This window comes from Lolium perenne, chromosome 2 (assembly GCF_019359855.2).
Source record: "Lolium perenne isolate Kyuss_39 chromosome 2, Kyuss_2.0, whole genome shotgun sequence".
Lineage (NCBI taxonomy): Eukaryota > Viridiplantae > Streptophyta > Magnoliopsida > Poales > Poaceae > Lolium > Lolium perenne.
The window spans coordinates 237,219,945-237,292,033 of NC_067245.2; the positions used below are offsets into that span (position 1 = coordinate 237,219,945).

The 72,089-nt window shown below is 47.3% G+C and overlaps 1 protein-coding gene across 1 annotated transcript; it reads right to left on the minus strand.

Moving 5' to 3' along the window:
* Positions 1-23,439: 23,439 nt before the first annotated feature.
* LOC127329236 (uncharacterized) lies at positions 23,440-42,541 on the minus strand. The gene is made up of 3 exons (XM_051355768.2): positions 42,361-42,541; positions 42,068-42,208; positions 23,440-23,722 (listed from the first exon to the last, which is right to left on the minus strand). The coding sequence occupies exons 1-3, from the start codon at positions 42,397-42,399 to the stop codon at positions 23,543-23,545; spliced, it is 360 nt and encodes a 119-aa protein (XP_051211728.2). The 5' UTR covers positions 42,400-42,541; the 3' UTR covers positions 23,440-23,542.
* Between the last annotated feature and the right edge of the window lie 29,548 nt (positions 42,542-72,089).

Here is a 72,089-nt window from a genome sequence, read left to right on the forward strand (position 1 = left end):
TTTGTATCATTATAATGCATTTTCCAGCACTAACCTATTAACAAGATGCCGAAGCGCCAGTTCCTGTTTTCTGCTGTTTTTTGTTTCAGAAATCCTACACAGGAAATATTCTCGGAATTGGACGAAACAAAAGCCCAGGGTCTTATTTTCCACGGAGCCTTCCAGAAGTCCGAAGAGGAAAGGAAGGGGAGCCGAGGGGGCCCCACACCACCTGGCGGTACGGCCAAGGAGGGGGGCGTGCCGCCCTAGGGGGTGGGCCCCTCGGGACTCCCCCGACTCCGCCCCTTCGCCTATATATTCTCTCCGTCACGAAAACCCTATTACCGAGAGCCACGATACGAGAAAACATACTGTGACGCCGTCGCCGCCAATCCCACCTCGGGGGATTCAGGAGATCGCCTCCGGCACCCTGCCGGAGAGGGGAATCATCACCCGGAGGACTCTACATCACCATGCCCGCCTCCGGACTGATGCGTGAGTAGTTCATCCTTGGATAATGGGTCCATAGCAGTAGCTAGATGGTTGTATTCTCCTCTTGTGCTATCATGTTTAGATCTTGTGAGCTGCCTATCATGATCAAGATCATCTATTTGTAATGCTACATGTTGTGTTTGTTGGGATCCGATGAATATGGAATACTATGTCAAGTTGATTATTGATCTATCATATATGTGTTGTTTATGATCTTGCATGCTCTCCGTTGCTAGTAGAGGCTCTGGCCAAGTTGATACTTGTGACTCCAAGAGGGAGTATTTATGCTCGATAGTGGGTTCATGCCTCCATTGAATCTGGGACAGTGACAGAAAGTTCTAAGGTTATGGATGTGCTGTTGCCACTAGGGATAAAACAACAATGCTTTGTCTAAGGATATTTGTATTGTTTACATTACGCATAGTACTTAATGCAATTGTCTGTTGTTTGCAACTTAATACTGGAAGGGGTGCGGATGCTAACCCGAAGGTGGACTTTTTAGGCATAGATGCATGCTAGATAGCGGTCTATGTTCTTTGTCGTAATGCCCTAAGTAAATCTCATATTAGTCATCATGATATGTATGTGCATTGTTATGCCCTCTCTATTTGTCAATTGCCCAACTGTAATATGTTCACCCAACATGCTATTTCTTATTGGAGAGACACCACTAGTGAACTGTGGACCCCGGTCCATTCTTTTACATCTGAATACAATCTACTGCAATCATTGTTCTCTGCTGTTCTTTGCAAACAAACATCATTCTCCACACCATACGATTAATCCTTTGTTTACAGCAAGCCGGTAAGATTGACAACCTCACTGTTAAGTTGGGGCAAAGTATCTTGATTGTGTTGTGCAGGTTCCACGTTGGCGCCGGAATCCCTGGTGTTGCGCCGCACTACACTCCTTCACCAACAACCTTCACGTGGCCTTCATCTCCTACTGGTTCGATAACCTTGGTTTCTTACTGAGGGAAAACTTGCTGCTGTACGCATCACACCTTCCTCTCGGGGTTCCCAACGGACGTGTGCTTCACGCGTTATCAAGCTCTTTTTCTGGCGCCGTTGCCGGGGAACGTGAAGCAAAATTACACCACAGAGATTTCTAACTCCCACGTCAACTACGCGCCAGCATCTTGAAAGTACTATTCATGAAAAGTTTTTTCTATATGATTCAGTTGTTTAGTCATTATCTTTTTGTTAGCAAACTATAGACTATTGCTTTGAGTCACTTCATTCATCTCATATGCTTTACAATAGTATTGATCAAGATTATGTTGGTAGCATGTCACTTCAGAAATTATTCTTTTTATCGTTTACCTACTCGAGGGCGAGTAGGAACTAAGCTTGGGGATGCTTGATACGTCTCCAACATATCTATAATTTCTTATGTTCCATGCTAGTTTTATGACAATACCTACATGTTTTATTCACACTTTATAATGTTTTTATGCATTTTCTGGGACTAACCTATTAACAAGATGCCACAGTGCCAGTTCCTGTTTCTGCTGTTTTTGATTTCAGAAAAGTTAGTTTACAAATATTCTCGGAATTGGACGAAACAAAAGCCCACGGCCTCATTTTCCACGGAGGGTTCCAGAAGACCGAAGAAGAGTCGAGGAAGGCCAGCAGGGGGCCCACACCATAGGGCAGCGCGGGAGGCCCCACTGCCGCGCCGCCATGTGGGGAGGGAGCCCCCTGGCTCCCCCGACTCTGCCCCTTCGCCTATTTATTCCTTCGTCCGCGAAAACCCTAGCACCGAGAGCCAAAATACCAAAATAGTTCCAGAGACGCCGCCGCCATCAACCCTAACTCGGGGGGTTCAGAAGATCTCCTCCGGTACCCTGCCAGAGAGGGGAATTCATCACCGGAGGGCTCTACATCACCATGCCCGCCTCCGGACTGATGCGTGAGTAGTTCATCCTTGGACTATGGGTCCATAGTAGTAGCTAGATGGCTGTCTTCTCCTTTTGTGCCATCATGTTTAGATCTTGTGAGCTTCCTATCATGATCAAGATCATCTTATTGTAATGCTACATGTTGTGTTTGTTGGGATCCGATGAATATGGAATACTATGTCAAGTTGATTATTGATTTATCATATATGTGTTGTTTATGATCTTGCATGCTCTCCGTTGCTATTAGAGGCTCTGGCCAAGTTGATACTTGTAACTCCAAGAGGGAGTATTTATGCTAGATAGTGGGTTCATGTCTCCATTGAATCTGGGGGAGTGACAGCAAACCCTAAGGTTGTGGATGTCCTGTTGCCACTAGGGATAAAACATCAATGCTTTGTCTAAGGATATTTGTATTGTTTACATGACGCACAGTACTTAATGCAATTGTCTGTTGTTTGCAACTTAATACTGGAAGGGGTGCGGATGCTAACCCGAAGGTGGACTTTTTAGGCATAGATGCATGCTGGATGGCGGTCTATGTTCTTTGTCGTAATGCCCTAAGTAAATCTCACAGTAGTCATCATGATATGTATGTGCATTGTTATGCCCTCTCTATTTGTCAATTGCCCAACTGTAAGTTTTTTACCCAACATGTTATTTATCTTATTGGAGAGACACCACTAGTGAACTGTGGACCCCAGTCCATTCTTTTACATCTGAAATACAACCTACTGCAATCATTGTTCTCTTTTGTTTTCTGCAAGCAAACATCATTTTTCACACCATACGTTTAATCCTTTGTTTTCAGCAAGCCGGTGAGATTGACAACCTCACTGTTAAGTTGGGGCAAAGTATTTTGATTGTGTTGTGTAGGTTTCACGTTGGCACCGGAATCCCTGGTGTTGCGCTGCACTACACTCCTTCACCAACAACCTTCACGTGATCTTCATCTCCTACTGGTTTGATAACTTTGGTTTCTTACTGAGGGAAAACTCGCTGATGTACTCATCATACCTTCCTCTTGGGGTTCGCAACGGACGTGTGCTTTACCGTCACAAGCATCTGTACACGGAAAAGGAAAGAGGGCGCACGAAGGTAGGAACTTACCCGCCATATCCAGACTTGCGCTGGCCATCAAGTCAAGCATATAATTTTCTCGAGAGGTGGCTTGTAAAGCTTCGGCAGTTGCGGACTCTTTCAACTGCAAAGACTCCTGAGCCTGTTGAAGAGCTATTTTCCCGCTCAGATGATTTCCGAGACTGTTCCATGACTATAAGGGATTGTTTCTTCAAAATTTGGAGTTGTTGCCGAAGTTCAGTCAATTCTGACTGATCTAAGTTAGCACACGAAGAGTAGTCAAGGGAAACGTCGTCAGGGATCCGGTTCGAGCCGGAGGTAGCAGCTGAAGCAGGCGAGGTTCCAGCAATCTTAGAGTAGTTATCAAATATCAACTGGAAAAAAGAAAAAGTCGACATCAATAAGCAAGCACTGGATCATTCCTTTTCATTGATAAGTTGGGATATTTACAAGGGTGAGGCCCCATTACAAAAGGTCAACTCCTAGTGAGTCGACAAAATAGTCATATATCATAAAGATATCGACATCTACCAAAAGAAAGACACCAAACGGAGGTGTTAGTTGGTCTACTTGACCTCCGGCTTGGCAGAACTGGAGGGAGTAGCTGGCTTGTATCCGAGGAAGGAGAGGATCTTCTTCGAATGCGGCTTGGCAGCCTTGATCAAAGATTTCCACCTCTCCTTGTTGATCTTCTTCGTGTCGCCAGCTTTCGCCCAGTCGACGCTTTGCTGGCTCTCGGCAACCAAAGCTATGGTGCCTTCGACGCCAATCTTCAGGTTCTCCTACCGGAAAGCCAACCCAAGATCTTCTCTAGGAATATAGCACTTCGCAAGCTCAGAGAAGGTTTCTGGTGCGCTTTTCTTCGGGAAGAAGTAGGGGAAAAGGCTCGTAAATGCGGTCCGCGCATCAGCAATACTGCGGCGCGCCAGATCCCCATGAATTTCAAGGAGAGAAAGGGTGTCGAGAAGACGATCCCCTCCAGGCCTTTCAAGTTCAAAATCTTGAACCATCTTTCATGCTGAAACAAATTTTGGGTTATCAACAAATATAAGGAGAGCTAATCTTGGAAGGGACTCGAGCAAAGGGATTTATGAACTTACTGACAAAGCGCCGATTCTGGGACTCCAGGCGGCCAATGACATCTTCCTCACGAGCATTCTGTTGAGTTATATTCTCGCTCAAGGCAGTTTCAGCCTGGTGGAGTCTTTTCCGATGATCTCCTACAGAGGCATCGTCTTGTTCGGCCTTCTCGCGAGCCTTTTCACTTTGCTCAAGTTTGAGGGCAAGTTCATCCGCACATTTGTTAGCTTTGGCGAGAGCCTCAAGTAGAAGGAAACACGGCAAGGGTCAAGATAAAGATAGCAATATAGTCTACTTGATAAAAAAAGAGACGGAAGACGGACGTACCTTTCAAATTGGGTACCGAGACGGATGAATTCCTTCATCAAAGGCTGCCAAAGAGTTGCTGGAAAGGTTAAGAGGGGAAAAACTCGACAAAAGACAAAATAGCTGCACGGGTACTTACGTTATCCAAAGAAGGAGTCGTCGAGCTCCCGGCCAGGAGGCCCTGCTCTTTGCCAAGTTCAACCCTCGCTCTCTTCGGCGAGGGGGCTCGGGGGCTGGCGGCAGGAGTCGACATTTCCAAATGTTGTGGAGGAGGCGAGGTTTCCTCCGCTGCATGACGAGTTTCCGAAAGAACCAAAGTTTGTGACGTGCTCGTGGGAGCAGTCACATTGGCAGCGGGTTCTTCTTCTTCTTCGCCACTATCTACAAAAGATAGTATGAGAAAGTGCACAAACAATATGCAAAAAAGGAAAAGAAGGCAGGGTAGCTTACGAGCTAACGAGGGCATCCTCGTAAGGATTGAAGGCATCCTCCTCCTCGGGAGCAGTTTCCTCGGCAGGTGATCCGCCGAGTTTGGAGGTGCCAGAGTCTTCGACATCACCCCTTTTCCTCTTGTTCCTGGGGGAAGCAGCGGAAGGGAGAGAAGGCACTGACTCGGAAGCCTCCGATTCAGTTTCTCTTTCAGAGGAAGCCGCGGATTTGTGAGATCCTACGACTTCACTCTCAGGGAGAGAAGTACCCTGCGCATCGTCAGTAACGACGGTACGTTCGTCGACCTCCCCACCTTCAGGAAGGGGAGGCAGGGAGGATAAAACTTGATGTTTCTGAAGAAGGAAATCACCAAAAGGAAGTTCAGCGAGACAGTAGTCGAAATGAGAAAAACTCAGGAAGAGAATTTATGCAAGATAGTAGTCGAAAAAACATAATTGCGAGAGGGCAAATCATTTACCTTGGGAAGGGGATTGGCGCTATTGTACGGCTCCACTCGGCAAGAGGATGGAACTGAATCTTTTTTGCTTAGCGACGAAACACGTCGGACAAGCTTTTCCAAATCCTTCACAGAGAGATCTTTGGATATGCGGTCGACATCTTTTTCTCCAGCATACATCCATAGCGGATTTTTGCGAGCCTGTAGAGGCTGCACCCTAATCCTAAGGAAATGCGCAGTAATCTGAATACCCGACAATTCTTTGCCTCGGGTATTCTGCAGCTCGTGGATGTGCTTCATCAGTGCCTCTGTCGCCGTTTTCTCTTCTTCGGTGGCTTCTGCATCCCAGGATTGGCGCCGAAGAATTTTGGCGCTACCATCAAAGGGTGTGATGTTGTATTCCTGCGAGTCAGAGTATTCCTCGCGGACGTATAGCCATCTCCTGCGCCACCCTTGGACAGAGTCGGGGAATTTGACGTCGAAATAATCGACATCAGGACGGACACAGATAACAACACCACCTATATTGTAGGCGATGTTGTGGGAGCTGTTGCGGCGAATGCAGAAAATGCGTTTCCACAAGGCCCAATTCGGTTGGATCCCGAGAAAGCACTCGCAGAGGGTGATAAAAATAGAAATATGGAGGATAGAATTGGGAGTCAGCTGGTGCAGCTGCAGCCCATACACAAAGAGCAATCCACGAAGGAATTCATGGATAGGAGCGGAGAGACCACAGGTGAGGTGGTCAATAAAGGTTACCCGCTATTGGATGGGGGCGTCGGAAAGCTTTGTTCACTGGGGAAGATCAGCGCCTCCTCCTTCTTCATCAAGCCAAGCTTCTTCATCAGGTTCGTGTCTTGTTTTGAGATCTTAGATCTCTCCCACTCAGAAACCTCTAGATCTTGTGTTGCCATGCTTGCTTCTGGGGTGGTGTGCCTTGTGAGCCTCGCCCGCGGTGGCATCAAAGGTGGCGCTGGAGAGACTGAGGTTGAGGATGTGCGCAGGAGCTTGTTTGGTTGCAATGGAGGTTTTTTGAGAGAGAGAGAGAGAGAGTAGGAGCGCGGCGCAGCGAAGGGGATAACAGGAGGAAGAAGAGGACTATTTATACCAAGCCAGCGAAACGCCGCGCCGTTGGATGGTGGGAGAATGGATTTGCTTCCGTACACATGTTTCCAGGGGTAAAAACGTCTTTTTACTATGAGGGAACTAGACAGGTGCTACAGCGCGCGTGCCAGAAAAAGTGGAGGATGTGTGTCTCCCACTTGCGGAACGTGTCAAAAATTGCAGAGTTCTGGGCCCACAGGTCAGTGACATGGCATCTTCCGCACCTTCCCAATAAAGTGATCGTGGCTATCGTCAGTGCTGATGTCATAATAAAAGAAAAAAATCGGCTGAAGTGCTTGGAGGTTTGGCGACAACAGAAGTATTATGGGGGATTTCGGGAGCTTTTGACCAAATACAATTTTTTGCTCAAATGCTCGGGGGCTACTTTTATAAGGAGTTTGATAGAGAGATGATTCAAAAATACAAAATATTGAGCCTACAGCCAAGTATAAATACTCGACTGTAGCCTCGGGGGTTACTACCATCGGGAGCGCTGGTCGCGCACCCGATAAAGATGACATTACTGGAAAATGATTGACAATATAGCGACAGAGCTATTAAAAAGGTGAGCCTACAACCAAGTACAAAGCACTTGGCTGTAGCCTCGGGGGCTACTCCCATCGGGAACGCTGGTCGCGTACCCGATAAAATTAATGAATTCATGAGGAGCATATTTCGAGTTATGATATAACTCTTCATATACTCCCATCGGAGGACAAGATAAAAAATATATGTCATTACATGACTCGAACAAATGTGCTATTCTAGCAGCCGAAAAAGGCACTCGACAATATATTCTCAGAGCGCTTCAGTCGCGATTTAGTCTCTGAATGCCGTAGTACTTTGCGAAGGTAAGACCCCAGGATCCGTCCTGCGCGGCGTGGCATCACACCCGAATGCGCTCTGCTACTTTTTTCCGTATCAACAGCCGCGAAGAAAAATCCTAACGGACGCGTTAGGTACCCGATAAAACGCGACTGGAGTTCGGCATATGGTAAGACCTCAAGCGGCACATGTCGAAACTGCGCCATTATACCGAGATCATGTCCAGGGACTTGATGTTGAAGTAAGTTTTTGCGGGATTGCCACGAGAGCAGTTAACTGGTACCTGATCCGTCAGGTGAACCAGCCCCAATTACTGATATCCCTGTACAATATATGTTTGATTTATGAAAGTCATTTGATAATTTGAAAAGGTCAGATGTTAATTGTAATGATGAAGATTTTCCCTGATTCTTTGATTCAAGTAAAATCTCGGGGGCTACTGACATAGGCATCCCCAATGGGCCTGCCGAAGATGGTACCCGGGATTTACTGAAGGCCCACGACCTGAAGTTTATGAAGCCCGGAAGCCCAATTCAGAGATAGTTTGGAAAGATAGAGTTGTATTAGGAATACTCGATTTGTAACTATTACGGGGCGAACTCAAAGAGTCTCCCGGACTTTGTAACTTGTACATCACGAAACCCTCGGCTCCACCTCCTATATAAGGGGGAGTCGAGGGAGAAAGAGAGGATCGATTTCATTGTCACCACAACCCTAGTTTTCTAGCAGTTGAGTACTTTTCCGGCTGAACCCTCGAGATCTACTTGCCCTCTACTTCATACGAAAACCCTAGTCTACAATGTGTAGGCATTGACAAGTCGATACCTTGTCACCGGCTGTCCGCTCTCCCTTCCTCGAGCTTGCAACGCAGGGCCCCGCTGAAATTTGGTTGTCATCCGGCCGGATTTTGTTGAATTTTGTTCCTATTCCGGTAGTCCCCGATGGAACTGCACTGTTTGGAGCTGAAGTTTCAGCCCGCCAAAACACCACTAGGAATACAATTTAGCCTTCAGTTCGACCTTCCAAGACTTACAAATAGGGGCAGAGTTTGGTTTTTGGTCTCGGCATGTAATTTTTTTTCGGTTTCGTCCCGTTTACTCCAACTGATCTGCGCCGATTTCCAAACTGAACATGTAAACTGACGGTTATTTTACAGTTTTAACCTGTTTACGAGCTCTGCTAGAGATGCTCTAATATGGTATAGCGATGGTAAAATGGCAACCTCGTGTGTGGAATGAGACGGTCCATGCACTGGTGCACGGCTTTACAGTCATCACTGAACTTTAGGCTAGATAACTTTATGTTTCTACAGCTATGGCCTATGTGTATGGTCTGGAATTCTGGATGATGTACTTTCAAATCAGCATCAAGTCAAGTCCATGGTCCATGACGATGAGACAAAAGCGTCGGACCAGCCAAGCAGGGACGGATAGCTGCCTTAGTGCCATTGGGGTCAGCTGACCCGAATGATTTTTCGTGAATGCTTCACTAAATAGTACAAATTAGACATATTTTAGATAAGATGATACTAATGAATTAGAGCAAATATAGGGCTGACCCCAGTGATATTTTTTTCTAGCTTCGTCCCTGGCAGCCAGCCGATCGCTCGATCATGCGTCCGTGTAGCTGGCCTTTACAGAGCTCAATGCGTAAGTCCAGCAGTTCCCAGCACTACTATAGTTAAGCTTTTCGCGGAAATGGCTAATGGAACCCGGGTACGGGCGAGGATGAAAATGCTTCCAATCAAAGAGCACCACGTGTCTGACACATGCGTATTTCGTCAGGTATATGGTGTGTATTTTCATAGGAATTCATTTCTTGTGGATGGCTAGTGGACGCATCCCGCATTAACTTCCAAAGCAGCATGTCCACCTTCGTGTCTCCAATCAATCCCCATTTCCGCCATGCGCTAGCTTCCTAGCTAGCTTCTTGCCGGCAGCGAGCTCCAGCCGCCGTGATATTTCTCCCAACCTCCACCTGCTGATGTGCTCCTCCGCCCAACCTCCAAGCGAACTCCTCTAGCCGCCTTGTTCCTGCATCCAAGCCCCATGGCAGAGAGCTCCTCCGTTCACGCCTAGCTCAAAGGTAACGAGCTCCTCCGGCCGCCGCCGTGCTCCATGGCAGCGAGCTCCCCCGCCCGAGCAACAAGGTTGCGAGCTCCCACATCCAAGAAAACAAGTGCCGTGATTTTTGTGAGTTATTTATGAAATCTGTCTGAGCAGAGCTGGGCTGGCTTCTAGTAGAAACCTTCGAGTAGTTCTTCCAGAAGGTTGGTTCTGGCTCGCTGCCATGATTCGTGTACGCCATCACTTTTTTAGTGTAGGATCTAGACCGATTCTCTTGACCGGTGATGTTTCTTCTGGTTTCTCCTTTTTTCATGTTGGATTTATACACATTTATTCTGATTTCATTCCGATCTGGTAAAGACAAGTGTTGAATGGTGTAACCCAACAAAATGGTTCAACGGTGAATTGTATATGTATTTTTGTGCTGTTCATATACTTGTCCATATCTCATCGACGACTAAGCGATCATGTATGGAATGTGCACGAATCCACTTCTGGCTGTTCACAGATTAATAATTCCGAGTCCCAATTAGTTTAATAGTCATTTTTTTTTTACTTTTGTTGATGTTTCTGTCTAAAAATGTGATGTTAATTAAGATAATCATTTGGAGTATATTACTTACACCGCATTCTTAACTTTTAATGATTCGATGGCAGCGCTTTTTCACCGACCTGACTGCATGCGTTTTTTTTGCCTAACTACACGATCAGTAGTATTAAAGATTAACCCGCACTAGTAGAAAATCTCTCATGCGTACCGGTTCCAGAGGGGCATTCGTACCGGTTTTGCAACCGGTACAAATTATTCGGCACTAAAGCCCCCCCCCCCCCCTTTCGTACCGGTTGCTTACGAACCGGTATAAAACGGGCCTCCACGTGGGCCACCAGGAGAGCTCAGGGCTAAGGATCTTTGGTACCGGTTGGTAATACGAACCGGTACCAAAGGTTCCCCCCGCGGCAGGGAATTTTCCCAAATCTCTGCCGCGGCAGAGAATTGGCTTTTTAGGGTTTTGGAGAGGTTTAGGGATATCGGTTTGATTCATATCGCGTCGATGCACCAGAAACGCGTTTGGTTTTAGGTAGTACATGAAGATCAAGATGATGCATAGCAAGTTGGTGCATATAATATAACACACATGTTATTGCATGAGATCGCAAATTAAGTAGCACTATGCATGAAGATCGATCTTCATGCATAGTGGTGCTCTCCGAGGCGTACTCTATATATGTCTATTACATGTAGCATAGTGGTACTCTTCGAGTCAACGATATATGTAACATGTACATCTTCATTCATAGTGGTGCTCTGCGAGTGGTGGTATGACGTCCCGAAGGAAAAATCCCGCCAATTCCTCGCCTATTGCTATGAAGCGGTCATCGATTGAGAGCTTGTTCCGCTTTCTTGCCAACTATAAAAGAATAAGATACAAATGAATACATGAAACAACTATTACTGAAACTCAGCACAACTTATGATAACAAAACAAATTTGTGAAGATTGTTTTTGTACCTCTTTATTTCTTTCATTATTCGTTCTCTCGTTGACAATTCTGCGGATGTACTCGCAAACGAAGAATCCACAGAGATCGGTCCCCGGAGGTTGTTGCGGGCATTTCTTTACAAGAATATAATTCAATCAAACAATAGTCAAGTATGATAATTGAAAGGTGTGTGGACCTAGGTAGTACTACTTACTTTCGCACGCCATCGCAGCTTCGGTGTCCATTCACGGGACGTATCTTCCTTGATGAAAGTTTGCCATACGCTGCTCGACAAAAGAAAATGCATAAAAGAGTCATCAATTAGTTCAAAGCAGGAAATTAACGAAACAAACCGATAAGCATTAAAATTACCCACTCAGCAGTAAAAAACAAGACCCGTATAGATCCTTTTCTTTGCTTAGTGAGTCCAAGACTTCAACTTCTCCAATTTCCAAATTGATGACGAGAAGAATAAAGTGAAACCTACGCACGTTTCAATATGTAGTCATTAGTTAAAATTTTGACATACGGTGAGCAAAATATAATGTGTTATAAGACAGAAAGACTCACTCGAAGTTGTAAGGCCAAAGTATTAGCTTTTTGTCACGTTGTCGCTTCAAAAACCTTAGCAAAGTCTGCGGTGTATCCTTGTTATAGAGGGGATTGTCTATGGTTTTGACATGCATTGTGTTCGGGTCAATGAACCCAATGTCTGTGATATCGTCCCTTTTGCATTCGAGCATCTTCGATCTGCATAATATAGCGCACAAAAGATTATAATCTGCGGACAATGAACGACTTCTCAAATTAAATAAATAAATCACTTACGGACAATAGCAAATCGATGATTGATTTGTCGAGGGCCCGGAGATTGTATAAGCTGAAAGAGTTCGGCGAAGTCAACGTTCACACGGTACTCCTGGAAGTAGTGCTCTTCCCTAACTCGCACCATGATAGTCTGGATCCCTTCCTTTGAGGCCTTAAGGTACCACGAATGCAAGTTACGCATACATGTTGGTACCTTCCGAGATTCTCGACCAAATCTTTCCCTTGAACAAACTGATATGCTCGTTCAGCAAAGGCGTAATCAGTTGCGTCTTGTCGAGAACTTTGAACGGTCTTCCCGTCAAACACCTTGAGAGGGGCGACCGATTGAACGGGTTGTTGTCCGAGCTGGTAGACACTTTGTGTATCCCTTTTATCTCCCCGATACCCGATTTAACGGGTTTTGTCGCCTCGATCATCTTGTCATACGACCTTTCAATAGAACGCGCATAGTCGGATGGCGGCGATGGTACAGGTCATATAGATTGTCAACGGTACGCACAACTTTCTCCCGATCTAGTGTCTTCTCGAAAGGTATCTCTGGCACTTTCGGTGCAAAATTTCTTCACCTCGGCCTGAACGGCCTCCGCGTTTTCCTCTGGAGTTTTTTCCCAAGGTAACTTCTCGGGAGGCGGCAGATTGTTTCTCCTTTCTAGCTTTCTTCCTAGGCGGCGTACCGTTCCGCAACGGACGCTGTCTTCCGCGGAGGATCTCGACTTGGTGGACTCCCGCGGGGGTCCCTCTCTGGTAGGTGTGGACTTGGCTGCTCACCAGGACTGCCACCAGGAGGAGTCGATGGCATTTGCTGCTCATGTGTAGGAGTCGGTGGCCTTTGCAAAAGGACGACGTACTTCTTCGTCCATAGGGCGAAACCGTGCTTGACATCGCCCGGTGTCCTCTCATCTTCACCTCTAGGAATATCAAGCTCCACTTTTTCAAACCCCGAAACAACTTCATCCACCCCGACACGAACACAACCAGGTGGAATGGGCATATGATGGTGCATTGCTCCATCTTCACTTGGGTACACATAGCCGACCGCCACCTTAACGTACGCGGTCCTGATTAACATATGTAGCTCGCAATCTGTCTTCTCCGTGACATAATCCACGGGTAGCTTCCTCCACATCCGTCAAGATGCGAGGAACCGACACCGCTTCTTCGCTGAGATGGGGCAGCATCGGCTTGTGGATCCTGTAGAAACAGCGGCTGATCGGGTGCCCTCGATTTCTCTCAAGAGCCTCCACCCTAGATAACAACTCCGTTACAATGTCGGCGTCCTTCTTCTTCTTTCGCGAATGGCTTCTATAAGTGTCGGCGCTGTCCGGCCACGCTTCCTTCATGGTGAGACCTGGGCGAGCTCGTACCCGTCCAACATGTTCGGGGTTCCCCGAGCGAGTGTCGGCTCGTCATTCTCTCGATCGGGAATGTACTCTCCCTTTACGACCTTTTCAATTGCATCTACAAGCTTCGGTACAATTGCCTCAATTTTTTCCTTCCATTTTCCCTTCGCAACGATCAACCCTGTCTTTGGGTCCAACCCTGCCCCATGAGCGAACAACCAGAACTTGGACCGTTCGGGCCGGTCCCATGTCTCTGTGGAGTGATTCCATGATCCATCAGTTTATTCTCAAACGCTGTCCACTTCGGAATGGCACTCTTGTAGCCACCTGACCCCAAATGATGCGGAAGTTTCTTCTTTGCAGCATTTTCGGTATTTTTCTTCGATCGGGACACAAACTTAGACGATTTCTTATACTCCTTAAATGCGGCCCAGTGATCTTTTATCTTCACTAGATTTTCGGTATTATCATCGAATCGGATCTTCATTCTTATATTTGTCCCATAAATTTTTCTTGAAGCTCTGGAATTGTATGGCCATCTTCTTCCATGTCCATTCCTTGACTTTATTCTTCTGGCCTTCCGTCATGTCTTCCGGTAGGCTGAACTTTGTCAGTAGCGTGTCCCAAAGAAATTTTTTCATGTTGTCGTTGACATAAGTAGCACCACTCTCCGGGTTCTTCGGCTTATGCCACTCTTGAATGCTGATCGGTACATGGTCCCTAACAATAACTCCGGATTGACTTGTAAATTTGCGGCAAAACTCCTTGGGCTCCTTTGGTTCACCATTATCCTTGAATGCCGTGAGGGCTAACCTGCCCTCGCCCTTTAGCACCCGCGTCGGGCCTCGTTTTGTTCTAACGAGACTTGCTCGATGATCCGTAAGGCTAAAAGAAAAAATTATTCGTTAATAAGTGCAATACAAATAAATGAATGCATCTAGGGATGAACACGAGACTAATTGATACATAGAAATACACCACGCCGGAGTTTTTGATGGACACATCATTTTCTTTTCTAACTTGTTCAGACTGAAGTCCCTCGCCAAAATCATTCGTAAAGTCTTGGTACTCGTTGTCATCTCCATCGTCGGGTTCCGGACCACGGGCACTCTCATAGATCAATCGCTGCACCGCTTCTTCCCCCTCCTCATCTCGGACGAAGGTGCCGTCCTCCATACCTCAATGTCACTGCAAAATTAAGAAAGCAATTGTATTTCATTCATCATGTAATGATCATATAACAGATTGCTAGATGGATAACAATTGAAATGAAGAAAGCAAAAAAACCCTAACGGACCGCCACGGCCACGGACACGGTGTTCCCCCTCCTCCTCTCGATCTTCTCTCTATGTCGCGGCGGCACCGCCACGGACTCGGCACCGCTACAGACCCTAACCCTAACACTCGGCGCTCGTCCTCTCGCTCTTCTCTCTATGTCGCGGCGGCACCGCCACAGACTCGGCACCGCTACGGACCCTAACCCTAACACTCGGCGCTCCTCCTCTCGCTCTTCTCTCTATGTAAACCGATTAATAGCGAAACCATAGAGTGCCGGAACACCTAGTGATAATGCAATGGCATCATATTGCTAATCGTTTGCGATTTGCCCATTTTCCATTCTAGTTATTTGAATAGCCATCTAGCATAAGAACAAGAAATCTTGAACAATGACTTGAAATTAATTAAGGGGCTTAAGATAATGTCAGATTCCTGCTAAAAATGTAGCAAACTAAGAACGAGAACAACATGTATAACCCATATAACCACCTAAAAATTAACTTTTTCATCAACAAATATACTGCCTCGACGGTAGGTGATCTCTGAGCTCCGCCGTCCATGTCATCTGCTCCCACCCAGGGTTCACGCAGTCATGACCACAAGAAGCACATTTCTCGCAAAGCCGCCGGTGCTTCTCCCGTCTGCCGACCACCGCCGCAAAGCCGAGCTTCACCTGCAACCTCTTGTCCTCAATGCAAGCGTCATCGTCCGGCGCCACCTTGGGGACGGCAGCGAGGCACTCCTCGTGGAGGCAAATGTTGATGTGCGGCCGGGCCTCGCTATGGCGGACGGGGAAGTCGACTTAGTCCTCCATGGCACGGCGCCGCAGCAGCCCTGCAGCAGCTCTCGAGGGTCCTCACCTCGCTCGGCTACAACGAGATGGCGTCGACCGCGCCGCTGCTCGTCGACGAGCCGCCGCTCGCGAGGTGGCCCGGCGATCACAGTCTTCGCGGCGCCCGACGCCTTCCTCCAGGCCTCCTGCCCCATGTGCTCGCGCCACCACCTCCTCGTGCAGCACATCGCCATGGGCTACTACCCCTATGCCGAGCTCGCCTCTGCCGCCACCATGAAGATCCCCTCCGCCGCCGTCGGCCTCTGCCTCAAGATCGCCTCCCGGCGCCCTTCGGCGTCGACTTCCCCGTCTGCCACGCAGCTCGAGCGCCGCGGCGGCATTTTGTCGAACACCTGGCCGGCCCTGGCGTGGGAGGTGGGGAGCGAGCTAGGCTGCAGGCGCCGTCGAGGTGGCCGAGGCGTGCGGAGGCGAGGTGGCCGCGGCGTGCGGAGGCGAGGTGGCCGCGACGACGAGCTCCGCCCCCCATGCTCGCAAGAGGAGAAAGGGAGGGAAAGAAGGAGGAGAGGGCCGGGGAGGTTACCTGCGGGCGGCGGCGGCTGCGTCGGCGGTGGCGGCTGCGTCGGCGGCGGCGTGGTTGCGTCGGCGGCGTCGGCGGCGTGTGGGTGCGTCGGCGGCTCTCGGTTTGTGCGTCGCGCGGCTAAGGGAGAAGGGATTTGGGGATTTCGTCGCGCGGCTAAGTCTAAAACAGGGGATGGGCCTTTAGTACCGGTTGGTACCACCAACCGTACGAAAGACCTTTCGTACCGGTTGGTGGTACCAACCGGTACTAAAGGTTTTTTTTTGTTTTCTTTTTTCTTTTCTTGTTTTCTTTTCTTTTGCTGTTTCTTTTTTCTTTTACTGTTTTCTTCTTTCTTTTCTGTTTCTTTTTCCTTTTATTTTGTGTTTCTTTTCTTTTCTTCTCATTTTCTATTTCTTTTCATTTTCTATTTCTTTTCTTTTCATTTTCTATTTCTTTTCATTTTCTATTTCTTTTCTTTTCATTTTCGTTCCCCTTTCTTTTGTGTTTCTTTTCTTTTATATTTCTTTTATATTTATTTTGTTTTCTGTTTCTTCTTTCTTTTCTTTTATGTTTTTTTCTTTTCTTTTGTGTTTCTTTTCTTTTCTTTTTATTTTCTGTTTCTTTTCTTCTCTATTTCTTTTCTATTTCTTTTTCTATTTCCGTTTGTTTTCTTTTCTATTTGTTTTCTATATCCTTTTTTATATTTATTTTCTATATATTTTCTAATTCTTTTCTATATATTATCTATTTCTATTCTTTACTCTTGCCACGACGCCGTCCGCGCGGGAAACTTTCCCGCCACGTACGACGGAAAAAGGCGGGAAAGAAAGGGCGGGAATAAAATTTTATTACGATTGAACTCGAATTAAAATACATAGCTTAACTGAAAATTAAAGATACATGGCCAAATTCTACTGTTGGAGTCATTCAGTCATACTCGTGCCTAGCCCTGTAGTAGTCGCCACTGTAGTCGTCGTAGTCGCCGTCATCATCGTCGCTGGCATCGGGGTCGCGGTACTCTCCGGTCGGCGGGTGAGCACGCGTGGGCTGGGACTGAGGGTAGCGCAGGCGGGGGCCACGGTAGGCCATGACGCCCTGGAGAGTCCGGCCGCGCCACCACAGCCGACGGCCGGCCTCGTTGAAGTTCGAAGGAGGCGGACCGCCCTCCTCATGCCTGGAAAGCGCCCTCTCACGCCGATTGATGAAGAAGCTTTCCCAAGTCGGGCTGTAGTCGGGATGCCACTGGGGATTCCTCCGCTGCTCTGACGTGAGCTCGAAGTAGTAGTGGTTCGTGATGGCCATCTCGCGCGCCACACCTAGAGGGACTGGAGGGACCGGTACGCCTCCGACGCTTAGCAACCAGCCGGTCGGGACGCGGTAGCCCGGCGGGCAGGGGTAGTTCGAGGCGCAAAGCGCCTCCGCCTCCCGGGGGGTTAGAGATGCGATGGAAGCCATGGGAGAGAATGATGAGGTTTGCGAGATATGAGTCTAGATGTGATATGTAAATGGTGGCCAAGCCTACATATATATAGTGGAAAAATGGCGGGAAGACAAAGGCGGGAACCGGTGAAAAGCGTGGGAAGAAAATAGGCGGGAAGACAGAGGCAAACCTTTAGTACCGGTTGGTGGGTGCAACCGGTACTAAAGCTGTCGGCAGGATAAGGACGCCCTGCTCGATGAGATAAAGTATGTAGCGCACGACGCCCTGTCGGTGGGATAAGGACGCGTGGGTAACCTTTAGTACCGGTTGGTGGGTGCAACCGGTGCTAAAGCTGTCGGCAGGATAAGGACGCCCTGCTCGATGAGATAAAGTATGTAGCGCACGACGCCCTGTCGGTGGGATAAGGACGCGTGGGTAACCTTTAGTACCGGTTGGTGGGTGCAACCGGTACTAAAGCTGTCGGCAGGATAAGGACGCCCTGCTCGATGAGATAAAGTATGTAGCGCACGACGCCCTGTCGGTGGGATAAGGACGCGTGGGTAACCTTTAGTACCGGTTGGTGGGTGCAACCGGTACTAAAGCTGTCAGCAGGATAAGGACGCCCTGCTCGATGAGATAAAGTATGTAGCGCACGACGCCCTGTCGGTGGGATAAGGACGCGTGGGTAACCTTTAGTACCGGTTGGTGGGTGCAACCGGTACTAAAGGCTGTTATCGGCGAGATAAGGACGCGTGGGTAACCTTTAGTACCGGTTCGTGTCTACAACCGGTACTAAAGGCTGTCGGCGAGGATAAGGACGCTCTGCCTATAAAAGGAGCATCGATACACCATGGGAAGCAGCTCAACAAGCCAACATGGATGGAGAGTTTCATCACCATGGATGGAGGAAAGGGTTGGGAAATCTCCCGTGGCGGAACTTGTCGAAGATGCCCTTGGTGCACACGCCCTATGGCATCTTCGGAAGTTCCGCCTCGGAATTTTTTTCCTGCAAGCCCGTGGAAGACTCCATCTCCTCTAACAATGTTGCGGAAAGGGTTGGGAAATCTCCCGTGGCGGAACTTCTCGAATATGCCCTTGGTGCACATGCCCTATATATGGCATATTCGGAAGTTCCGCCTCGGAAAAATTTCCCTGCAAGCCCGTGACTTAACTAGTAAAACAAGCCAACCATCTCCATTGTTAATATCTTACATACAGTAACATCATTACACAAAAGTGATTTCCATATTGAGATACACAAGTTACGATCCCTATATGTAGCTAGCTAGTCTTCTGAGTTTTCTTCGCTCGTTTCCCTTTCTTCTTCTTCGCGACGCAACCATGGACAATCTTCATTGTTTAAGATGATGCTTGGGTCAATTTTTACCTTGAAGGGTGGAATATCGTCAAACTTATTATAATCTTCTGACATGTCTGTCTTGTCCTCTACTCCCACGATGTTTCTTTTTCCTGAAAGAACTATGTGCCGCTTTGGCTCATCGTATGATGTGTCCTCTTGCCTTTCTTTTCTTTTTTTCGGTTTGCTAGACATATCCTTCACATAAAAAACCTGAGCCACTTCACTGGCTAGGACGAATGGTTCGGTGTCGTACCCAAGATTCTTGAAATCCACCGTAGTCATTCCGCATCGCGGGTCTACCCGTACCCCGTCTTTCGGGTTGAACCATTTACACCGGAACAAAGGGACCTTGAAATTAGGTCCATAGTCAAGTTCCCATATCTCCTCTATGTACCCATAATATGTGACCTTGTTCCCATTGCCATCTTCTCGCATCAAAGCGGACACCACTGTTTTGGTTGGTGCTCTTTTTGTCTTGGGCGAAAGTGTAAAATGTGTTCCCATTAATCTCGTACCCTTGAAAAGTCGATATAGTAGAAGATGGTTGCTTGGCCAACAAGTACAGCTGCTCGTCATCGGTGACATTCATGAGACGTGTTTGCAACCAACCGCCGAAAGTCTTCATGTGTTCTCCATCAATCCAATCTTCACGTTGCTCCGGTATTTAGAGCGTAAGATCTCCTTGTGTTCCTCTTTGTACGGAGCCACCAAGATGGAATTAAGTAGAACTGTGTAGTGTGCTTGAGTGAAAGAATGTCCGTCCATACACGTTGCTGATTTCTTTCCTAGCGTGCCTTTTCCACGCAGTCTCCCCTCATAGCGCGATTCAGAACACCGATCGGCTTAAGGTCGAGAATAAAGTCAACACAAAACTCAATGACCTCCTCTGTTCCATAGCCCTTGGAGATGCTTCCTTCTCGCCTAGCACGGTTATGAACGTACTTCTTTAAGACTCCCATGAATCTCTCAAAGGGGAACATGTTGTGTAGAAATACGGGACCGAGAACGCCAATCTCTTCGACCTGTGAACTAGGAGATGTGTCATAATATTGAAGAAGGATGGTGGGAACACCAACTCGAAGCTGACTAGACATTGGACCACATCCTTCGTAAATTTTGTAGAGTAAGTGGATTGATCACCTTCGAGAAATTGCATTGAGGAACGCACATAGCTTCACAATGGGTACTCGAACATTTTCCGGCGAAGCCCCCTCAATGCAACCGGAAGTAATTGTGTCATAATCACGTGGCGCTCATGAGACTTTAGGTTTTGAAACTTTTTCTCCGACATGTTTATTATTCCCTTTATATTCGACGAGTAGCCGGACGGGACCTTGATGCTACTCGGGACTTCAAAAAAGATCTCCTTCTCCTCTTTGGTAAGAGCATAGCTGGCAGGACCTTGATACTTCTCTGGATTCAAGGTTGTTTCCTTCGTGGATACTTTGCTGGTCCCGCCGTGCATCCGGTGTATCTTTTGTCTTCCCATACACGCCCAAGAAGTTTAGCAGGTTCACGCAAAGATTTTTCGTCACGTGCATCACGTCGATTGCAGAGTGAACCTCTAACAATTTCCAGTAGGGTAGCTCCCAAAATATCGACTTCTTCTTCCACATGGGTACGTGTCCGTCAACATCATGCGGAACAGATTGTCCGCCGGGACCCTTTCCAAAGATCACTTTTAAATCCTTGACCATATCATATATAACTTCCCCATTAGGGCGGGTAGGCTTCGTTCGGTTATCTGCCTCACCTCCGAAATGCTTTCCTCTCTTTCTTACGTGATGTTGTTTTGGAAGAAATCGACGATGCCCCGGTACACATTCTTGTTTCCCAAATAATTACTATCAGTCTCACCTAAACAGTGTGTGCATGCATTGTATCCCTTGTTTGACTGCCACGAAATGTTACCAAGAGCAGGCCAATCATTGATGGTTACAAATAACAACGCTCGTAGGTTAAATTCCTTTTGTTCGTGCTCATCCCACACGGGTACACCTTCGTCACGCCACAACTCTAAAAGTTCTTCAACCAATGGCCTCGTGTACACATCAATGTCGTTGCCGGGTTGCTTCGGGCCCTGGATGAGCACGGCATCATAATGAACTTCCGCTTCATGCACAACCAAGGAGGAAGGTTATAGATACATAGAGTCACCGGCCAGGTGCTATGACTGGAGCTCTGCTCCCGAAAGGATTAAAGCCATCTGTACTTAGACCAAATCTTAAGTTCCTTGCGTCATCTGAAAATGACTTGAACTCTCTGTCGATTTTTCTCCACCGCGACCCGTCGGCGGGGTGTCTCGACATCACATCTTTCTTACGGTCCTCTTTGTGCCATCGCAACAACTTGGCATGCTCTTTGTTACGGAACAAACGTTTCAACCGTGGTATTATAGGAGCATACCACATCACCTTCGCGGGAACCCTCTTCCCGGGGTGGACTCACCCTCAACATCGCCGGGGTCATCTCGCCCGATCTTATACCTCAATGCACTACATACCGGGCATGCATTCAAATTCTCGTACTCCCGCGGTAGAGGATGCGGTCATTGATGCATGCATGTATCTTCTGCACCTCTAATCCTAGAGGGCGAGACAACCTTCTTTGCTTCGTACGTGCTAGAGGGCAACACGTTCTCCCCGGAAGCATCTTCTTTATTATTTTCAGCAACTTTTCAAATCCCTTGTCGAAGTACCATTCTCTGCCTTCCATCGCAAAGAATTCCAAATGTGGTACCCAGCTTTTTCTCGACCATTTTCGCAATTTGGGTACAACAGCTTTGTTGTGATCCTCTAACATTTTCTCCAACTTCAACCTCTCCTTTTCATTTCCGCAGTTCATCTTCGCATCAAGAATGGCCCGACCCAAATCGTCATCCGGGTCATCAAAATTCGGCTCATCGAAAATGAGCTCTTCTTCAACTTCGTCTTCCCCCATTCTACTACCACCGTCTTCAGTGAATAAGCTGGGATAGTTGTCACTATCCTCTTCTTCTTCGTTGTCTTCCAATATAACCCCTCTTTCTCCGTGCTTGGTCCAACAATTATAGCTGGGCATGAAACCATTCTCCAGCAGGTGGACGTGAAGGGTCTTCGAGGTAGAGTAATCCTTCATATTCTTACAGAACTACATGGACAATACATGAAACCATTCGATCGCTGTTTGCCTCAGCCACGTTGAGAAAATAATGCATGCCAGTAATGAACTCGGGATGGCACCGGTCACCGTACATCCATTGTCGACTCATCTGCATTTTATATGTATATCAAAAATCATTAAGTACACAACATCATGGATATATGAGTGACCAACTTAATTAATATTCAAGTTCATCACATAAAACTAAGTTTTTTTTATAAAAAAGAAGAGGCTCACCGAGGTTGTACGGTGCCGGCTAGGGGACGACGCTAGCGATCGACGGCGGTGAGGACGGGGATGATACTAATTAAAACCTACAAAATATACCATAATTTCAGCTCAAATTGATTATAAAAAAAGTAAAATCCCTAACTTAGGCATTTCATCAAACACCTTGCTAGCACTAGAAAAATAGTACGAGTTAAACTACCAAAGAAATGAGCTAAATTAGGAACGCCGGAAGAAAGGATGATATTGCTAACCCTTGGATAGATGGAGGTCGTTAATCTTGTTAAAATGGTGGAGAAAAATAAAGATTATTGAAGTGTGAGAGGTGGAGAAAAATTTAGAGTGTGAGGAAGAAGAGAAAAATGAGAGCCAGCAGGGGGCTCGGGACGATCTGGGCGATTTTGATATGGCTGGGTACCCTTTGGTACCGGTTCGTGTTACGAACCGGTACCAAAGGTCCAGCCCGGGCCCCACCACGCGTCTGAATTTTGGCCGAAGACCTTTCGTACCGGTTCCTAACACGAACCGGTACGAAAGACCCTCCCAAACCGGTACCAAAGCTCCTCGCCCACCTGAGCCCTCAAACCGGTACAAATGGCCCCATTGGTACCGGTTCGTAAGGGAACCGGTACCAATGGCTTAGATGGATGAGAGGTTTTCTACTAGTGCCGTGCGTAACTTGAATTAGTTAGTAGAGTAGTAATTTTTTATTTTTTGTTGAATGTTCTATCTAAAAATTTGATGTTACTTAAGATACTAATTCAGTTTACACGGGTAACTATGTTTGCTAATTATTGCTTGTACACCGGGTTCTTGAATTTTTACTTCTCAATCGGGAGAGCTTCTGTACGACACCGTTTTAATAAGCAAAATGCTAGGCGAGACTCCAAATGACCTCCTTAGAAATGGAGTAATCCTCTACTAGTTATCTGGTAGTGTATTTTCTCCTCCTAGAACGCACGAATATTTGGTACATTTTTTTTGTCTTCCTATATGATTAGTATATATTACTCTAAAGTTTAACATGTGGTTATCTTATGGAGCATTAATCACTCATCCAATCTCACGGACAGGTAGTAACAAGGAAGGTGGAAAACGCAGGCCAACATGCATGAGCATTAAAAACACTGACTCTGCATGCATTAAAAGCACTGATGATGCCGTTGTATTTATCTTGGTATCTGCCTAGTTCAGAAAATTAAACCAACCGTATTGCTTAGGCGCTATATTAAACCCGAATCTCAGACAAGGTGTTGACGCTACTGATTTCATCCTCGCGCGTTGCCAGGTTCCAACTTTTCGATCTTATCACAAACGGTGCTTTTTCGATCAGCATTGCAGTGGAGAGTTTCAGTTGCTAACTGATTTGCTTGCTAGCAGAGTAAATGATTAGAGAGGGCTATGACTTGTCGAGGAGGCTGTCGAGGTAGAGGTTGAGGATGTATCTTCCGGTGGAGAGGACGTCGAGGCGCTTCTCGCTCGGCTCGTATCGCCCCTTGCGCAGCTGGTACCGGTGAGTCACCGCCGCCACCGTGTACGCCTGCCCTTCGATCGTCACGCTCTCCCCGCAGTGGATGTTCTGCATCACGCGTGCAACAACACAGCGTATCAGTCGGGTGAGCACACCCATGCAGAAAAAAAACAGGGGAGGAGCACACATGCACTGATGCACACATACAGCAAGTCAGCAAGGATATTCGTTCTGGCAGCGGAGATACAGTGGCAGGTCTTAGCTACACATACGCAAGCAAATAAATTGTTTTGAATTGTTCGGAACGAAGTTAACACAATAAAGTACCCTCTGTTCATTCTTATAACGTATGGTAGTTTTGCAGGTCAAATATGACTATCCTTGACCAAGTAAAAAAAACATTTACAACAGCAAATCAGTATCATTCGGTTTTTCATGAAGTTCGTTTTGATACTTCAAATCTTTATATATTTTTCTAAAATCTTTGTCAAAGATAGTCAAGTTTGCCTTTTCAAAAAACGAATACACCTTACGCGAAGCACTAGTATAGAAAATGGTGCATCACAAACAAGGCAAACAAGGGAATGTGTCGTTATTGTTCTACAATTTTGACACTATTCCTTCCATTATAAAAACATGGCATATGAATTAGGAGAATTAATACTCAAACTTCAAAAGATAATGTTTTCTAAGTTTAATCAATTTTATAGAAGAAAATACAAACATGCACAATACAAAATTAAAATCAATAGATCCATCATAAAATGATTTTTAATGAAAAGTTGGCACAAAATGAGTAAAAAATAGGCAGGCCGGTTTCTATAGGGGATATGTTGATCGAGAGGTAAGTAAATTTACCCTGCACAAAGTGTTAGAGAATTAGACTTGGCTTAACTACATTGCACTTTCCTCCGCAAAAAAAATAACTACATTGCACAGAAATTTCGACAAAACCACAACTTCTGGGCGTGCCATTTAGATCACTGAAATTAATATGCCACCTTTATATAAGGAATAGATTACCAGTTTTTCCTTACCACATGGATCCACTACGATGAATTTGTTTATTTTTTATTTTTATAGTTCAAAATGCAAAAATATATAACCATCCAATATTGATGGTACGGGCCAAATGTCAGTTGTACTATATACGGCAAACTGATCTCCGTCATTTGGGCTTGTTCTGTGGGTGTCACAGACATCTAAGTATAAACTATGCTAAGATAAATTAAAGTGGAGCCCATGTCCTTCAGGTTTTGTTCTCTGTCCCCCATCTAAAGGTTCACATCTTAAAAATGAAACTTAACAATAGTATTCTTAATCCCTTCTCTTTTGCCACCTACATGGACTTTTTTTTTTTTGAGAGATGTCACGCGTTCATTTTATATAAAAGTCGGATTACAACACGTAGACACATCCGGAACCCTCCGGACACACCAGCTAATCACGACGCTTTACACGAAAGTCTCCCAGAAACAAAGAAATTACAAAGAACCCCCTGGAAGACACTGTGCAGCACGCCAGCACACGTCTCTCGAACCCACCGCAGCCGGAGCCGACGACGAAGCAGGAGACGAGAACTACCACCAAGGACCCGGAGCAGCCTCCTCGCAGACAAGCTGCTTTGTGGACCTCGAAAAGGATCCGCCGCGAAGCGGCGGAGGCACATACTCTGGAGCACGCCGGCCGGGAAGGACCCCGAGCTCCTCCGGGTCGCCGTACTGCCTCAATCAGTCGACCGAAGCGACGAAGACAAGCAGCACCGCCCACCAACAACCGCAAGCCCAGCATCGGATCCGCCAGCATGCGGAGAACGCCGACAGCGATGGCATACAGGACGCCACCCGCCAGCACCGCCCCTGTACAACAACTCCCCGGCTCCGTAGCGACGCGGGAACGCACGTGGCAACGACGGCCGAGCCGGAAGACAAAAGCGACTTCGGAGCTCGCCGCCGCCGCTACGGCAACCCCGCTCGCACACCCTGCTCGCAAATCCAAACCCAATCGCAACGGAGGACGTCGTGGTTGGGCAAGATCTGGGGCTGATTTATTGAACGCCGACCTCGCCGTCGGAGACGAACCGAGAGCCGGCAAACCACTAGCTACGAAGACTATCCTAAGTCTACAGCTATACAGATCCGGGCGGAGGAACCAGCGACCCCCCTCCCGCCGACGAGCCAGAGGCCCATGGGGGAGAGGAGCTGCTGGATCCGCCGCCGGAACCTTGGTCTCCTCTCGGTTCGCCCTTTTCTGTGGAGAGAAACGAGAGAGAAGGGAAAGTCGCTCCGCCCTAGCCCACCTACATGGACTTGAGATAATTTCAAATTTATTAATTAATGAATCATGTCTATATCTGTGTGTCTTGGTAGGAACCCATAACAATTACCGAGAGTTATAATGGTAAAGACAATGTGACTTTATTTGTTTTGGAATAATATCGAGTAAGAGTTTTTGTTATGTATAGCAAAACAATTACAGAGATAATGTAAATGTGTGTAATTCTACATTGATGTTTGCTAAGTCGACAAATAAGGGGATTATCATTCATAACTTACGAGCTCTCATGCTACGGACCTCTTTCTTTACGGCTCCATATCTTTAAAGTAGTCATTAGCAAAAACAAACATTGGCACATGTAGTTGATACCTTGCATGTTTTGGACTTCTTATTTTATTTACACTATGTAGTCCAAATAGCCCATAAAGGTGATAGTAGTTGCGTCATTACATGAAATTAGCATTGTATTACCATTGTAAGTTGCATAAGTAATGAAAATGTACCGCTCTACCATAAAGCTAGATCGTATTAAGAATTATATTTCTCAACTATTCATTGTAAAGAAAAAAAAACACACCTCTAGATGTTTGGAAGCGTTTTGCTGTGCAACCTTGAGTGTTGTTATAAAGTTGTGCGTTTCCCAGTTATATGATTGTTTAGGTTGTAGTCAGCAGCAGGCAAGTAGGATGAGATGTTTTTGATGCTCCCGGTTTTTGAAATGAATTTTAAAAGCATTTCAAAATTTTAAAAATTCCAAACCAAATATTAAGTGCAAGTCTTGACATATTATGTACTCATAAAGTCGTTTCACAAAAAAACAAACATTTTATATGCCATCTGTAAAAACACAAATTTTGGTGCTTCAAAAAGCTTTTCACGATATATTTCTTTATCTTTTTTGCACAGAAGACAAAAAATGTAAGTTTTTTCGCGAAACTTGGCTTGCACACATATAATATTGACATATCCGTGATTTTTTATTGTTTTTTTACATTTAAAATATTTTCTCGAGTAACAGGTGCCTATGCTCCCAAGTTTAGACATGAATTTCTATAGGCAATACCCTTTCTTTCCGGACGAGACGTTTTACGACCCGGGAGAATATTTTTGAAATGTTTTTTAAGCGCAGTCGAAAATGTCAAAATATTCTGAATAACAATTTGCGTGTACACATCATGTGTCCTTAGAAAGTCATTTCATGGAGAACCGACATTTTGGGTGTCGTGTGCAAAAAAGACAAGCTTTGGTGCTTAAAAAAAATCTTTTCACGTGATATTTCTTTGTCGTTTTACATAGGACACAAAAAATGTCAGTTTTACGCGAAACTTGGCTGTGCGCACATATAATATCGACATATACAAGCAAAATTTTCGCTAAGACTTTTTTGACATTTTTTGACATTTTTCCTGATTAGCAAGAGCATATGCTTTCTTTCTTTGCTTCTTTCTTTATGTTTTGCATATGTATGCCGGATTCAGGGTTTTGTGTTCTGTTATGGTTATGATATTGAAACTCCTCCAATAGATTATATGTGAAAATACATCTGGGATGTGGATACTTATGCAATTTTGGTGAAACAAATATGGCCGATTGTGACTTGTAATATAAAAGAATTTTTTTTTCACAGTTGTTGATACTCATGTTTTTTTAACAAAACATTACATGTATATACTTACTCCGCACCATCGAAGGCATTTCAGATATATGAAAAACTTCTAGGCATGATCTTGTGGGTGGGTTAGCTAAGCAAAATAGATCAAGGGCAATGACCATATTGAATACTTTAGGGGATAATAGTGGATATTCTTGTTATGATGCCAAATATGATGAATAAGGTGCACATGGCAAGCCTCCTACAAACGAGCAACGATTTGAGACAAAACGTCTTGAAGATACCCAATAGGGCTGTGGGTTTTGGAATTATTTGCACCAAGATAGATAATCCTACATTCTATTAAGCACTCATCAATAAAATTTATATACACATGCATGCTCTAGAGCTCTCTATCAAAATATTTAAGGCTAATAAAACACCGGTGAGCATATAATGACGATACGATATATGTAAATAGGACAAAATCATCTATGGAGGCAATCGTTGTCTCTTTTCTAACTTAAAAAAAACTTTGTTGAAGGGAAATTATCATTCTAAATATCAAGGGAAAACAAACATAACTTTGGTTGTAAATTAGATTTAATTCAAATAAAATAGATATTCTATTATAAATGTAAAAAATGTCACGAAGATACTAATATATCATATATATGGAGCATAATTATGCAGTTAAGGGTACTAAGTAAAATACAGAACATATAGTCAAGGTCGTACCTTGACAAAATAAATAATAAAGTTACAAAAGTTCGATACAAAAACCATGACATCAAAGATAGGTATGATTATTATGAGCATGATAATGTCATGTGGGCAAGGGCCTATAATACTATATATAAAGGCCAAATCCTTTCGCTAGCACTTTTCATGCGTGGATGAACAGTGTTGTGCTACTATATATAAAGGGCAAAGCCTTTCGCTTGCACTTTTCATGCGTGGATGAACAGTGTTGTGCATGACTAGTGTCTTGAGTTTTTTTCACTTTTCTTTTTGTTTTGTTTCCAGTAATTCTCAGTTTTGGTAAATTTTTACAAAATCTTCATGTTTAGCAGAACAATTCACGACAATAAATTTTCAGCTTGCACAATTTTTTATTAGTAATTAAGGACACATGAAATGACATCTTTCTAGCATGGTTACTATAAAGGGATCAATTTTAGCCAATAAAAGTTCAACACGTAGATGAAATAAAGAGCATTTTTGACTAATCACCTCGGGACATGCTGATAGTTCGCTAAAATAATTAGTGTTGAACAGTATTTTTATGTTTTCCGTTTTTTCAGATGCAAGCCAGTAGCTCCAACAATAATTACCCGACCATAATTATCCAGCACTAACAGTATTTTCCGCCTGTAGTTATTCAACAGTAAGACCAATCACCTCACAACACGCCAGTAGTTTGCTATAATAATTATTGAACAATAATTTTATTTTTCCTCAAAACTTTCCAGACGTGAATCATTAGAGGCAAATAATAATTACCCGAATGTAGTTATCCAACACTAATAGTATTTTCCACCTGTAGTTATTTAACGGTAATTTTTCGACAACATTTAATTTTTCAACGGTAACTTCTCATCAGCTTACCTCGCAATGTACAATAATTGCCTTTTGAATTATTTTGTCAGAAAATTTTCCGATGAAAATCTATAACTCCAATAGGAATTACCCGACGGTAATTCCAGCAGTAACTCTACAACGGTTTGTAAGTTTTTGATGGTATTTTCTCAGCAATACTCGGCATGCTTCGATGATAATTTTTTGGCGAAAACATTAAACCTCAGCAGTAATTTTGTGATGGTAATTATTTACCGCTACATCACATAATTCTCCGGTGGTAATTTCTTAGCATCATTCCCGTACCTCGCTGACCAATAATTTTCCGTTTGTATTTACTTTCCTAGTATTTTTTCCTAATGCAAATCTTTAACTTCAATGGGCGCAGCATGACGCCGTGTCAACCTTCCTAGTAGGAGACAAAGATTCATAGGAGATGCAGGGTCTAGGGACAATCCCATTGGTTAGGTAGGGACTTTCTACGAATCGATTTTGCAGTTTATACTACACTCGGTTTGTACTTAGAAATCGAATGGTTTGACCTAAACAAGGTTCATTACGGATCTTGAAAAAAATTGATTATGGATCTTCATATTATTTAAATCAAGATCAGTAATAGAAAATTATGGATTCTGATTTAAATACATATCTTATATTGCTGGATGGATGAATAAATCAAGAAAATACAAAATTATGTTACCCCATGCACCTTGTGAGCCTCTCTTGCTGCCATGGGACAATGAGTTTTCATGCCTCGTCCTCCCATGTGTATATGAAAAGGAAGATAAGTTCACAAAGCGTATGGAAAAAAATACGAAAGTACCAATACAAGATGTCTAATATTTATTTTTATTTCCCGTGATCCAGTTTACGATGTTCCTTAGACACTAATGTGCAAATCAATTATAACACTCTTATAAGGGCCCGTCTAGCCGGCGACCGCGTGCCTATTAGTGAATCTGAGCGGGTGACTAAAAAAGGAAATATGTTAGCTTTATCAGTATGAACGCCTGCTACTTATGGTTAGACATCCAGTAACTAGCACATGCACAACAATGACTGCATGCCATTAATTTTCCTTTTCAAATATTCAAAATCATATAACTTCTGCACCAGATGTTGAAATTAGGATCCGCTTTCACTTTTAAATTTCTTGTAGTGAGCTCTTTAAAACTAGATATCATTTCTACGTGTTTTGATAAAAAAATTCTAAAGCAACTTCTACGTGTGACAAAGAAATTATAATGCGAGAAGATGCAACTTTAGTGTGGGGTGACGCAACTTTGCTGCAGAGCGTAAATCTACATTCACAACGAAAGTTGCATCCCTGGACATCAAAGTTGCTCAGCCATCCATCAAAATTTATTCGGTGGGCACCAAAGTTGCTTCGATGGATTCCAAAATTGGGCCGTCACAAACCAAATTTGCTCTATCGAGTACCAAAGTTGCTCTGCAGGATACTAAAATTGCTCGGTCGGGCACCAAAGTTGCTCGGTCGCGCATGATAGTTCTTTTGTTGGCACCAAAGTTGCTCTGTTGGCACCAAAGTTATGTCGGCAGGCACCAAAGTTGTTTCACCACACATTCAAATTGCTCCAATGGACACCAAAATTGTTGTCGGGCACCAAAGTTGTGCTTTCATGTACCAAGAAATGTACATGTTCGTTGCACACAAAAGTTACTTTACCGCACACGAAAGTTGTTTTGCTACACAATAAAGTTGCTCTGTCGCGCATCAAAGTTGCTGTTTAAAAAAATTCATCAAAACATATGAAAGTGTGGTCTAGTTTGGAAGCTCTCAATCGTGGGAATTCTAGAAGTAAAAACGGATTGTAATTTTACCGCACGATTTAAAAGTTACAGCTTTTTGAAAAACAAAGCGTATGGAAAAAATACTATAGTACCAATACAAGATGTCTAATATTTATTTTTATTTCCCGTGATCCAGTTTACGATGTTCCTTAGACACTAATGTGCAAATCAATTATAACACTCTTATAAGGGCCCGTCTAGCCGGCGGTCGCGTGCCTATTAGTGAATCTGAGCGGGTGACTAAAAAAGGAAATATGTTAGCTTTATCAGTATGAACTCCTGCTACTTATGGTTAGACATCGAGTAACTAGCACATGCACAACAATGACTGCATGCACATTAATTTTCCTTTTCAAATATTCAAAATCATATAACTTTTGCACCAGATGTCGAAATTAGGATCCGCTATCACTTTTGAATTTCTTGTAGTGAGCTCTTTAAAACTAAATCTCATTTCTATGTGTTTTGATAAAAAAAATTCTAAAGCAGCTTCTACGTGTGACAAAGCAATTATAATGCGAGAAGATGCAACTTTAGTGTGGGGTGAAGCAACTTTGCTGCACAGCGTAAATCTACATTCACAACGAAAATTGCATCCCTGGACGTCAAAGTTGCTCAGCCATCCATCAAAATTTATTCGGTGGGCACCAAAGTTGCTTCGATGGATTCCAAAATTGGGCCATCACAAACCAAATTTGCTCTATCGAGTACCAAAGTTGCTCTGCAGGATACTAAAATTGCTCGGTAAAGTTGCTCGGTCGCGCATGATAGTTCCTTTGTTGGCACCAAAGTTGCTCTGTTGGCACCAAAGTTATGTCGGCAGGCACCAAAGTTGTTTCACCACACATTCAAATTGCTCCAATGGACACCAAAATTATTGTCGGGCACCAAAGTTGTGCTTTCATGTACCAAGAAATGTACATGTTTGTTGCACACAAAAGTTACTTTACCGCACACGAAAGTTGTTTTGCTACACAATAAAGTTGCTCTGTCGTGCATTAAAGTTGTTGTTTAAAAAAATTCATCAAAACATATGAAAATGTGGTCTAGTTTTGAAGCTCTCATCGTGGGAATTCTAGAAGTAAAAACGGATTGTAATTTTGCCGCATGACTTAAAAGTTACAGCTTTTTGAAAAATAACACGTAATATCAGGTAGCCTACCATTTTTGTTACAGCTGGACGCATGTGTTAGAGTACGTGTATAATTAGAGATAGATTAGGATCTTCTTGTATCCCAAGTCATTAGATATCTTAGCATCCAAGTCATGTACCTCTATATATACCCCATGAGGATCATTGCAATATAATACAACAATTCTAGGGTTCTACAATTTCTACATGGTATCAGAGCGGTTAGCCTCACGGCGCCGATCCTAGGTCCTTCCACCACTTCCGCATCGCGCCGCTCCCGGGGAGGGCGCGGCACCCGATCAAAATCAAAGATTAGATCGGTTTTTAGTTTAGATCCTAGATCAAATTCAAGTTCATAGATTAGATCGAGTTTTCGAGATTTTAGGTTTTAATTCGTAGTTTAGATCCAATTAGCCTCAAATAAACTCCCTAATCCACATGACCCAAACTTCCGGCGAAATTCTGTCCAAGATCTGTTGCATGGCGGTGCAGAACCAATGATCTGGTGGAGTAGATCCGCCAGCTACGTCAGCCCGCGCTCGTGCGACATCAGCATGCTGGTTGCCGCATGCCGGCCCGTCCAGGCCCTGCGCGGCGACTGTCTTCCAGAAATCTGCCCGCCGGTGGAAGATCGGATCAAGCGCGCCACTTCGATCGACAGTCCGATCGGACTCAGGAGCGTCACGCGCGCGATCTTCACAAATAAAATCAGCCAGGAGACGCAACGGCCACGCGCGGCCACGCAAGATTCACCTGGAGGTGCGGATGCATGCATGGATGACTCGTGCACGCGCGTGCATGCAGCACTAGCACCACGCGTGTTGTGCTTGATATGTGTGCTTTGATCAGAAGTCCAGGACGGCGACATGAGAGATCCAGGCGGCTATGAGATCACGGAGGTCGATCACCCATGCCTGACGACATCACGGCCTGCACGCATCGCCGATCTGCAGCGCCAAAGCGCCATCTTCATCGCCAACACGTCTACATCGCCGACCACCTACATCGCCGACCACCTACACCGACATCACCGATCCGAATAACTACATCAAGCTGTACGACTACACCATGATCTATGTCGAGTTCTACATCGCCAAGGTCTACATCAACATGGTCTTCATCGACATCTTCGTCAACACTACCGTCGCCGCCTACGACACAAAAACCCCGCCACCGTCGCAGAACCGCTGCCGCCGCCGCGCTACGACAAAAACCCGCCGCCGCCGCAGACCCGTTGCCGCCGCCGCGCTACGACAAAACTCGCCGCCGCCGCAGCCGCAGAACCGCCGCCGCCGCCGCGCTATGACAAAAACCCGCCGCCGCCGTAGAATCGGTGCCGCCGCCGCGCACAACCTAAAACCCTACGACAAAAAAACGCGCAATTTTTGCGCCTTCGGCGAATACGGTTACACCACATACGATGACTACGACATCGACCACATCTCGACCACAGCTACATCATGCTCGGCTACCTCGACATCGACATCAACAAAATATCTACGGCAACTCAAGAACTCCAGTCAACAGCGTCCGCGTCGTCACTTGCGCCCACGACACTCCCGCTGTGACTGCGGGAGGGAAGAGAAGGAACCAGAAGGGGACGCTGGTGATGACAAGGAGGAGAAGCGACGGGAGCCCAGGACTTCTCCAGTCGCAAGCGTTCGCTTCACTCCCGCTACGACTGAGGGGGAATGTTAGAGTACGTGTATAATTAGAGATAGACTAGGATCTTCTTGTATCCCAAGTCATTAGATATCTTAGCCTCCAAGTTATGTACCTCTATATATACCCCATGAGGGTCATTGCAATATAATACAACAATTCTATGGTTCTACAATTTCTACAGCATGGACCTGTCGCGTAGTGCGTCCGTCCAGAACTTTGATTTGGCACGCGTCCGGGCCGGAAAGAATTTAGGCTCTTATAAACTGGGCTCTTCTGTACTAGCCAAATTCATTGTCTAAAATAAGCCCTACCTTAGATAGTTCGGAAAAATCCACAAGAAAATTTTGGGATGGAAAACCATCATTGTTGTGCCTTTGTTTGATGCTAATGAGTTGACAAGGACTCTTTAGATAGGGCACAATATTCCGAGCTCTCCCTTCTATCCTCTACAACTACAAAAGGTAAACCTGAGGTCCGGCTTGGCCCACACCTCGCCATATTCTCATCTAAAACTGCGGCTACGATTGACGCACGTATACAAATCTGCATATTGCGTCCCAGGAAACAAGAGTTCCCTTGCTCTATGGATGGACATAGAAGGTATGATTGGTTGCATTAAATCTGGCATGCCGCATTGTCAAAGTTGTGTAGGGGCAAACTTGTACTCCCTCCATTCTTATTGTAACACTGAGGCTGTCTTTGGATTGCAGGAATTTCATAGGAAGATGGTGCTCCAAATTACAATGAACTGGATTTCTATGCCAGAGTTTCATTTGTCTTAGACTCAATTATTTTACTTGTGTTCCATTAAGACGACTATTTGGAGAATTTTCCCATGTTTATAATTTTATGTTTGCACAAACAAACCTACCATATTGCTGTGTTTTCCTATTCATGTGTTAATCAATAGTGCCATCCAAAGAGGCCACGAGTTCGGAAATGATCCGAAAATTTGCTTTGTCGCAGGAAAATTTGTTTGAGACTTTGCTGGATTGGAAGGCTGACGCAACAATTAGCAATAATATTGTCTTAACTCTTACGTAGGAGGAAAGCGGCGGATGGAGGGCGCAAGGCGACGGCTTTGAGGTTCTCCTCGTCGGACGATTCTGCCGCCGGCTGCCTCCACGCGATGTCGCCGGAGGGGACAGGGGGGGCTCCGCAGGCGGTGGAGCTCCCGGAGTCCATCCAGGGACGGCGTTGGGCGGACGTGGCGGCGGAAGAAGACGCGGCGGAGGCTGCGCGTGCGGAGGCTGATGCGCGGTTCTCGCCGCCGGGGACGGCGACCCTCGGCGACTACCTCGTCTATGCGCGTCGTGGTCGGCCGCGCCGGTCACCTCCTCAGCGCCGCCTGGAGGTGCTACGCCGTCCGCCGCCGTCGCGGTGCCGGCAGATAGGCCGCGCGCTGCTGCGCCGTCGCGGGCTCGGCCGGCAAGGAGCTCGGGGAGGTGGCCGCCACGGGGTCGTCGGGGCCGCCGGAGCGGGGGCGAGGCGGTCGGTCGCGGGCGGAGCAGCTGGCTCCGGTACCGCCGCCGCCATGCCCGTCGGGAGCGAGGACGGCATCGCGCGAGGCTCGGTTGCCGCCCAATCCTGGGCCGTCTGGGCCGCACGGGCCTGGGCCTGTGCTGGCCTGGAGGCGCCAGGCGGAGCGTTGCACCGGGCCCACGCAGCCCGCTTCGGCGCCCAAGTGGTTCTGGCTCCGAAAGGGGTCAAACCACTTAGGGTTTGCCCAACCCGCGCGCTCCGACCAGATACGCCGCCACGCCGCCTCCGCCCGTGAAATCCGCCTCCACCCGCCGCCGCCGCCGCTCTCCACCAGCTTCCGCGACATGGTTCTCAAGCGGGCACGGAGCCCGTCGTCGAGCAGGTCCCCGCCCCAGCATCACCGCCGCGTCCTCCCTGCCTCACCTCGTCCTCCTCCCCCCGCGCCCCCCGAGCCATACCGGCCCCCGGCGAGACGTTCCCCGCCGCGCCGCTCCCCACCGCGTCGGGCTTCTCTCCCCGCAGAGGTCACCGTCGCCTCGCGAGGCATGGCCGGGACGGCCGCGCGGGTGGGCATGCGAGGGCGGCCGGGAGCGGGAAACCTCCCTGCGCCACCAGGGGGTCGTCGCACCTGCTGCCCGCGGCGGCTCGCCGGGCCGGCGTGCCCCGTCCCCTGCCGCGTCGCGCAGGGAGGCCGCGCTGCGGGAAGAGTTGGTGCAGCGCGCTCCGCGTCCGGGCAGGGATCATGGCCGGGATGCTTCGTGGCGGGAGGACCAGCGCTCTTCGCGGGACAGTTACGTGGTGCCGCGGCATGCCGAGCAGAGTCGCCGTTCGCCGTTGCGCCGCGAGGAGCAGTCGCCCCAGGCCGCTGCACATACCGCAGCGAAGAAGAAGAGGAAGCCGAAGAAGAAGAGAGCCGGCGCAGGTGGTACTGCGGGTGGTGCTGCGGGTGGGAGCCAGGTTGGGCACCCGCCTATGGCACCTCCGCGGGGTCAGGATCTCGACGGCCGTGCCGACGCCCAGTTGGCGGTGTCGGCGCCGCCGGAGAAATCCCCCACCTCCAACATCTGCTTCAACTGTGGCGAGATGGGGCACTTCCGTTCCGATTGCACGTCGCCGACGCAGTGCCTCTTTTGTGGTGACCCCTCTCACCTTGCCGCGGCTTGCAAGGAGCGGTTCAACAGCCGAAGGCGTCGGGAGGTCATCGAATACCTGGGACACGGGCTTGAGGGTGGCTTCTACTACATCGACCTGGGGGGGTCGGAGCTCAGTACTCCCCAGCACCTTGCTACCATCACCGTGCTGCCGAAGCAGAGCCCCCCGCTACAGATTGAGGTGACAGTCGACACGATCCGCGCCGAGCTCGCTCAGTTGGAGTCGACTTGTGTGTGGAACGTGAGGGAGATTTCTGCCACTGAGTTCGCAGTGGCGTTCCCCTCGGCTGAGCTCCTCCGTGCCCTCTCCTGGAGCGAGACGACCATCCTGCCGACCAACAACATCCGCGTTTCTGTCAAGCCGTCTTGTGTGGATCCCATCACTGTGGCTACTTTGTCTGAGGTTTGGGTCCGGGTCCACGGCATTCCTGAGGAGGCCAGGAGTGAGCATATCATAGAGCTCGTCTCCCAGCCGATTGGCAAGCTTGTCACCGTGGACCCCCTTTCCCTCCCAGGCGACGGGCCGGTGCGCATGCTGATCCTCAGCCCGGACCCCACGAAGCTCACCTGCACTCTTCCACTATTCTTCTTTGGGAAGAGTGGCCGGTCCCTGACGGTCGAGCTGGAGGGCGACGAGGCCCAGGCGGGGTCTCCTCCTCCTCCGCCTGACCCTTCGCAGGCACACCGGGACGATGATGGCGAGGATGATGATGGTTCTTCCGATGGAGACTCTGAGGACGACTTGGGTGGCGATGGCGAGGAGACCCCACAGCGACAGTCTCCTGGTGCCGGGGCCGGGGCCTCCGCCGCTCTGGACGCTAGGCCTGGGGCGCAGTCGACACTGCCTGAGTCGGCGCAGACTCACAGGAGCGCGCCGGCCAAGCTGGGGGCGCCCATCTCCCGTGCTCCCCCAGCTGTCTCCGGGGAGTCCTACAGCCTGTCCATCATGGAGTACGGGTCCAACTTCCCCCAGGAGACGTCGTCGGCGAGTGTGGGGTTGGACGTGTGCCCCCCGCAGTCGCCGAGGTCGCCAGGGCTGGTCTGCTACACGTGCTCCCCGGGCTCTACTCCCACCTCGCCCCTGGGCCCTGCGACCCCGGGCCCTTCTGTCCTGGAGCCAGCCTCGGTCTTCCCCGACACTCCCGTGGCTGGTGCCAAGACGAGGGCCCCGCGTCGCCAGCGGCAGTCCTCGCAGCCGTCCCGCCACAGCGCTAGGTTGGCTCGGTCTCGCTCCGGGACAGAGGCGATGGAGCCGACGGTGGCAGAGCAGGCGGAGAGGCGGGCTGCGGCCCGCAACCTTGACTCAGGTACCACCCCTCGCCCCGCTCCCTCTGTCCCCCCTCTCCCCCCTCGGGCTCCCGGTTTTCTGTTCTTGCTACGGCTTCGCTCGACCACCTGGGTCAGGTGGCGTCGGATTGTGGTGTGATTTTCAGGGGCGAACGCGGTCCGCGGGCCGAACAGCTGGCGGCAATTCAGGCCAAGGAGGTCTACGATGGCGTGCTCGCAGCCTCTCGCGCTCAGTTGGAGCGCGAGAGGGCGACCAGCGCCCCCCTGACTGACCCTGTGCAGTTGGCACCTGGGTCTGGTCTGGAGCCTACCATTGGGTCTAACCCTTTGGATAGCTCTGACGCGGTCACCCAGTTGGGGGGACCGCGAGGGAGACCTCCTCGACCACCGTCCGGTCCCTCGACACGTGGTAGGGCTCGATCGGTTCCCAATAGGGGAACCCCCCAATCTGATGTGATCCAATGAGTAACCCCTTCTTCTCACTCATTTGGAACATCAGGGGGTTCGAGGCCCCGGGCCGCAAACAACAGCTGAAGGAGTACATAAGGCGCGAGCACGTGGACATTGTGGGACTCCAAGAGACGATTAAGGAGTCCTTCCTCCTCCACGAGTTGGAGGGCCTTAGTAGAGACAAGTTTGCCTGGCACTGGCGTCCTGCCTCGGGCCATTCTGGCGGCATCCTCCTAGGCGTAAAGGAGGATACCTTCGAGGTTGAGGATATGGAGCATGGCGAGTACTTCGTGAGCATGGCCGTCACCCATAAACGATCTAACCTCAGCTGGGAGGTTATTATTGTTTATGGGCCGGCGGACCATTCGAGGTCTCAGTCCTTCCTTGAGGAGCTGCGGGGTAAGATCGATCGGTGCACCACCCCTGTGGTGGTGGCTGGCGATTTTAACTTGATACGCTCCCCGGAGGACAAGAGCTCGAGTCGCGTGGACATCCCTAGGATGAGGATGTTCAATGACTGCCTTGCGGATCTCGCCCTTAGAGAGATCACTAGAGTGGGTGCCCGGTTCACGTGGTGCAACAACCGCATTGACCCGGTCCAGAGTGTGCTGGACCGGGTCTTTGTGTCTGTTGAATGGGAAATGGAATTCCCATTATGCACCCTCAGGACGGCCACCAGGATTGGGTCTGACCACTCCCCACTTCTCCTGTGCTCGGGGGGCTCTACCCCCCCGAGGCTAAACCGTTTCCACTTTGAAAATTTCTGGCTTAATCAGCCAGGGTTTGTGGAGGCGGTTGGCTACAAGTGGGAGCGGGCGGCAGAGTCCCCACCACGAGTCTTCAACGCAGTCGATGTTTGGCATCACTGCACGAAGATTGCCCGCCAGTTTATGCGTGGCTGGGGGGCGAACCTCGGGGCGGAGGTTCGCCTAAAGAAGGACCTACTTCTCCGCCAGATCCAGGAGTTAGATCGCGCCGCGGACGAGGAGGGCTTAGCCGCTGAGGAGTGGCTTCAGCGCTTCGCCCTGGAACACTCGCTCATGGAGATCTACCGTGGGGAGGAGGTTTTCTGGCGACAACGGAGTCGCCAGAATTGGCTCCTCCAGGGGGATGCGAACACTGCTTACTTCCATGCGATCGCCAATGGCCGTCGCCGGAAGTGTTCCATCCCCTGTCTTTGGGATGGTGACCTCCTGTTGGAGGAGGCCGGGGAGATCACCACCCATATTTATTCCTTCTATAAAGGCCTCTTCGCGGCGGGCCCCAGGACCGGGGTTGCCCTCGCGGCAGATCTATGGCCAGCTAGGGCCTGGGTCTTAGACGAGGAGAATGCCGCCCTCACCCTTCCGTTCCTCCCAACGGAAGTCCGGGGCGCGCTTGGGGGCATGAAGACTAGCTCGGCCCCTGGCCCTGATGGTCTCCCGGTTGTTTTCTTCCAGAAATTCTGGGCGAAACTCCAGGAGACTATCATGCCAATGTTTCAAGAGTTCTACGTGGGAACTCTTGACATGGGGCGGCTGAACTACGGTGTTATTACCTTGATCCCCAAGGTTGTGGGGGCCACGGATATACGCCAGTTTAGGCCTATTACGGTCATCAACGTAATCCAGCGGTTGTTCTCCAAGGTGTGTGCGGTAAGGTTGGCCCCGGTTATGGAGCGGATTACGCACCAATACCAGTTTGCCTTCCTTAAGGGCCGCCACATCCATGATGGGATTCTAGCTCTGCACGAGATTGTGCACGAGGTTAGGAGTCGACACCAGAGGGGTGTCTTCCTAAAACTAGATTTCCAGAAAGCGTATGACCGTTTGGATTGGTCCTTCCTCCGGCAGGTCCTCCAGAGGAGAGGCGTTGATGACCGTATGATTGGCTGGATTATGCAGACGGTGATGACTGGCAGCACGGCCATCAACATTAATGGGGAAGTGGGTCCCTATTTTAGGCCGGCGTGTGGAGTGAGACAGGGTGACCCCCTTTCCCCTATCCTCTTCAACGCGGCGGTTGACTCCCTGGCCGAGATTCTGGAGAGGGCTAGGACCTAGGGCCATATTACCGGAGTGGTCGGCCACCTCATCCCTGGTGGAGGGGTGACCCACCTCCAGTATGCGGACGATACCATGATCATGTTCGAGGGCTCGGACCGGGACATCCAGAACACCAAGTTCCTTCTCCTCTGTTTTGAGGCCATGTCGGGCCTCAAAATAAACTTTGACAAAAGTGAGGTAGTGGTCTTGGGGTACCCTCCGGAAGCTCAACAGCGGATCGCTGACAACCTCAATTGTAGGTTGGCAACCTTCCCTGTGAACTACTTGGGGGTACCTGTTAGGGATTCTAGGATCCTTATTAGAGACCTCGCCCCCTTGTGGGGCGAGTTAGAGCGAAGGCTGAACCATGGTGCGGGAGGTTCACTTCCAAGGGTAGCAAAACAGTTCTCATCGATTCATGCTTGTCTAGTCTTCCCATGTATATCATGGGCCTGTACCTCCTCCCTGAAGGGGTACATGCGGCCTTCGACAAAGAGCTATCTCGCTTCTTACAGCGGGACAGGACAGGCCGCCAAAAATATCACATGGTCAAATGGGCCGATGTGTGCGCCCCCAAGGATCTTGGGGGCATAGGGATAATCTCCTCTCGACACATGAATGTGGCCCTCATTCTGAAATGGGTTTGGAGGATCCTCGCTGATGATGGGGGTTTGTGGCTTAAGTTAATCAAGGCGAAATACCTACGGGGCCGGCCTCTGCTTGCCTGTGATCGTCGGGAGGGATCTCAGTTTTGGAGGGCCCTCCAGGACGTTAAGCATGAGGTTAGAGCGGGACTGTCCTTCTCCATAGGCGATGGTAGAGGGACCATGTTCGCTGGACCCGTGGGCCGGGGCTAGTCCCATCTGCCGGGACTTCCCGGACCTGTTCGCTATTTGCGCCGACCCACCCTGTCTTGTCGCCGACGTCGCCCAGAGGGGCTGGGATATCCTGCTCCGGCGTGGGCTTACCCAGGGAGAGGCCCAGAGTCTGGCCCGGCTGCGGAACCTCCTCCCGGACGCCTTGCCGGGAGGACTAGATTCGCCTTCTTGGCGACTGTCGCCCTCCGGTTCGTTCTCTGTGCGGACTGCGTATAGGGCCTTGTTTAGGGGGCCCCCGTTGCCTTGGACGGCTCCCCCTTTTCAAAGCTCCAATCCCGCTTAAGACGAAGATTTTCATATGGCAGCTGCTTAGGGATCGCCTTCCTTCTGGGGTGGAGGTTGCGAAGAGGCACGGACCGGGCGACGGGCTTTGTCCATTGTGTGCGGTCCCGGAGACGACGACCCACATAATGTTCTCTTGCCCTGCGGCCCGCTTCCTCTGGAGCTTCCTCCAGGAGGCGCCGCTGAGTGGCGAGCCTCGATCCTCGGTGAGTTTATTGAGGCCCACGCGAACAACACCGGAAGGAGGAGGCGCCTCTTCTGGCTGGTGTTCGCGGCCTTAACCTGGACTCTATGGACTGTGCGTAATAAGATGGTCATTGAGCGTATCTTCCCTCGACGCGCTTCTGACTCCTTATATTCTTTCTTGGCTTTGTTGCAGCAGTGGTACCCGTTGTGTAGGCAGCGGGACAGGAGCGCACTGACGGCATGTTGGAGGATCTTCTTGCGGCTGCCCGTCGCCTTTCTACGTCGTCCAGCCTCTGAGTGACCCTTCTCTTTGGGGTTGTATCGCTTTTCTAGTTCGTTTGGGCATGTTGTGCTGTTGCCCCAGCAGACTGTTGTTGAGTGTGGAGTTCTCGTGGTCTTGTATCTGAACCTTGTATGGATGTGGTTGCTTTATTTATAAAGCGGGGCGAAAGCCTGTTTCGAGGAGACTTTGCTGGTTTATGATGGGCTGCATCTAAGGCTCTAATAGGCTGTCAGATAGAATGAATTCAGCATCTCGTCTAGCTTAACATGTTCTGTTTGCCTGGTGCACGCCGCACGCACTAGCTGCAGCCTCAGGATTCGGAAGAGAACAGAGGCACCGGAATTCAGAAAAAGAGCAGGGGCATCGCGTAGTTACCGTGGGAAAGCAGCGGACGCCGAGGCATCGCGGCGGCGGCGTGATCTCGACTACCTTGAACGGGTACTTGTGCTCCTTCTTCTCCCGCTCCAGCTCCCTGTCCGGCCGGTCCTTCTTCCTGCACACCACCGACAGACGCGGCTGCAAATCGAACAAAGCAAAGATCAGCAGGAAGGGGGTAATACACTAATACCTCCGTTCCAAAATATAACTAGCTCACAGCAGCACGCACTGCATGCCGTTTCTGATCGAATCGATGGTGCTATGTGCGTGCACGTACGACCTCCGCTAACCTTGTGGTACACAATGGAGGTGGAAGCGACCATGGCCATGGGGATTGATGTCGCTGCTTTGCTTGCTGCTGCTGATCGAATGCAATCCGCAGGGTTCCTTCGAACGAAGGAGGCGTGGCGCGGAAGGGGCTGGGTGAACGGGCAGAAGAACGTCCACAGATTTTCTTGCTGATGGATGGTGGTTGATTGGTTTGAGGATTCTTCAGCTTCAGGCGGGAGGTGTGGAAAGAAGCTGCACCACGCGTCTCGACCGGTCCGATCAAAGTCGTTGTCAAGTTACTGATTTTTCCCCTCTCCCTTTTCCCATTTCCTGTATTTGTTTCAGTTAAGAACTTAAGATGTTCGAGTCTCAGTCTTGCTATCATCAAAAAAAAAAGTCTGAGTCTTGCTCTAGTTAAACATTATTATACATATAATTAAAAATGCAGTTAAGATGTTTGAACTTTTGCCCCGTGGCACCCAACCTATCAGAGTTCAAACCACAAGTTTGACACCTTGATGTCTCATGCAGGCAGAATATTCGCGAGGTCCCCGTCGATAACGAGGCAGCTGTGGTGACATCGTCAATCTCAAGACCTGGCGGATGAAGTTTTCTTGACTCAGTCTCTTGGAGGTGATTATAGAGGTACAGTATGAATGTGTTTATATGGATGAGTGTATGTGCGTATATGTGAGCATCTACGTATGTCTTGTATTTCGCAAATAAATTGCCCAAGCCTAACAAGCCCTCCTTAGGGTATCTACAGTCGCAAGTCGCATCCCGCGTACAGCGGCAGCGTCGGATCGGATGTATGGTGGCGTCGGTCCCATTAACCTTGTATGATGTACCTTAGGTTTTTGACCAATTTTTTTAAAAAATAGTTAACCATGATTTCAAGTAGTTTCGATAAATTTCAACACCTAAATAATTTAAAATTAGTCCTATAATAATTAAAATAGAAATAAACTATTTTATACAATTCAAATAAAATAATGTTTAACTAGAGCAAGACTCATGCGATGTCCCCTTTGAGGACCACAAGTGCTCTACCAGATCATTTTTAGCTGGTGATGAACAATCATGTACGGATCTCCTAGTGCATGACGAGAAAATTATCAAACTCCACATGCAGTTGAAGATCAACGGTAGCAATAGGACCCTAGTGATCATAGCGGTGATAATCCCTTGTTGTAGGATCTCCGGCCGCGCTGGCTCTCGATTGTCATGTTGTGCATAATCATATAAGCATGCATCACCTATTTTGACATGTTCTCCTGAGACAATGTAAGAGTAGGATACTAGACAATAGAAAACAAGATTGGAGCACACTCAATTCCCACTCGACATCCTTTCTGTAAAATTCGTAGCGCGAAGCAAAGTGAGCCTTTTTCAGATCTTGAGGTTCGGAGACTGTCTTCACAAATGTCGATCATATTTGATAGACTTCATCGGCTAGTATATTGGTGGCCATTGACCCCGTAGTTGCACTCTAGAGCATGACCTTCAATAAGTATTGGAAAAGTCGGCGAGAACTTTAGCACGTTGATGTTATTGTGAGATCTCATCATGCTAAAACAGCATGCCAAATTCAGAAGTCATAATCTTGCATAACTTTAAATACCACACTGTAATATCCACGATACTCTACGTACAGACCTTGCCAAGAAAATGGACAGTTCTTCCACGAAGAATGCATGCAATCGCTGCTTCCAACATCTCAAGGAATTCTCTTGTAATGTTTTGTACCATGATACGAGTTGTTTCTGCTTCATTGGATCATCGTAAATAGTGTGGTCCAAACACCGCCATCATTGCCTTGAAAAAGTCATAGATGGCTTCCATGGCTTGACTCAGACATGCGTAGGTATTCGTCGTGTGTATGAGAAATCGAGCGCGCCAACATTGTATTTCTCACGGAGTAGGCATCGTGTACTCCCTCACATTGTGCAAAATTTTTATAAACAACTCCTTGTTCACCCTAAAACGGGCCCAAAATTCCTTTTGAGTACATGTTGGGTGGTCGGCAAAATAGTAGGCAGTTAGGATGACATGACCCTTCCATCCTCCGCCTTCCTTCTTCCATACTTCAAACCTTCACGACTGAAAGTGACATTGTTCAGCTCGCCCACTTGTAGTTGTAGAAGCCAAGTGAGGAATCTCGTGTGCTCATCTTCTTCGACGGTGACATTGGATTCCTTTTCCGTGAAATTATGGATCATCATCTCATCGTCATTATACATAGTCTATGAATCAAACAACAGAGAAATCAATCAATCGAACGGCGCCGAGAGCAACAAAAATCTAGAAATGAAGCCTACCGAGGCAAACGTCCAAACACCTTTGCGTTCAAGCTGGGTGTGCGACATCCCCACGAGTCGAGAGAGCGGCGGGAGGGTCAGTTGTGACGGTGGGCGGCTAGAGCAAGCGCCGCTAAATTTTCGACATCAAGAGGGGGCGGCGGCTACATCGATTTTGCCGGGGTGGTAGAGGCATCGAGCTGGGGAGATGCAAGATAGCAGAGGCATAATAGCCTGGGTTGCTGGCTAGTGGCACCCTACACGACGGTTGTTTCGGCTTCTGTTTCGTTCCCCAAGCGACCCTTATGGGCCGAGGTCATCCTATCGGCATTAGAAAGTTTTCAGTGCCGTGCCGGATCCAAGCCGGGACCAGAGATGCTTTGAGGCCCCCCATCTACCCTAGAATATAGTAGTACTTTCTAGTACAATTTCCTTGTGTCGGAATCTTTCTGAAGTCTGAATCAACTTTACCATGCCGCTAAGTATTTAACCTTGCTAGCACCTACATTACCAAAGCTTTATAAAAACCGCACAATCCACATACTCCGCGTCAAACCAAGTGCGCTAATCCTTTTCTAGTACCATCTTCTTCTATAACCTGATCATTATCAGACATTCAGATGGGCATGTATCACATGGATCGACATGCCTGCGTGGCGCGACATCCTGAACACCATCCGCATAGTGCACTGCACCGGATCAACCGATCGAGCCAAGATTGCTGCCACATACGACGGGGAATCCTTTCCAATATCCAGCCAAATGCGCCGGCCGCGTCCATGTGGCTTCATAGCCTCCGTGTCACCGAGATGAGAGGCTTAGTTCGAGAATAATGCAGATTCCGAGGGACCAGGACAAATCGAAGAGCATCGTGTTCTTGGTTATTAACTTAGTATATCATGCACACGTTCGATCTCTGTGCGCAGATCTACCACATGCATGGCTGGTGAGCTCCTTGGAACCGACCGGGCAGTAAACTATGCACCGAATCGTGATGATGAGTTAGGTGCTATATCGATTCTAGCTATAGGATCGACGGATGTCGGCTAGCTAGCTATGCTGTTGAGACTTTGCCATGTGTGTCGAGTTTGATTCTGGCCGGAGTACTGTTCTTTTCTAAGACGGTAATTTCATTCAGTATCATTCCTGACTGACCGTGCGTTAGTCGAAACTGCAAGCCACGCACTGCATCTGGACTAACCAGAGCCCATAATCCTTGGCTTGAGGACTGCAATGCTGATGAGTCACCGGGTGAAATCATTGTTCTTATTGTGAGCAAAATCATCAATGAATCAGTTTGTATATCCTGCACACGATTGGTTCGACCACTCTGCATGCAGACCACATGGATGTGGCTGGTGAAGCCGATCGATCCTTGGAAGCTAGCACCGGTAATAATAATCGGGAAGATGCTAATCGTGATGATGAGCTAGATGATTAGCGCCTCTAGAGGATCCATGTCGGCTAGCTAGGCGTGCGATTGGGACTTTGACACATGCATTTCGTTTGGCTCGGTCCGGAAGACTCTTTCTGTTTTCAGGTTGGTAGTTTTTTCGGTTTCATACCTGACTGACCGGGGATAGTTGAACCTGCAGGGTACCGGGACCTGAACAAACCAAAAGTCCCTAATCAATATATGAGTTTGCGTACTTTCCGTCTCGGTTTAACAGGCACGCATGTAGTTTAAGACAAATTTTAATCATTGATTTGGTTAACAAAATATAAATTTTATGTCTACAAAATTTATATCATTAGATTCGTATGCAAAAAAAGCTTTTCAATGATATAATTTTTGTCACACATATTTCATATTTTATTGATCAAAATAATGGTCAAAGCAATTTCTTAAACTAGCCTGTTAAATCGAGACGGAGGGAGTAGTGTTGATGACCCATCAAAGTCCATAATCAATTGATAATAGGTGTACTCATAGTGGGCAGCAACATAGGTAGTAACATAAACAACATGCAATGCCAACTAAGTATTTTGATGACATAACATATCATTAATTAAGAAAAGAGAGGATAGTGGTAACTAGCTATGTTACCATCACATCACATATTTGAAGAAAAGATGAGTCTACAACTTAATAAATGTAGCATTTTATGTTACTACACTTATGTTACTAACCACTATGGAGGTAGTAACATGGACTAGTAACATGTGCATGTTACTACCTAATGTTACTCCCCTATGACTAGTCTAATGCTGACTCATCTTTATAATGAACTAGTTTAATGGTTTTGTTAATTTAAAGAGCTAATTACTCCCGGGGTCCTACATCTTGTCATGAATGTGAAGGTTTAGTCATACAAGTTGTAAAACGTGAGACCGCCGTTCATCTATCAACTTGCGTGAAGATTTGGTCCTGGTCAATGAGAGGACGACACTTGTATGCCACGCTAGCGAGTAGGAAGTCAGGATTCTGGCAAGGTGGTTTTTGCCGTGTTGTGTTTTATGCAGTAACCCCCTAGATGTCCGGAACCATCTGAAATTCGTCCTCCCGCTTGATCTTTTCTCTCCTGCTCTTCCTGAAATAAAGGCACAGTGCCCGCTCTTGATTGGAACTTGCTGGTTCTTCGTTGCTCTCGTGTTGCGCCGCCGTGATGCCACCGGAGCTACGCAAGCGGATGTGGAACGAGGATCCACCTGACTAGGGTATGATGTTCCTCGTCTCCACCGTCTCCCTCCTTGTCCCTCGGTCTCTTCACGTTTGGAACTAGTTCTTGGTTGCCATGGATTTGTGTTGAAGATATTTCTGCCATAATCGTAATGGTAATCGATGCAAAATGGTGTACTCGTTCAAATGTTGCTATTTGGAATCAAATTGCTTGGTTCAATTTGAGATGTCAAGTTGTCCCTTTTGCGGAAGAACAGGGGACTGTTTTCGTTCAATATGAGAATCAAAAGCCTCATTGATGAATATTTTGTGTTGTATATCTTAGTTTGACCCCTATGCATGGAACATGATTTAAAAGTTGTAAAATTCTGGTCGTTTGCATAATCATTAAGTCCGAATTTTTGGTCTGAGTGCATTTTTGGTCTGTAAATTGTATCTTAATTGTGCATCAGCATGTATTAATTTGGCATTGTTTGATTTTCGGTGGTGCATAAAGTTATTAGTTTAGAATACTTCTCTTAGAAGAATGCCACAATGTATTTTTCTGTGGCTTGGGAGAAAGGTTACAATATCACTAGTAGGAAAAGCCTCATCAGTGGCGCACGGAAATGGGATTCTGTGGCGCATGGGAGGTGCACCACAGAAACATCGCCACAAAAATAAGGTTTCTGTGGCGCACCTGGCCGTGCGCCACAGAATTAAAGTTTCTGTGGCGCACTATGTCCGCTGCGCCACATAAATAAGTAGTTCTATGGCGCATGTGATATAGCTGCGCCACAGAAATAGGTGCGTGATGTCTACGGGAGCTTCTATTCTTGTAGACAGTGTTGGGCCTCCAAGAGCAGAGGTTTGTAGAACAGCAGCAAGTTTCCCTTAAGTGGATCACCCAAGGTTTATCGATCTCAGGGAGGAAGAGGTCAAAGATATCCCTCTCATGCAACCCTGCAACCACAAAGCAAGAAGTCTCTTGTGTCCCCAACACACCTAATAGGTGCACTAGTTCGGCGAAGAGATAGTGAAATACAGGTGGTATGAATAAGTATGAGCAGTAGCAACAGCGCCAGAAAAGTGCTTTGCTGTCCAGGACTGGCGTGTGGTTGATGGTGGTAATATTGCAGACAGTACAGATGCAGTAGAACAGTAAACAAGCAGTGATAATTGCAGTATTTAGGAACAAGGCCTAGGGATCATACTTTCACTAGTGGACACTCTCAACATTGATCACATAACAGAATAAATAAATAGATGCTAGACTCTACACTCTCTTGTTGGATGATGAACACCACTAACTGTGTAGGATTACACGAACCCTCGATGTTCATATTTAAATAACCTTAGAGTGCATGACAGATCAACACAACCAAACCAAGTACTAACATAGCATGCACACTGTCACCTTCACGCTACGAAAGGAGGCATAGATCACATCAATACCATCATAGCAATAGTTAACTTCATAATCTACAAGAGATCACAATCATAGCCTACGCCAAGTACTACACGATGCACACACTGTCACCATTACACCGTGCAGGAGGAATAAACTACTTTAATAACATCACTAGAGTAGCACACAGATAAATTGTGATACAAAACACATTGCAATCATAAAGAGATATAAATAAGCACCTCACTATGCCATTCATAACAGTGAATAAGTATTCTGTGAAATATAGCCTAAGAGACCCACACGGTGCACACACTGTCACCTTTACACACGTGGGACAAGGAGTCTCCGGAGATCACATAAGTAAAATCCACTTGACTAGCATAATGACATCTAGATTACAAGCATCATCATATGAATCTCAATCATGTAAGGCAGCTCATGAGATTATTGTATTGAAGTACATAGGAGAGAGACTAACCACATAGCTACCGGTACAGCCCCGAGCCTCGATGGAGAACTACTCCCTCCTCATGGGAGACAGCAGCGGTGATGAAGATGGCGGTGGTGATGGCAGCGGTGTCGATGGAGAAGCCTTCCGGGGGCACTTCCCCGTCCCGGCGGCGTGCCGGAACAGAGACTCCAGTCCCCCAGATCTTGGCTTCGCGATGGCGGCGGCTCTGGAAGGTTTCTCGTACCGTGGCTTTTCCCGTGTCGAGGTTTTAGGTCGAGGGGCTTCTTATAGGCGAAGAGGCGGCGTCAGAAGGGGTCTGGGGCCACCATACAATAGGGCGGCGCGGCCAGGGCCTAGGCCGCGCCAGCCCCATGTGTGGGCCCCCTGTGGGTCCACTCTGGCGACTCTCGGGTGTTCTGGAAGCTCCCGGGGATTCTAAGATGCTGGGCGTTGATTTCGTCCGATTCCGAGAATATTTCCTTACTAGGATTTCTGAAACCAAAAACAGAAAACAAAGAACTGGCCCTTCGGCATCTCGTCAATAGGTTAGTTCCGGAAAACGCATAAAAACATCATAAAGTATGCATAAAACATGTAGATATCATCAATAATGTGGCATGGAACATAAGAAATTATCGATACGTCGGAGACGTATCAGTGCGCCACAGAATTATGTTTTGGTGCGCCACAGAACAATCTACAGGTATATTCGATTTTGTGCTCCCTGGTGTATTATACAGGTTTTATACACCGTATACAGGTTATATACTGATATAATATAGACAGATATAATATGGACATATATAATCATCACATCATCATCACATTACTTAGAGCCCGATCGAGTTATACATATAGCTCCATACAACTCATAATCCATGCAAATTAATTAAGTTCTCATCATCTCTAGATACAAACGAAGTGACACCGACCGCCGCCTACACTAGGATGAATAGAGTACCGCCGCGACGATGGTGAGCAAGAGCGAGAGCACAAGGAAGGTCTTCATCTTGCTCTTGTTCACTTGGTGCGCCCTCCAGTTGGCAACCGCCTCGTGTCTAGTCGGGAACCCTTTGTAGCAGTTGCCGCTGAATTTGTAAATCTGTTTCTTGCACTCCTCCCACTCCTCGTACACTCCTGGAACCCGCCCCTCGAACACGACGTAATACGTCATCTCTATGGACACAAGGCATATTAGTATATAACGCAATGGAAAGAGTTAGAGGGTTCACATGCATACATATTCACAAGAATTAAAGCAAGGAAATAGTAATAAACCTAAAAGACATATAGCATCATATCGGTATCACATAAGTAATATGGTTCAACGATAACGACTACAATAGTAATTGAAGTCCAACAACGACGACCACCGTTTCGAGCAAATTAAGCAAGTTTAGTTTACAACACGGTACAAATTGTCCATCGATTCAAAGTAATGCTAGGCACACCGGTCTCGGTCAACGAGACGTCTTCTTGAGCGGCTTCGGGAACGGCTTGTACAAGTCCTTCGTCGTCCACGTCCTTCCATCACCCTGCCTATGTAGGCGTTCTTCGATATCCCTCTTAGACAACCCTCTGAGTTGGTGTAAGAGCCCCGATGCGTTGGATACATCTTGTAAGATAATTTCCGAGAGCTTTACTTGGATGCGATGGAAGTCTTCTCTAAGATTATCATCATTGATTTGCCTCGACATTTTAATGGGGTCTCGCTTACTAGGTGGCAGAGACATCATCTCTGCATCCTCAACAAACCCTTTAAGGTGATGGAGGACATAGAAGGCCTCCTTAATGCTGCCAGCTGGCTGCTTGATACAAGGGAAGTCGATCACGTGCTTGAACCCGGGCTTTTTAGTGTCCGGCCTGATATATTGCCCATTCTTGTCGAAGGTGCCTCCATTTTTGGAGTAGCCAAGGATAGCCTCATCGAGAACACCCCTTATTCTCTTGTAGTCTTTCTTCGTCGTCGTACTCGACGAGTCGAAATACTGGGCTAGTGACCACTTCGGATCTAGAATGATGAGTGTGCAGTATTTGTCCCTGCTCAACACATGCAATTGAAATGGAATGTTGGAAATGATCGGCAATGGAAGAAATATATAAGAAAGCATAAGTTACGACGGCCGTGAGTGGATGTGTACTTACTCGGGAAAGACAGACAGAAGAATGGTGTTGCTCTCTTTGTACATGAGCATGAAGTTCTGGAGGTATCGCACCGCCTTGGTCCGTGTCCTTGAGCCATCCTGGAGCTGGCTATCGCGCATGTAGTAGGGATCCGCTACCGCGATGTGGCGGGGTCTCTCTCTGTTGATCTTCATCTGAAGATTGATCGCGTATAGGCGGACCAAGTTATAGTCGAGCCGTTTCGAGTGAAATAGGTTGAAGACGTCCTCGAATGCTATGAAGAAAATATCCGCGGGGTCTTCATTGATGAAGTTCTGGTTGGACGGCACCTTGACCGAGAACGCCGGGTAATTTGGATCCTTTTCTTTAAGAAGGACGCTCTCTAGATAATTAATAGTGTTCTGCAAAGGGAGCATTGGTCCACTTGCGAGGTGTTCCATGTCCGGAGGCAGTATCGGTTTACCAGCTTCATGACACCGGGGCAAGCCATCCGGTGTAGGTGGTACCATGTCGTCGGCCCGGATCCTCTTAGGAGCAGGCTGGCTCGAAGATGCGCCCTTCTTGGGTCCTCTCTTCCTTGCCTTCTTCACCTGACCTACTGGGGGTGCTGGTGGTGCTGATGGTGGTGCTTCGGGTGCTGGTGGTGCTTCTGAGGTCGCTGAGGTTGATTTGGGTGGCTCCCCGATGATCGTCTTACTCAGCGTGTTAGGGCTGAAAATGGTAGCAGGCTTGACTTGAGTTGGATTGCCAGCCTCCGGAGGAGTGTCTTGAGAAAGACCCGTGAAGACCAGGCGCTGCTTCGTCACTGTAGGGGGACGACCAAGTTGATCGCCATGTGTGCGGAAGGCTTGTTCATCCATAGGAGGCATGTACATATCTTCGTCACTGTAGGGGGACGACCAAGTTGATCGCCGTGTGTGCGGAAGGCTTGTTCATCGATGTCATCATCATCATCTACATCATTGCCATCAAGTGGCGCCATGTCCTGGACCTTAGGTGGTGGCGGTTGCGATGCCGCCGCTTGGCGTACCGTGCGTCTAGTTGACGGTCGTTGCGGTAGCGCTCCCAACAACTGTTTGTGGCGTGTGGTGGTGGCGGCGATCGTCGGTTCCTTCCGGGTGGCGGCGGCGACCGCCGGTTCCTTCAGGGTAGTGGGGGCGGCGACCGCCGTTTCCTTAAGGGTGTCGTCGGCGCTGGCAATCTTGGGCCAGATGATAGGGAGGTGGCGCCGGTGCTTTTCTTAGCACTCGGAAGACCCCTCCCCAGACGAATCTGGTTCTTCAGCCATTTCATAAGCCAAGAGGTGCAATCCCCAAGGGGCAAAATGTCGCCTTCGTCTGTGCTCGAAGGTTGAAAGGGGGGATGGCGTAGCGGTACTCCGGCACTACCATTACCAACTTGACCTTCGCCACGTCTTCCGCCAATCTAGCGCCGTGCATAACGCGGGAAGCCATGACAAGGCCGCTAGCAACTTCCACCAACTTGCCGCCGGGCTCCACCGTTTGCAGAAGTATGCATTGTTCATCCTGAGTCAGGGGCGCCATGTTGGGCATCGTGAGATGGCAGTCACGAAAGGCATATATAGTTAAAGAAGATGACGCGAAGGAGTAACTAATGAGTTTACCTCCTTGATGGCGTCTATCTCGGCTACTGTCGATACAAGGGCTGCGGTTGGGGGCGTCGATGCGACCAGTTGGAGCTGCGGCGGCGGTTGGAGCTGCGGCGTCGGGTGGAGCGGCGACGTCTGGTGGAGCCCCGACGCCGGCGTCGGGTGGAGCGGCACCGTCGGCGACACGTGGAAGCTTGAGTTGCTGCCGCTGATGCTGGGCACCTGTATCGGCCCCACTTGACCTCCCGCATTCCAAGCAGCTAACCCCTCCATCAACCCAGGGGGGATGATCTGCCGGATCTTCTCGTCCAATAACTTTTTCATCATCTCCGTGTTCTCCACAGGCTTTTCGGCCACCAGCTTCTCTAGTGACTCCACCTTCTTCTTCAGCTCCTGAACCTCGGATTTATCCTTAGCCGACGACCTCCTCTCCAGCTTTCTCGTCTTGGCATCCGATCCGTAGTACTCGGATAGCTTCATACTTGTGCCAAAGCCGGACACACGGCCACCCGACGTCGGTGGCTTGTCCAGCTCCCTCTCCTTGTATTTGTTCGTCGCCATGTTGAAAGGCGTGTCCCACGGTTCCGTCGACCCCTGGGACGACGGGCCAGCCTTCGTCAACTCTTCATCCTTCAGACAAAGGAACTTAAGGTTAGCCCATTTGGCTTCATTGCCTAATAAGATGAGCGAAATAATATAGAACTATCCTTACCAGGTACTTCTCGAAATCCCTCACGTCTTCGTGATCTGTAATAAATTCCCCCGTCTTCCAGTCTAAGTAGTAGAGGGACCGGACAAAGTTCCTAGCCTATACATCCTGGATTTTGTGCCAGGGGTTTTCTTTCCCCAGACGTACCATCTCGGCATCCTCCTTGTCCCAAGTGGGCTGTTTTCCTCGGTAACCGCCGCTTCCGCAATGGTGGGTCCCTAAGTTCAAGTCCCGCATTTTCTTCCCCCAGGCGGTCCATTTTTTAACACTGTCAGTCTGTAAGTAAGACTTGAATGCATTAAAGTCTTCTAAGGAGATCGACGGGTCTTTGCACTTATCCTCTCCCAGCTTTCACCGGCGTCGATCTTTCTCTTCAGCCGGTTCTTCCAGCTGCTCAAGGCGGTGCTCATCTTCGTGAGAGCTAAAGAGTCCACCTTCTTATTGAACGGCTCCGGGAACGTGTATCGTTGGTGAAGCTTCTGGAGGAGGGATTGGGCGATAGCCGCGTTCTCCTTGCTTCTGAGGTCCTGAGTTAGGATCGACACGGTTTCACGGATGATGCACCCTAGTTGCATGCCGTACCCTTTGGCAACCCACGAAGGCTCCATCGGTAGGCCACTTTCGGAGACTACCGTGACAGCATCGGTGACGTTGGCGAGCACTTGCGGCCTCCGATCCCTCCTTGGCCTCCTCGCCGTCCTCTTCTTCTTACCCTCCTGAGGGTTTGATGCTGTCCAGGACTGGCGCGTGGTTAACGAGGGAGGAAATGGTGTAGCTTTCCTTTGTTCCCCGGCAACGGCGCCAGAAAATAGCTTGATGTCTACGCACACTCCTTTTTCTGTAGACAGTGTTGGGCCTCCAAGAGCAGAGGTTTGTAGAACAGCAGCAAGTTTTCTCTAAGTGGATCACCCAAGGTTTATCGAACTCAGGGAGGAAGAGGTCAAAGATATCCCTCTCAAGCAACCCTGCGATCACAATGCAAGAAGTCTCTTGTGTCCCCAACACACCCAATACACTTGTCAGATGTATAGGTGCACTAGTTCGGCGAAGAGATAGTGAGATGCAAATGATATGGATGAATATGAGTGGCAATAGCAATCTGAATAAAATATGGCAGCGAGTAAACATGCAATGGAACAGTAAACAAACGGAGATTCGATGTTTGGAAACAAGGCCTAGGGATCCTACTTTCACTAGTGGACACTCTCAACATTGATCACATAATAAAACCACTCTACACTCTCTTGTTGGATGATGAACACCACTAATTGCGTAGGGCTACAAGAGCACCTCAATGCCGGAGTTAACAAGCTCCACAACATTCGATGTTCATATTTAATTAACCTTAGAGTGCATGATAGATCAACACAATTATACCTAGTACTAACATAGCATGCACACTGTCAACGACAAGCTATGAAAGGAGGAATAGATCACATCAATACCATCATAGTAATAGTTAACTTCATAATCTACAAGAGATCACAATCATAGAATATACCAAGTACTTCATGATGCACACACTGTCAACATTACATCATGGAGGAGGAATAGACTACTTTAATAACATCACTAGAGTAGAACATAGATGATATTCAACTAGATCACAAAGAGAGAGATGAACCACATAGCTACAGCAGAGCCCTCAGCCTCGGGGGTGAATTACTCCCTCCTCATCATGGAGACAGCGATGGCGGTGAAGATGGCGGTGGAGATGGCTTCCGGGGGCAATTCCCCGTCCCGGCAGGGTGCCGGAACAGAGACTTCTGTCCCCCGAATTGGAGTTTCGCGATGGCGGCGGCTCTGGAAGGTTTTCTCGGGTTTCGTCAATCGGTGTCGATGTTTTAGGTCAGGGAGCTTCTTATAGGCGAAGAGGCGGAGTCGGAAGGCTGACGGGGCCACCACACAGTAGGGCGGCGCGCCCCCCTCCTGGGCCGCGCCAGCCACATGTGTGGGCCCCCTGTGGCCCTCCTCTGGTCCCTCTCGGGTGTTCTGGAAGCTTCGTGGAATTATAAGATGCTGGGCGTTGATTTCGTCCAATTCCGAGAATATTTCCTTACTAGGATTTCTGAAACCAAAAACAGCAGAAAACAGGAACTGGCACTTCGGCATCTCGTCAATAGGTTAGTTCCGGAAAACGCATAAATATGACATAAAGTATGTATAAAATATGTAGGTATTGTCATAAAACAAGCATGGAACATCAGAAATTATAGATACGTTGGAGACGTATCAGGGTTGCCGCCGCTATCACCTTCCGTGCGGTTGGCCGCGTTCTCTTCACCGGTCGTCTCTTCACCGGTCTTGGCGGCGTCGTCCCAGGTATCGTCATCGTCGCCGGTGTCGGCGGCGGCCCCCCGGCCCTCTCCCTCGGAGGCGGCGTCCCGGCTCTCTCCCTCGGAGGCGGCGTCCCGGCCCTCTTCCTCATCGCCGGGCGACTCGGCGACGGCCTTCCGGGGCCGCTCGTAGCCCTCCCAGAAGTCCTTGTTGGCCTCTCTCGCTTCTTCGTTCTGGCTCCTGGGCTTAGAAGTGCTGCCCGACATGTTTATTTGCACTTCATTAAAAAGAGGCAAAAAGTTAGTACAAAAGTCAACCAAAAAATTCGGCATGACCTTTGCTAATTTTTCTACGTAGGAGTGCCCATTTCTCAACCGAAACGGAAGTGAATCACCGCTTCGGGAGAAATGGGCAACTCAATGAAATCCCTGCAAAAATATCCACCATATACACCATATATCCACCATATCCACCATATACACCATATATCCACCATATACACCATATATCCACCATAAACCAGAAAACCTGGACATATATTGCTGGACATATATAGTTCCTATTTTTTTAACCTGGAGCACTACAACAAATTAACCTGAAGCATCTACAATACATCAAACAAAACCTGGAGCATCAATACAGCAGGCATTATTAACCTACATCATCAATACAACAGATATTATTAACCTGGAGCATCTACAACAAATTAACCTGGAGAATCTACAATACATCAAACAAAATCTGGAGCAATCACCTGGAGCACTACAACAAACCTGGAGCATCTTTTTAACCAACTGTTAGCATATTTAGTGCAGCCAAGGCAGTAGCTAATGACTTAGAAAAATGACTTCAATAGTAGGCAGTAGCATTTCATTCAAAATCAACTAGGCAGTATCATTTCATCATTAGCTTGTTCATTTTTTCATTTGTATTAAAAAACCTATTGCATTGTATTAAAAAACCTAATGCATTGTTCATTTTATTGAACAATGTACATCAACAGAGTAGTAGCAGCTTCATTTTAATTTTCATTTAAACAAACTTCATTCTTTTTTAGAGAGAACTTCAAGAACTTTATTAGCTCTACTGCATTTTCTCAACTAACACAGTTCATATATACTATATATAATGTATATATACTGCAACCATCTATGCATTTAATCATGTATTTAATCAGTGGTCATATGTGAACTAAAACCATCTATTTAATCAGTGGCCAAAGGTGAACTAAAACCATCTATGCATTCTTATCTTGCAACCAGGAAGCATGAACATGATCATTTCATAAATGAATTCAAAACATAAAATGGCAGCAGGAGACACAAGTGATTCACTAGCACATGCAACACACACATGATTACTAACTCTCACCCTAATTCTGTTCTTACTAAATGACAAGATTAATATCTACATTTCTCTGCCAATTCGAAAACCTAAATCACATTCAAAACATTACCTAGCAGTAGTAAATTTGTATCTACATTCACTAACTACATTCAAAACCTAAATCAACCAATTCACTAACTACATTCACTAACCAATTTGTATCTGCCAATTCACTAACTACATTCAAAACCTAAATCAACCAATTATTTGTATCTACATTTCTCTGCCAATTCGAATTTAGAAAATGAGCATGAGCTATTGCTAACATAGCATTACCTACCAATAGCTAGCATAGCATTACCCAGCAGTAGCAAATTTAAATCACCAAATTATATCAACTAAATAAACCTACCGCTAGCTACTGCTGCTACTTTATCAACTAATTAAAATTGTCCTAGAATTGTATAATTGTTTACTGCAAAACACAAGAGACCAATTAATTGTTTACTGCAAAACCAACATACCAAACATATAAACAAATAATTCACATTGCATTAGTATTTCTTCTTGTTTATTCAGCCTTCTTACATGAAATAATCTTCACTACATTGCATTAGGATTCAATCAGACGATTACATGGATAAATTCCAAGTTGCGAGCAAGAAGGAAATCACCCAGCATCCCAAAAGCACCAGAAAGAAGGACTAATAGAGCAGGACACTCGCGGTGGCAGGATTGAGGATGGGCACAGGGCAGTGAGGAGGGGGACAAGGGAGTGGGGACAGGGGAGAGGGGCTCTCACCGAATGGCGGCGGCGCAGGGTTGCGGTGGCGGCGGCGTAGTCCTCCTCCTCTTCTGCGGTGGAGGCTCGGGCTCGCGCGTCCCTGCTCGGCGGCGGTCCTCCTCCTCCTCGATCTGCGGCGGCGGCTCGGGCTCGGGCGTCCTGCTCGGCGGTGGCGTGGCGGTCCTCCTCCTCCTCGGCGGCGCTAGGCGGTGGCGGTGGTTGCGAGAGCAGAGTGGCGGGCGCTAGGGTTGGCTCGTCGGGGAAGAACTGTTTGTGAGTGGGGAAGAAAGAAACGAGTCGATTATTTCACCAAGTGTCTAAATTCTGTGGCGCACCACCTATACATGCGCTACAGAACTAAGCATTCTGTGGCGCATCAGCTCTGACATACGCCACAGAATTCCTTAATTCTGTGGCGCACCCAAAGGGGCGTGCGCCACCGAATTTAGACACTTAGCAAAACAAAACGGGTTACTGCTGTGTCCTGATAGATACTTAGCACTAGCCTAGTGGTTAAGGCCAATGTTAGCCCATTAGTAGCCAGGTTCGAACCCTGGCTGCCACACAATTTTTCTTCCTTTTTTTTTCATATTTTAGTTACATTTCAATAAATAACACAACATTATTTAGTAATTAGTAGAGTATTATAAATTACTTGTCTCATACAAACATGTACGTTCTTGTTTCTCTCACACACACATGCATGTACTTGTCTAACACACACTCACACACATGTGATAGACCAAAAATAGATCTTCTTCGTCCCGGCTTCGAGCTCTAGCTAGCGTCTCTTCGCAATCTTCTTGCCCTTTCGGTTGTTGGCGGTTGAATACTTTATGCTGGCCACCTTGAGATTTCTTCGCGTGAACGGACAACCTTTAGAGGGTAGGGAGGTCTTCCTTCTTACTTTACTAGTAGTAGGCATGTCGAAGTGCCTGTCGAATTCCTCCTCAATCTTCGGGTCACCGTTCTTGTCCAAGTCTTCCTCGTTGGCGTCTCCTTGCATTCCTATGATGCTCCTCTTGCCCCTCCTCACGACAACACGGCTCGGCCTCGACGGATCGGTGATGAAGAAGCATTGGTCAACTTGGCTACCGAGTACCCATGGCTCATTTTTCGCGGATGCGTTCTTCGATTTTGCATCGGGTATAACCATGGTTGTGAAATATCGGCCTTCTTTTTCGACCTTCTTGGCCCATCTCACGCGAAACATTGGCACCGTCTCTCCATAGTAATTGAGCTCCCATATCTCCTCGATCCTTCCAAAAAATCTTTCCTTGACATTAGTCTCGTCATCGGCGTATGACAGCATAGTTACTCCTGAGTTTTGATTTTTACTATTTCTGTCCTTTTCCTCGGTGTAGAATCTGTAACCATTGATGTTGTACCCCTGATAGGTCCTTACGTTATGCCCGGGTCCCTGTGATAAGGTGTATATGAGTTTTTCATCTTCGGTAGAAGACCTTTTTCTCTGTGCTTCAACCAGTTGAGTTTGCTTGAACCAACGCGTGAAGCTGGAGTTGTGCTTTTTTGGTTACGTCTCCCATCTTCCTCGGCCGGCGCATATCGATATAATTCTGCTCGACCATGCTTTTGTGCTCTTGCACGAAAGGTTCGATCAGTTTTAAGTGTTGTAGCGCGACCCGGTGAGCCCTGTCAAAGTCGTCGCGTTGATTGTCAATGCCGACATGGACTGAGCGGTAGCCCTCGCGGTGACCGACTCCAGCGAGCCTCCCAAGGTGCGTCCTGGGGGGGTAGACCAACATGATCCTCGTCGTCCTCGGTGCTTAGATAATTCTGGCAGAAGGAGATGCACTCGTAGGTTAGAAACCCCTTGTCCATGCTTGCGTCTGGACGGGCCCTATTGCGAACGTATCCTTTCATGACACCGTTCTGCCTTTCGAAAGGCATCATGTTGTGGAGGAACATCGGGCCGAGCTGCTTGATGTCTTCAACGACATGGATAAGGAGATGGACGCATATATCACAGAATGCGGGCGGGAAGTAAATCTCGAGCTCACATAGTATCACCACGATCTCATCCTGTAGCATCTTGAGCTGCCTCACGCCGATCGACTTCCTGGTGATAACGTCAAAAAAGTTGCAAAGGCCAAACAGCGTATCACGGACGTGCTCGTCCATTATGCCTCGGATCGCAACGGGAAGTATCTGCGTCATGAGCACGTGGCAATCGTGAGACTTCATCCCGGTGAACCTCTTCTTCGCTACGTCCAGATATCTGCTTATATTCCCCGAGTAACCGTGAGGAACTTTCACTCCTACGAGGCACCTGAAAAACTGCTCGAGCTCCTCCGGACTCGTTGTGAAGCAGGCAGCGGGAAGCAGCACCGCGTTCTTCTTAGCCCTTTTGCGGAGACGTTGAGTCCCTTCCGTCTGATCATCATCATCATCGTCGTCGTCAGTATCGGGGGCTTGAAGATCTTTCCTGATGGCAAAATGTTTAAGATCGTATCTTGCTTTCGGTCCATCCTTGGACTTTTCTGAGTTGCAAAGAGTGCCAAGCAGACTCTCGGTAACGTTCTTCGTAATGTGCATTACATCGAGGCTGTGGGGCGTGTGGAGGACCTTCCAGTACTCCAAGTCATGGAAAACAGACCTCGCTTTCCATACACCGAGCAGCGGCTCTGGCTTCGGTCGCTTCTTTCCCGTCGCTGGGCACTCCTTCCAATTTTTCAGAAGATCATCGATTTCTGCGCCGCTCCTCGGGCGTGGGGGTCCATCGGGCTCATCTTTACCATTGAACAGATCACCGCGTTTTCTCCACGGGTGATCCAAGTGAAGCCACCTTCGAGCACCTGGGTACACGGTTTTCGAGGACCCGGGATCCCTTGGTAGCTGTAGATGCGGGGTCTCGTCCATGCACTTCACACAGCCGTTGAATCCGTGGCCGACCTGGGCAGATACATATGCGTAACCAGGATAGTCCGTGACCGTCGTGATCAACGTGACTCTCATATCGAAATAAGTTCTAGTGTAGGCGTCCCACGTACGGGGTGGCGTCTTCCACAACGTGTCTAACTCCTCTTTCAGCAGCCCGAGATACAAATGCATGTCGACACCTGGTTGTTCGGCCCCTGAATGAGAATACTTAGGTGTATGTACCTTTGATTGGTGCACAACCACGGGGGTAGGTGCTACGCGTACAGCACGCGTCCGTTGGGAACCCCAAGAGGAAGGTGTGATGCGTACAGCGGCAAGTTTTCCCTCAGTAAGAAACCAAGGTTTATCGAACCAGTAGGAGCCAAGAAGCACGTTGAAGGTTGATGGCGGCGGAGTGTAGTGCGGCGCAACACCAGAGATTCCGGCGCCAACGTGGAACCTGCACAACACAACCAAATTACTTTGCCCCAACGTGACAGTGAGGTTGTCAATCTCACCGGCTTGCTGTAACAAAGGATTAGATGTATAGTGTGGATGATGATTGTTTGCAGAAAACAGTAGAACAAGTATTGCAGTAGATTGTATTCGATTAAAAGAATGGACCGGGGTCCACAGTTCACTAGTGGTGTCTCTCCCATAAGAATAAGCATGTTGGGTGAACAAATTACAGTTGGGCAATTGACAAATAAAGAGAGCATGACCATGCACATACATGATATGATGAGTATTGTGAGATTTAATTGGGCATTACGACAAAGTACATAGACCGCTATCCAGCATGCATCTATGCCTAAAAAGTCCACCTTCAGGTTATCATCCGAACCCCTTCCAGTATTAAGTTGCAAACAACAGACAATTGCATTAAGTATGGTGCGTAATGTAATCAACAACTACATCCTTAGACATAGCATCGATGTTTTATCCCTAGTGGCAACAGCACATCCACAACCTTAGAACTTTCTGTCACTGTCCCAGATTTAATGGAGGCATAAACCCACTATCGAGCATAAATACTCCCTCTTGGAGTTACAAGCAAAAACTTGGCCAGAGCCTCTACTAGTAACGGAGAGCATGCAAGATCATAAACAACACATAGATAATAGATTGATAATCAACATAGCATAGTATTCTCTATTCATCGGATCCCAACAAACACAACATATAGCATTACAGATAGATGATCTTGATCATGTTAGGCAGCTCATAAGATCCAACAATGAAGCACAATTAGGAGAAGACGACCATCTAGCTACTGCTATGGACCCATAGTCCAGGGGTGAACTACTCACTCACCACTCCGGAGGCGACCATGGCGGTGAAGAGTCCTCCGGGAGATGATTCCCCTCTCCGGCAGGGTGCCGGAGGCGATCTCCTGAATCCCCCGAGATGGGATTGGCGGTGGCGGCGGCTCTGGAAGGTTTTCCGTATCGTGGCTCTCGGTACTGGAACTATTATCGACGAAGGCTTCTTATAGTCGGAGAGGTAGGTTTAGGGGCGACGCGAGGGCCCCACACGCCAGGGCCGCGCGGCCAAGGGGTGGGCCGCGCCGCCCTGTTGTGTCGGTGCCTCGTCGCCCCACTTCGTTTCCTTCCCGGTGTTCTGGAAGCTTCATGGAAAAATAAGATCCTGGGCGTTGATTTCGTCCAATTCCGAGAATATTTCCTTACTAGGATTTCTGAAACCAAAAACAGCAGAAAACAGCAACTGGCTCTTCGGCATCTTGTTAATAGGTTAGTGCCGGAAAATGCATAAATATGACATAAAGTATGTATAAAACATGTAGATATCATCAATAAAGTGGCATGGAACATAAGAAATTATCGATACGTTGGAGACGTATCAGCATCCCCAAGCTTAGTTCCTGCTCGTCCCGAGTAGGTAAACGATAACAAAGATAATTTCTGGAGTGACATGCCATCATAATCTTGATCATACTATTGTAAGCACATGTAATGAATGCAGCGATCAAAGCAATGTAAATGACATGAGTAAACAAATGAATCATATAGCAAAGACTTTTCATGAATAGTACTTTCAAGACAAGCATCAATAAGTCTTGCATAAGAGTTAACTCATAAAGCAATAATTCAAAGTAAAGGCATTGAAGCAACACAAAGGAAGATTAAGTTTCAGCGGTTGCTTTCAACTTATAACATGTATATCTCATGGATATTGTCAACATAAAGTAATATAACAAGTGCAATATGCAAGTATGTAGGAATCAATGCACAGTTCACACAAGTGTTTGCTTCTTGAGATGGAGAGAAATAGGTGAACTGACTCAACATAAAAGTAGAAGAAAGGCCCTTCGCAGAGGGAAGCATTGATTGCTATATTTGTGCTAGAGCTTTGGTTTTGAAAACAAGAAACAATTTTGTCAACGGTAGTAATAAAGCATATGCATCATGTAAATTATATTCTACAAGTTGCAAGCCTCATGCATAGTATACTAATAGTGCCCGCACCTTGTCCTAATTAGCTCGGATTACCTGGATTATCACCGCAATACATATGTTTTAACCAAGTGTCACAAAGGGGTACCTCTATGCCGCCTGTACAAAGGTCTAAGGAGAAAGCTCGCATTGGATTTCTCGCTTTTGATTATTCTCAACTTAGGCATCCATACCGGGACAACATAGACAACAGATAATGGACTCCTCTTTAATGCTTAAGCATTCAACAACAATTAATTTTCTCATATGAGATTGAGGATATTTGTCCAAAACTGAAACTTCCACCATGGATCATGGCTTTAGTTAGCGGCCCAATGTTCTTCTCTAACAGTATGCATGCTCAAACCATTCAACTCATGGTAAATCGCCCTTACTTCAGACAAGACGGACATGCATAGCAACTCACATGATATTCAACAAAGAGTAGTTGACGGCGTCCCCAGGAACATGGTTATCGCACAACAAGCAACTTAATAAGAGATAAAGTGCATAAGTACATATTCAATACCACAATAGTTTTTAGGCTATTTGTCCCATGAGCTATATATTGTAAAGATGAAGAATGGAAATTTAAAGGTAGCACTCAAGCAATTTACTTTGGAATGGCGGAGAAATACCATGTAGTAGGTAGGTATGGTGGACACAAATGGCATAGTGGTTGGCTCAAGGATTTTGGATGCATGAGAAGTATTCCCTCTCGATACAAGGTTTAGGCTAGCAAGGTTATTTGAAACAAACACAAGTATGAACCGGTGCAGCAAAACTCACATAAAAGACATATTGTAAACATTATAAGACTCTACACCGTCTTCCTTGTTGTTCGACCCTTACTAAAAATTATCTAGATCTTAGAGAGACCAATTATGCAAACCAAAATTTAGCAAGCTCTATGTATTTCTTCATTAATAGGTGCAAAGTATATGATGCAAGAGCTTAAACATGAGCACAACAATTGTCAAGTATCACATTATTCAAGACATTCTAGCAATTACTACATGTAGCATTTCCCGTTTCCAACCATATAACAAATTAACGAAGAAGATTCAACCTTCGCCATGAATATTATGAGTAAAGCCTAAGGACATAGTTGTCCATATGCAACAGCGGAGCGTGTCTCTCTCCCACACAATGAATGATAGGATCCATTTTATTCAAAAAAAACAAAAACAAAAACAAACCGACGCTCCAAGCAAAGTACATAAGATGTGATGGAATAAAAATATAGTTTCACTAGAGGAACCTGATAATGTTGTCGATGAAGAAGGGGATGCCTTGGGCATCCCCAAGCTTAGACGCTTGAGTCTTCTTGAAATATGCAGGGGTGAACCACCGGGGCATCCCCAAGCTTAGAGCTTTCACTCTCCTTAATCATATTGTATCATCTCCCTCTCTTGATCCTTGAAAACTTCCTCCACACCAAACTCAAAACAACTCATTAGAGGGTTAGTGCACAATCAAAATTCACATGTTCAGAGGTGACATAATCATTCTTAACACTTCTGGACATTGCACAAAGCTACTGAAAGTTAATGGAATAGAAAAATCCATCAAGCATAGCAAAACAGGCAATGCGAAATAAAAGGCAGAATCTGTCAAAACAGAACAGTTCGTAAAGATGAATTTCTAAGAGGCACCAGACTTGCTCAAATGAAAATTCTCAAATTGAATGAAAGTTGCGTACATATCTGGGGATCACTCACGTAAATTCTCATAATTTTCTGAGTTACTTAAAGAGAATTAGGCCCAGATTCGTGACAGCAAGAAATCTGTTTCTGCGCAGTAATCCAAATCTAGTATGAACCTTACTATCAAAGACTTTACTTGGCACAACAATGCAACAAAACTAAGATAAGGAGAGGTTTCTACAGTAGTAAAAACTTCCAAGACTCAAATATAAAACAAAAGTGCAGTAGTAAAATCATGGGTTGTCTCCCATAAGCGCTTTTCTTTAACGCCTTTCAGCTAGGCGCAGAAAGTGTGTATCAAGTATTATCAAGAGACGAAACATCAACATCATAATTTGTTCTAATGATAGAATCAAAAGGTAACTTCATTCTCTTTCTAGGGAAGTGTTCCATACCTTTCTTGAGAGGAAATTGATATTTAATATTACCTTCCTTCATATCAATGATAGCACCAACAGTTCGAAGAAAAGGTCTTCCCAATATAATGGGACAAGATGCATTGCATTCAATATCCAAGACAACAAAATCAACGGGGACAAGGTTATTGTTAACGGTAATGCGAACATTATCAACTCTCCCCAAAGGTTTTTGTAGAATTATCAGCAAGATTAACATCCAAATAACAATTTTGCAATGGTGGCAAGTCAAGCATATTATAGATCTTTCTAGGCATAACGGAAATACTTGCACCAAGATCACATAAAGCATTACAATCAAAGTCATTGACCTTCATCTTAATGATGGGCTCCCAACCATCCTCTAACTTCCTAGGAATAGAAGCTTCGCGTTCTAATTTCTCTTCTCTAGCTTTTATGAGAGCATTTGTAATATGTTTCGTGAAAGCCAAATTTATAGCACTAGCATTAGGACTCTTAGCAAGTTTTTGTAAGAACTTTATAACTTCAGAGATGTGGAAATCATCAAAATCCAAACCATTATGATCTAAAGCAATGGGATCATTATCCCCAATGTTGGAAAAAATTTCAGCAGTTTTATCACAGGTAGTTTCAGCAGTTTTAGCAGTTTCAGGCAGTTTTTCACGCTTTGCATTAGAAGTGGAAACATTGCCAACACCAATTATTTTACCATTAATAGTAGGAGGTGCAGCAACATGTGGAGCGTTAGCATTACTAGTGGTGGTAATAGTCCAAACTTTAGCTATTTTATCTTCTTTAGCATTTTCTTCTTTCTCCCACCTAGCACGCAATTCGGCCATCAATCTTATATTCTCATTAATTGTAACTTGCATGGCGTTTGCTGTAGTGACAATTTTATTATCAATATCCTCAGGTTTAGCAGCCATTTTATTAATTAAAGAAGATTGTGAAGCAGACATGTATGAGATTCGGTTTTCAGCATTTGCAAGTTTAGTTTGCAACCCAGAGATCTCCATATTCAAATTTTCAAGTTGATTTCCTATATTCTTCAACAAGGTAGATTGTTCATTCATAGTTTTAGTAAATAATTTATTTTGCTCATATTGTGACTACATAAAGCTCTTGGTGGATCTTTCAATCTCTAACATCTTTTCCTCATTAGGTGAAACGTATCTACCATAAGAGTTACCATTAGCAGGATATGGCCTAGAATTATTGTAATTGTTATTTTTAATGAAATTCACATCAACATATTCTTTTTGAGAAACTAATGAAGCTAACGGAACATTATTAGGATCAACATTTGTCCTACCATTCACAAGCATAGACATAATAGCATCAATCTTATCACTCAAGGTAGAGGTTGCTTTGACAGAATTTACCTTCTTACCTTGTGGAGCTCTTTCCGTGTGCCATTCAGAGTAATTGATCATCATATTATCAAGAAGCTTTGTTGCGTCGCCAAGAGTGATGGACATAAAGGTACCTCCAGCAGCTGAATCCAATAGGTTCCGTGAAGAAAAATTCAGTCCTGCATAAAAGGTTTGGATGATCATCCAAGTAGTCAGTCCATGGGTTGGGCAGTTTTTAACCAAATATTTCATTCTTTCCCAAGCTTGTGCAACATGCTCATTATCCAATTGTTTAAAATTCATTATGCTACTTCTCAAAGATATAATTTTAGCAGGAGGATAATATCTACCAATAAAAGCATCCTTGCATTTAGTCCATGAATCAATACTATTCTTAGGCAGAGATAGCAACCAATCTTTAGCTCTTCCTCTTAATAAGAAAGAAAACAATTTTAATTTTATAATATCACCATCTACATCCTTATACTTTTGCATTTCACATAATTCAACAAAATTATTGAGATGGGCAGCAGCATCATCAGAACTAACACCAAAAAATTGCTCTCGCATAACAAGATTCAGTAAAGCAGGTTTAATTTCAAAGAATTCTGCTGTAGTAGCAGGTGGAGCAATAGGTGTGCATAAGAAATCATTATTATTTGTGGTTGTGAAGTCACACAACTTACTATTTTCAGGAGTACCCATTTTAGCAACAGTAAATAAAGCAAACTAGATAAAGTAAATGCAAGTAACTATTTTTTTTGTATTTTGTTTTAGCGGATGAAGCTCGGTGAACACATGGGTACGTGAGCACGCGTTCACTATCCGACACGTGTCTAACACTGTTTCTTTTGCCGTTAGTTCGTAATCATCAGATGGAAACGAGACTATGGACCGAGCATCAGTGGTTAGCATCCTATGTTGTTCGCTAGCGTCCAATAAAATAGGAAAAGGCTGACTATCAGCTGGGAGATGTGGCCGTTCGATGGCATCACGGGACGTCGCTAGCTTCGTGTCGCTCTGCCTAGTTTGGGCTCTACGTGCCCTTGTATGGGCCCACCCATGTTCTCCACTGCTCCTTCCCCAAATAAACTAGAGCCACATAGCCATGCCGTCAAGCGCCAAGTGAATCAGTTCAACGCCAACTACCTCGCGGGTCACGGCCCAGCCAAACTCCTCCGCAAGGGTGGAGCTCCGCAGGCGCCATTCCGGCGAACTCCTCCGAGGCAGAAACTTCAACGGGATTGGCGGGGCGAGCCGGAGAGCGCGTTGGGCGTAGCGGAGCCAGCCAAGTGCGCGCGGGGCGTTGCCAGCCAGGGCGGCGCGCGAGAGCCGACAGAGGGCGCGGCAGACGGGCGCACGGGCCGGCGCCATCACCCCAACAGCTGGGAGCATCCGCGTCCGCCGCTAGGAGAAATCGCACCCGCCATTGGGGGAACACCCATCTCCCACCGACCAGCTCTGCAAAATAATGGAGAGCGGCGTCGATTCCCGGTGGGCGACCTCGGTAGCAGCATCGATTCCCGGCGGGCGACCTTGTCCCCGTCGCCGGCGGCATTGGAGCTCACCGTGCAGCTTGGCACGAGCACCTGCTCCTGCCCGTTCTCCGCCTTGGGCGAGGAAAAGACAGAGGCAGTGGCCTGGTGATCCCCATCGACGGGAAATCGAGCGCGTGTACAACGAACAAATAGAGGGCCCTACCATTCCCCGTCTCGTGCGGGGCGGCGCCGCCGGTGCTCGTGCGCCAGGACCTCCTCCGCCGCCACTCGCAACTCCCAATCGCCCCACGAATCGGACCAACACACCGACGCCATCTAGCAGTTGTGGTATGAGCGGAATTGGAGAGAGATAGCAAGAAATCGGAGATCCCATGTCCACTGCGGGATGGTGGCGAGCGACGAGATGAGGTGGGGCACTCCGGGAGCAGGAGAAGGTGGAGGAGGCTGAGGCGCGCGGCGGCCTCCGCGCGGCCACGGCGGAGGGCGGCGGTGTGGAAGGAAGAGGCAGGAGGAGCAGGGGCGGCGGCCTCGCGCTCGCCTCCGCGCCCGGGGGCCTCAACTTCTTCGGCTCCCGCTCCCACGCCGCCCGCCTCGTCGACTTCCTCCGCACCGTCGCGCCCATCCAAACCAACACAGCGAAGCAGCTCGTCTCCCATGGCCATGACACAAAGCGAAGCAGCCCGGATGTTTCTCTTTTTTTTATTCTCTCCATGAGCAGATCCCACTCGCATGCAATCAGTATATACCAGGATATAAAGTAGAATAGGCGCGGTGGAGTGCGGCCGGCCAACAGTGGATTCACGTCGTTTGCCCGCCGTGAACCAGAAACGGAATCTCAAAGCTGATCCAACGACTGCTAGACCGTGCGCACGTACCCATGTGAACACCGAATTCAAGCAAACAAAGTACTAAATAAAATAAAGCAAGACAAAAACAAAGTAAAGAGATTGGAGGTGGAGACTCCCCTTGCAGCGTGTCTTGATCTCCCCGGCAACGGCGCCAGAAAAAGAGCTGCTGGCGCAAAGTTGACGTGGGAGTTAGAGATCTCTATGGTGTAACTTTTCTTCAGGTCCCCGGCAACGGCGCCAGAAAAAGAGCTTGATACGCGTACAGCACGCGTCCGTTGGGAACCCCAAGAGGAAGGTGTGATGCGTACAGCGGCAAGTTTTCCCTCAGTAAGAAACCAAGGTTTATCGAACCAGTAGGAGCCAAGAAGCACGTTGAAGGTTGATTGCGGCGGAGTGTAGTGCGGCACAACACCAGGGATTCCGGCGCCAACGTGGAATCTGCACAACACAACCAAATTACTTTGCCCCAACGTGACAGTGAGGTTGTCAATCTCACTGACTTGCTGTAACAAAGGATTAGATGTATAGTGTGGATGATGATTGTTTGCAGAAAACAGTAGAACAAGTATTGCAGTAGATTGTATTCGATTAAAAGAATGGACCGGGGTCCACAGTTCACTAGTGGTGTCTCTCCCATAAGAATAAGCATGTTGGGTGAACAAATTACAGTTGGGCAATTGACAAATAAAGAGAGCATGACCATGCACATACATGATATGATGAGTATTGTGAGATTTAATTGGGCATTACGACAAAGTACATAGACCGCTATCCAACATGCATCTATGCCTAAAAAGTCCACCTTCAGGTTATCATCCGAACCCCTTCCAGTATTAAGTTGCAAACAACAGACAATTGCATTAAGTATGGTGCGTAATGTAATCAACAACTGCATCCTTAGACATAGCATCGATGTTTTATCCCTAGTAGCAACAGCACATCGACAACCTTAGAACTTTGTGTCACTGTCCCAGATTTAATGGAGGCATGAACCCACTATCGAGCATAAATACTCCCTCTTGGAGTTACAAGCAAAAACTTGGCCAGAGCCTCTACTAGTAACGGAGAGCATGCAAGATCATAAACAACACATAGATAATAGATTGATAATCAACATAGCATAGTATTCTCTATTCATCGGATCCCAACAAACACAACATATAGCATTACAGATAGATGATCTTGATCATGTTAGGCAGCTCACAAGATCCAACAATGAAGCACAATTAGGAGAAGACGACCATCTAGCTACTGCTATGGACCCATAGTCTAGGGGTGAACTACTCACTCATCACTCCGGAGGCGACCATGGCGGTGAAGAGTCCTCCGGGAGATGATTCCCCTCTCCGGCAGGGTGCCGGAGGCGATCTCCTGAATCCCCCGAGATGGGATTGGTGGCGGCGGCGTCTCTGGAAGGTTTTCGGTATCGTGGCTCTCGGTACTGGAACTATTATCGACGAAGGCTTCTTATAGTCGGAGAGGTAGGTTTAGGGGCGACGCGAGGGCCCCACACGCCAGGGCCGCGCGGCCAAGGGGTGGGCCGCGCCGCCCTGTTGTGTCGGCGCCTCATCGCCCCACTTCGTTTCCTTCCCGGTGTTCTGGAAGCTTCGTGGAAAAATAAGATCCTGGGCGTTGATTTCGTCTAATTCCGAGAATATTTCCTTACTAGGATTTCTGAAACCAAAAACAGCAGAAAACAGCAACTGGCTCTTTGGCATCTTGTTAATAGGTTAGTGCCGGAAAATGCATAAATATGACATAAAGTATGTATAAAACATGTAGATATCATCAATAAAGTGGCATGGAACATAAGAAATTATCGATACGTTGGAGACGTATCAGTAGGTTGTAAGGCCATACAAACACAGGCCAGGTGCTATGCGTGCTACTCTGGTTGCCGAACGGATTGAGTCCATCGGTGCTCATACCCAGCCTGATGTTCCTTGCGTCGCCCCCGAACCTAGGGAAGGCGATGTCCAATGCTTGCCACTGTCCAGCGTCTGAAGGGTGTGTCAGCATATAGCCCATCTCCGGATCTTCTTCGGGCTTCTGCCTTTCTGCGTGCCATTGCATGAGCTTTGCTTCCTTAGGGTCCATGAAATACCGCTGCCGACGGGGAGTGATAGGAAAGTACCATACCACTTTTCGAGGTACCTTCTTGTTCCCAACCTTGTACCGTCCGTGGCCACACACCGGACATGTGGTTCTGTCCTTGTACTCGCACCTATAAATCAAACAATCATTAATGCAGGCGTGGTATTTTTCGTGCGGTAGGTCAAGGGGACACACGACTTTCTTGGCCTCCTCGATACTACTTGGCAATGTGTTCCCCTCCGGGAGATGATCGTGCCAGAATTTTAAGTTCTTGCTGAAGCTGGAATCGGTCCACTTGTTCTGCATCTTCATCTGCAGGTAATCAAGCGTTACATGCAAGCGCGTATCCTGCGGACGACACCCAGGAAAGATCGGAGTCATCTCGTCTTTCTCCATTTGCGACAGCTTGGCTCTCTCTCTAGCTGCAACTCTATCGTTGCTCGTCTCCTGGAGGAGAAGATCTTGAACATGAGAGTCCCGCAAGGCCGAAATTAGCGGGGTCACGCCGGAATCTTCTTCTTCATCATGATGATCTTCTCCGCCGGCATCTTCTTCTTCATGATGATCTTCTCCGCTGACTTCTTCTTCATGATGATAGTCCCCGTCGGCATGATGATAGTCATCTCGCTCGACATGGTCTTCATGCGCACCATTTGATGGGGCCGGCCGTGCCTGGTTGTCTTGCATGAAACCGCGCCTCAGCAGGTGCTCCTCCAGTTGTCCGGAATTAGGGTTGATCTAGCGCTCGAGTTTGCATGATCGACACGGACATCTTATCTGGCGCCTATTGTTCCGAATCATGTCCTCCTTCGCGTCTATCTTGTATCTAGAGATTCGAGCGGAACTCATCGAGAGGACCATGCTTGCCTGCAAATGGTATACATAGAACAGGAAATTAGAACCGCAACAAATGCACACACATGCATGGGCCGTACCTCTCCTCAAGGTATTAC

Bases quoted from the DNA above. Each gene is read 5' to 3' on its own strand.
- LOC127329236 (XM_051355768.2), bottom strand. From the start codon at position 42,399: ATGGCCATGGTCGCTTCCACCTCCATTGTGTACCACAAG. The intron at 42,209-42,360 runs GTTAGCGGAGGT...TTCGATTTGCAG, and splicing joins CCTCCATTGTGTACCACAAG to CCGCGTCTGTCGGTGGTGTG. The intron at 23,723-42,067 runs GTAACTACGCGA...CGCGTGATGCAG, and splicing joins GCGTCCGCTGCTTTCCCACG to AACATCCACTGCGGGGAGAG.